Genomic DNA, 72,089 nt, shown 5'->3' on the forward strand with positions numbered 1-72,089 from the left:
ACGATGTTAGCGCAGCGGATTACAAACGAACACAAATAGAAAGTTAAACACCAAATACAAGAATGGAAATGCAAACCGCTAACACGTTCGTTTACGTGGTTCGGAGATAACTTGCTCCTACTCCACGGCGTGTCCATAAGATGGACGATCCCTCAATCCTTCGGTTGATTAGTCCCCGGCAAACTCCGGCTAGCTCAATCTCCTTGTGGGTGGAGAAACCTCACCACAACACTCACCAAAAACACTTGGACACAAGGGAACCTTTGAGCACTTAGTGACTACTAATTAGACTTTAACCAAGTCTAATTTCGTCACCTTGGCCGGCCATCCCAAGCTCCTTCTTATAGAGCTTGAGAAAATCAGCCTTGCTGATTTGCCCGTTACCAGTCGACTGGTCCTTGCACCAGTCGACTGGTGTCAGCCCAACGGCTCTCTCAACGGCTCTCTATCAGTCGACTGGTCCCAGGACCAGTCGACTGATCCCAGCCGTTTCGAGCACAGAAGCTCTCTGTGCTCACCACCAGTCGACTGGTCCCAGTACCAATCGACTGGTACAACCCTAAACCTAGGGTTTCCCATCCCAAGTACATTTCTCTCGCACTCGGACCCTCACGACTCACTTGACTCTTCTTTGCAGCCTTGACCTCTTTCCTTCAGGTCTACTTCCTTTGGCTCTCGTCCCTTGGATGCATTCAAGTCCGTGGCTCGTCCCCAATGTCATCCTTCGCGTATGCCTCGAAGTCGCCTCCCTTGGCCTTTGTCCTTGCTGCCTTGTCCACGGTCCCTCGGATGCTCCATCCTTCACCGGACCCGAAGCCGTCAACCTAAGTCACATGTGTATCCTGCAGTCCTGCACAGCTCAAGTACACATATCAAATAACAAGGGTGAACCTAACTTAAACCCTTTGCCCAAACACCAAAACACATGGTCCCACAGACCATTGGGATTGCTCCAACAATCTCTCCCTTTTTGATGTTTGGCAATACGTTTAAGTTAGGGAAAACAAATAGCAAATAAACATGCTAAAAACAATGGACTTACGATGCCAAGGCTACACACTTGGACTTACACCGTCGAATGGACTTACGATGCCAAGGCTACACACTTGGACTTACACCGCCGAATGGACTTACGTTGCCAAGGCTACACACTTGGACTTACACCGCCGAATGGACTTACGTTGCCAAGGCTACACACTTGGACTTACACCGCCGAATGGACTTACGTTGCTAAGGCTACACATTTGGACTTACACCGCCGAAACAATGCATCATGCATTTGAACCTATCCCGAGGCTCCCCCTACACCTAAGCTCTCCAATGAGCTAGGATTTTCCCACAGGGATTTTTAAGAACCTATCACAAGGCTCCCCCTATGCAAAGTCATTTAAGGTTTTCCCAACTAAACCTTACTTCTCCCCCTTTGCCTAACATCCAAAAAGCTCTCCAACAATATCCCAATTATTGAAAACTTATCATCAAATTGACCCTAAACTCATGTATCTATCCTCCATGGATTCCACACATCTAAACGAGTTGACACGGTCACGAACAGCACTGAAAAACAATATCAGGCTGGTATCAGTCGACTACCCCTGAGTGCCAGTCGACTGCCCCCTTCGACAGAACCTTACAGAAGCATTCTGTGGTCGAAAACATTGTTACTAGTCGACTGGTATCTATACCAGTTGACTGGTATCCTATTTCTGAAAAAATTAGCCTTTTCAGGTCAACTTCAGAAATGCACCAGAAATTCCCTAGACCTCCAAAAATCTCTAAATTTTGTGAAGAAGTCTATTGTAACCTTGTCTACTTGGGAAAAATATATTACACAATGTATCTATCACCAATCTCAAGATTGACACAAAATCCAAAACTAGCTAAATGGTTCAATTGAACCTTGACCTAAAGTTCTAGTTTTGGCTTCCTCTTGATGTCTTTGCCCATACCAACCCACAATGCATCCCTAGCATTGGTTTATATGGCATTTATACATCCAAAATCAATTATCATGCTATATGACCCCAAATGTCATATTTCTTGCATGAAATACAAACCATGTGTGCCAAATCCCTAGGTTTGAGACTCAAGTCCGTCTCCAAACCACTTGGCACACTCCATGACTTATCTAGAATCCCAAGTAGTAACCACTTGAGATCCATTGGCCATGGGTCCCAATTTGACTCTTTGAGCTCCCCCTAGAGCTCTTAGCCTTAGTCATCTTCTTAGATGCTTTCTCCATTATGGCTAAACCACAGTGGTGTACCTTGGACATATCATCCTTGCCATAATCATATGCAACCCTAGCATATTTCTTCTCATTGACTTTAGATGACTCTCCCTTGCCCTTATCATGTGTCACCCTAGCACATGGTCTCCTTTTGGCCTTGGAGGGACTAGATCGGTATCCCAAGCCCGATATATCATTGTTGGGTCTTTGACTACCCAACACCATACTTAATTCCTTAGATCCAACATCGAATCTCTTAAGGAATTGTTCTAACTTATCAAGCTTTCCCCTTAAAGCTTAATTCTCCTTCTCTAGGTTCCTAACCCTAGAGTTAATTTGTCCACCTTGGACATTCCTAGACCTACCCTTCCTAGGCATATGTCTCCCCTTCTTGGGATTAATGCCTTGGTTCTCTATTACCTTCTTCTCCTTAGGTAATGAGAATTTAACTTTCCTAGGTCTATCATGCATAGAGGGTTATGATCGATATTTACCCTATTCCTATCATGATATTTAAACCCAAAATTTTGCATGGGTAGATAATAAGAATTATTCCTAGCATGCATGGAGGAATTTAAGTTTGACTTTAAATTTAAACTAGGGTTTACCTTACCCTTTACCTTTGGAGCTCCCCCTTGACTCGAGCCTCCATTCTTCCTCCACTTCTTTCCCCACATCTTCAAATGCGCTAATTTCTTGAGCTCTTTCTTCCTTGGGCATTTGGTGTGGTAGTGACCCCGCTCATCACACGTGAAGCACACTATGTGCTTTTTCTCCTTCTTCTTCTTGGCACCATCATTCCTACAACCCAAATTATTATCTAAAATAATTTGAGTGGGTTTAGGAGTTACCTTCTTACCCATTGGACATCTACTTTTGTAGTGCCCCCTTTCATTGCATCCGAAGCACACAATGTGATCTTTTGACTTCACTTCGGTGGAGGTGCTTGCTAGATTGACCACTTCCAAGACCTCTTCTTGTTCTTCACTTGCCTTGGAATTTTCTTCAATTCTTGAGGATGTAGATGATGCCTCATCTTCCTTCTCCTCCTCGGATGTTGAGCTCATGTCAACATTCGATTGGTCCTTCTCTTCTTGGATTTGTGTAGGACTCTCATAAAGCGTAATTACCTTTTTCCAAAGGTCACTTGCATTCTCGTATTCACCTACATTCAATATCGCATTAGGAGGTAATAAATTAATTAAAATTCTAGTTACCTCCTTGTCCGTCTCCGATTGCTCCCTTTGCTCATCGGTCCAATATCAACGTCGGAGACGCTTTCCCTTCTTGTCCGTTGGAGCTTTAAACAGTTCCTCCAACGCAATCCATTGGTTCCAATTCATTTGGAACCACATCTCCATGCGCTTCCTCCAATAGTCGAAGTCCTCGCGCTCGTATGGAGGTGGGATTCGGATGTCCCATCCGAGAGGTCCCTGCGACTCCATCTTCTTCCTCTAGCCGCTCTCTTGGCGATTAGTCCAACAAGAGCTCACCTTGCTCTGATACCAATTGTTGGAAGATCTTGCGGCCGACTAGAAGGAGGGTTGAATGGACGGCGCCCCCAAATCCTTGCTTCCTACGATGTTAGCACAGCGGAATACAAACGAACACAAATAGAAAGCTAAACACCAAATACAATAATGGAAATGCAAACCGCTAACACGTTCGTTTACGTGGTTCGGAGATAACTTGCTCCTACTCCACGGTGTGTCCGTAAGGTGGACGATCCCTCAATCCGTCTATGGATTAGTCCCCGGAAAACTCCGGTTAGCTCAACCTCCTTGTGGGTGGAGAAACTTCACCACAACACTCACCAAAAATACTTGGACACAAGGGAACCTTTGAGCACTTAGTGACTACTAATTAGGCTTTAACCAAGTCTAATTTCATCACCTTGGTCGGTCATCCCAAGCTCCTTCTTATAGAGCTTGAGGAAATCAGCCTTGCTGATTTGCCCATTACCAGTCGATTGGTCCTTGCACCAGTCGACTGGTGCCAGCCCAACGGCTCTCTCAACGGCTCTCTATCAGTCGACTGGTCCCAGGACCAGTCGACTGATCCCAGCCGTTTCGGGCACAGAAGCTCTCTGTGCTCACCACCAGTCGACTGGTCTTAGTACCAGTCGACTGGTACAACCCTAAACCTAGGGTTTCCCATCCTGAGTACATTTCTCTCACACTCGGACCCTCACGACTCACTTGACTCTTCTTTGCAGCCTTGACCTCTTTCCTTCAGGTCTACTTCCTTTGGCTCTCGTCCCTCGGATGCATTCAAGCCCGTGGCTCGTCCCCAATGTCATCCTTCGCGTATGTCTCGAAGTCGCCTCCCTTGGCCTTTGTCCTTGCTGTCTTGTCCACAGTCCCTCGGATGCTCCATCCTTCACCGGACCCGAAGCCGTCAACCTGAGTCACATGTGTATCCTGCAGTCCTGCACAACTCAAGTATACATATCAAATAACAAGGGTGAACCTAACTTAAACCCTTTGCCCAAACACCAAAACACATGGTCCCGCGGACCATTGGGATTGCTCCAACACTGCACTCATGCGGGGTAAGAAAGAGATGAAACCACAATAGACTCTACAAAGCATGGATAGAGAACTGAGTCACATCCGATCAAATCAATCTTAGGAATCTCTATGAAATTTTCTAAAAGATCTCCAGAGATACTAAGTTTGTCGTGATAAAATATACCTAGAGGCTCTTAAATAGTGATTGTGGCCTCCTCTTGGTCAGAAAATGGCTCTGGCTTAGGTGATGGTACAACTGAAGTAAGAGATTATTGGGTCCTTGCTTTCGCAGCACTAGTCCCTACACTCTCCTCATCAACATTTGGTTCAGGTAATGGTGCAAATAAAAGAGGTGATTCTTGGGACATTGCTTCCACCGTGCAAGTCCCTTTAATTTCATCATCAACAACACATGCATCATTTACAATATCTACAACAACAATTTTAGAAAAGTTAGGATCAACAACAACTATATCATTATAACATAAAAGACTAGAAGAATCATGTAGAGCAGTAGAATCAGAGTCATCACTAACTTTATAATCCATCTCCTCAAACACCTCCCTGCTGGAATGGTTGTGGCCAATCAAGCATCGAGTTATCCTGAAATCTAAGTGGAGTCTGATATGCTAGAAGAGACTAAGTACTCTACTATTGTGTGTTCCTACACCCAATTTGTCTACTTCCAAATTGAAGAGAACTAGCGACCATGTTTTTCATTAATTCCTTAGCTTCGAGGTTGTTCAAGTTCAATGGATGGGATTACTCAGTCAAAGTAACCATGACCGATTAATTTTGGTTAGCTAGATTTGTCTTTGGTAGACTGACTTCCTTCATATCATGCTTCAGTAGACTGACTCCCTTCAGGTCAGGCTTCTTTAAGTCGAGCTTCAGCAGACGACTCCCTTTAGGTTGGGCTTCTTCAAGTCTGGCTTCAGCAGACTGACTCCTTTTAGGTCGGCTTTGGGAACGCCAAGTAACAAGGAAAACCTTCAAACAAAGGTATGAAAAGACTCAAGGAAGACATTAGAAAGGGGACAAGGCGAGCCTTGGTAAGGTCCATTTGATGCTCAAGTCAAACCTTGTAGAAAAGTTGGAGAAAAATAAGGAGAGTAAAGAGTTATTGCATTGCTTGCCTTGATGTTGCAACTAGTTACCTTTAAATATAAAGTGAAAGGGTAACCTTAGTTCCCAAAGGGTACATGCATCTTTTCCTTTTTTTTACCAAGAGACGACTATCTTGACGACCGGTGCTTTAACTGCCGCATCTTTTGATAATCGACGCTTCAATAATCTCCAAGTCGAATTCAAATTCTAATTTGGATGATTAAATGTGACTCAGACAGAGTTGACTTGAGGTCTTTTATCAAGGGTCATCATTAACCTGAACTCGGTTTGATTGGATCTTAATTTGGTTTAACTTGACTTGAGCTTAGGTTGACTTAACATGAGTTCATCTTGACTTTGACTTCTAACTAAATTTGACTTTTGATTTTACTATGTCACGTGGTATTGTTTTACTCGACCATATCAAACTAATTTACAGTCAAATTTTTTTTTCAAATAAACTCTTTTATACATTATAGTGGCTTATTTTATCAATCTTGTAAGCACAAGCTAATTTGCTAATTAACTTGCACCTTTAAACTGGTTGGCTCGGACCATCATGATCTTTTAAACACAACACTCCAAGTAGAACTCATTTTATCTATCTTTTTTTTATTATTTTGTGATTTTGCAAAACATAAAAAAATTAGAAAAAAAAACATGAGCATCATCCAATTAATAATTATAAACAAACATCAATCAACACAGAGGAACTGCTTACGTGATTATGCTACTAGTCAACCCAACACTACCCAAAAGGCCTACTCAAAACAACCACCAACCTCGCGGCATGCCTCGCCCACAATCATTCCATTCCATTATCATAATATTTGATCTCCAAAACTGCTTGGATTGCTCAAAAGGAGAGCTTTCGCTCTCGTTTCATTAATCAATTCCCTCAAAGAGCCTTAACCACGTTCTCGCCGGCCTCATCCTTCTCATCTCCTTTGCAAAAGTGCAACGCCACTGCTACCTCCTCATCATGCTCCATCTCCACCACGTTCATGGTGGCCGGAGCCTAGATAGGTTTAATGAACGAATGAATGAATAAGAGGTCGAGTGAGTGAGTGAGTGAACCATGCATATAGCTAGCTAGCTCAGCCAAGAGTTTATGAACAACCTCGTGAATGGCTCTTCCTCTCGGCCCTCGCTTCCTTTTCCTGCTCCTCATCCAGGCCCTCGTCCCTCCTTCTTCGCTTCAACTCCATTTGGATCCCGGCCTCATCGACCGCATCGTCCGGGACTCCGCCTTCCGGTCCTACCTCGTCGACCACCAGAAGACCGCCGTCGTCTACAACGTCTCGCTGCCGCCCAGCATCCCTGGCGTCTCGGCCGCCACCGTGCGCTTCAGAACCGGCAGCTTGCGGCGGCACGGAGCCGCCGTCGGGGAGTTCCGGGTCGCGCCGGGCGTCGTCGTGCGGCCGCGCTCGAGGAGGCTCGTCGTGGTGGCGCAGAACCTGGGCGATCTCTCCTCTGCCTACGACGGCTACAGGAACATCTCAGGGTTCCGACTGGTCTCGCCGGTGCTGGGACTCCTCTTCTACAGAGCGGCGAGCGTGCGCAACGCCAGCGTCCCGCCGGAGCTGGAAATCTTGGCGACCAGGGGGCCCATCACGGTGGACTTCTCCGGGTTGGCGCGCTGCTCGCGGGGTTCGAGAGTGCTCTGCGCGCTCTTCGAATCGGACGGCAACTTGAGCCTATCGAATGCCACGCGCGGCGGCACAATGTGCAGGGCGCGAACCCAGGGACACTTCGCGCTCGTCGTCGAGTCGGCTGGAAGCGGCGGGAGGAGTGGAGGGGAGACGGAGATGGAGATGAAGCTGAGCGGGTGGAAGGTGGTGGTGGTGAGTGTGGCGGCGGGCGCCTTCAGCTCGGTGCTGCTGGGGCTTGTGGCGGTGGCGGTGGTGACGGCGCAGCGGAAGAGGATGAGGACGGCGGAGATGGAGAGGAGGGCGTACGAGGAGGAGGCGTTGCAGGTGTCGATGGTGGGCCATGTCAGGGCGCCCACAGCGGCGGTGGTTCGGACGGCGCCCTGCCTGGAGAACGATGTGGCGCCATCTTGGTGACTCCAAAAAATCCTGATTATCGCATTCTTTTTCTATTGATTTCATTTCATAAGCAGAGTCCACGGCCACCTCGGTTCCCCCTATCCTAATCCCTTCCTTTCGATTTAGAAGAAAAATTAATTTTAGCCTCTGTAATCTCTGCAGTCTTTACTTTTCAGAGAAAATATGCACTTAATTTTAAAATTATTAATGCACTTAATTTTACTGTAATATCAATCGATTGATATTATATAGTCAAATCCACCCATCGAATATTTCTGTTATTTGATTTATCAGTTGATCAATCAAATACAGTAGTCGTGTCTCGTTGTTCACAATATATCATGTCAGTTTGGTTTAATCAATTTAATTAAATTTGAAATTTTAAAACTAAATAAATTGAAATAAATGATTTTTTTAAAAAAACTCTGAATTAATTGAATATAACTTTTTGGTATTAAAAATCTGTTATTAAAGATTGGAGTTAAAAAAAAACTCACAAATTTCTTAATTTTTAACTCAGGATGATTTGTAAATTAACTAATTATTCTGCGACAATAAATTGCAAAGTTCAAGATGTAAATTGACATCCTATAAATTCAATGTTTTAAATATTTTTTTTATCGATGTGTTAAATCTAATTAACAATATAGAAAAGTTCATTATGTTAAATTTTAGCTCTAATCTAATTTGTAAATTAGTTTGTGATCATCTTAATGCCAAAATACATAACGTGTTTATTATAGATAATGAGTTTTTAAAAAAAAATTTTAGCATTAATAAAAAATAATAGAAACTTTGAATTTATGGAGAGCAAACTTGCACCTTGGAACTTGCAACTTACCACCAAATTTTAGACCACAATCAACTATTTTAGGTCTCTAACTCAACACGTAATACAAATTTATGACTGATCCTATGTGAGATATGTAGAGATAATGTGCTAGTGGCAATGGCTTAATCATTGATGAAAATAAAAACCTCATAAGATGATTTTCTTCGTATTCTGCACACATTTAGATGATCTAACAAAATATTAGTGACCAAATATCAGGGAAAAAATATCTGACAAGACCCTTCGACGCTTAAGCCAATATATTCTCCAGCAAGTGAAATGAAGAACAGTGGTGGATATGCACGAGCGTAGGTTTCAGATACAGCTAATGCATATCTTGCCAACGGAAAAGATTCTTCTTTATATACCACCTCTCACAACCTCAATGATCATGAGGTGGACTCGTCTGTCAAAGTTTGTTAGGTGATAGAAAAACTACAATCTCGATGATATGCAGTAACAGTCTTAGGAATCTTTTTCCTATCCACATATGTATCTCTTTTGTCTTTTATGGCTTAAACCCTTGATGAAATGATCGAGTATGTCGTCATAACTAACCTTTGTAAAAAGTGCACTAGAAATATTCCTCGATACCCCTGAGAAGCAGTTAAAATATTGTCTGATGATTGTTTCTTAAGTATATCTCTGTCTGTTCTTAAGCCGGCCTCTGTGTTTGGCTAAATATCTCGACCGGTCCTTAACCCGGCCTCTTATATTGACTGATGTACACTGCACCACATGATATACTCACTGGAGAATGGTAGAATGTATCATGATCCCGAGAAATCTCTTTGATAATAACATATGTTGTGTTGAAATTCCATTCGGGCGATTGATAATAACATGAATGTAAGTGTTGCATGCTCAATCAATCATTTCCCTGACCGGGCGTATGCAAACTTTGGTCGGACGTACTTGGAAAGATTTATGAAGCTGAGAGTCTTAAGCCCAGATAACCGGTCGCATATATAAGGGCTAACAAGGTTGATCACCTTTATCCTGGCCAGTATTTATCTGGTTAGTCTCACATATGGGAATTGATGAGGCTGAGCGTTTTTATCCTGGCCGTCCTTTATCTGATCGGTCCCACATATGGGAATTGATGAGGCTGAGTGCTTTTATCTTGGTTGGTCTTTATCTGGCCGATCTCACATATGGGAAATGAGGAGGCTGAGCGCTTTTATCTCTACCGGTCTTTATCTGGCCAATCACATATATGGAAAATGATGAGACGCTAAGTCCCTTTATCCTGGCCGGTCTTTATCTGGCCGGTCACACATATGGGAAATGATGAAGCTGAGCGTCTTTATCCCAACCAATATTTGTACGTTCAGAACATACATACTCGCTCGACTTTAAGACTAGACAAATGCACATGCACACTGTTATTTATGATTGATATGTTGTAGAATGTGTCAATCATTCCAGCCACTATATAATACCGGCCAGCCTTAAATTTAACCTCCCTAAGATCTGCCCACCCTTGAGATATTATACTCCTTAGTTCGCTCGGCTTAATGACGGGCTTTCTTCCCCTAGCCGGATTAAAACTCGATCTGGTTAGCCCCAGGATTTTAACACTGGAGCCAAATGAAGGAATATTTCTTTTTTGAAGTAGAACAACCACATCATCATGACTTTGATCGTCTTATCATCTTGACTCCTACTACCATATTACTTTTTCGGATCCACGCATCATAACTCGTATCAATGACGATAAAAATATTTTAAAATTTAACTGATTTTACAATCTGCTTATACCTTAAAATTTAAGAAACCATGAATTTATTTTTAAACTCTTGGCTTTTTCATAGGTTTTACCATGAGTTTGAACCATCAAAAGCACTTGAATCTTTAAGAGCAAATTGATGTATAAGTTAGCTTACACCCTGAACACTTGTATAAAATGGATTCAAGTTAATTAGCAAATCAACTCGTAGCCAAATTTGACAATTTGTGAGAGTTTTTTAATGCTCTTAACTCTAATTCAGGTCATGCCATTGCAAGGCACAAATTGATTTACAAATCAACTTACACCCCAAAAATGATGGACATTAATAGCCAAGAGGGCATTTTAACAAGACATCAATACTACGATCTAAGATGACAATCTTGAAACTCAAGGAACATTTTAAAATAAATATTTGCCTGATAAGAGTAAAGTTGATTAAATTAACTACTGCCTATCGAACGTGCCATAGCTAATAACTTATGGAAAAGTGATTTCGATCGACAAACAATTCTAATTATTCTTCATTCCACGTGAACTACATATACAACAACTTAATTACTTCCAGCGAGTAATGTATGGTAATTATGTGTATACATGTTGCAAACTGTATGCAATTAATGGGATGGTGATGTGAGGACTCTAAGGTGACCTTGCTACACGGCGACGCCATGGCTTCCTCTTCCTGGAAATCCAATGCGTAATTCTGTCTCTACATCATTGTGATCGCCATACGTGCTAACATTTGGGTAACTGGGGCATGGTGTCACTTCCTTGAAAGCACCAGTTGGTAACTGGGGCAGTAGTTTGCTCTTCAAAATTTAATAAACATGACTTATCAATGAAGAGAGGGATAATAACACGAGAAGTTTCTAAGAAGACAAATAACTCCATTACAGCTACCTGTTCACGTAGTGATTCATTCTCCTTTAATAAGGATGCTACCTGAAATGAGTGAAGGTTAAGTTTCAGATAAACGCCTGCAAAGAGAGAGGGAGAGAAAAAAGATCACCTTCTCTTCGAGCTGTGAAATCTGCCCTTGTAGCAAATGATACTGACATTAAGAAAGGTGTAAGCATCATGAAAGTTTAGTGTCTCCATTGAAAATTCCACAGAAATTGATTTATAGGCTACAAGTTAAACTTGCCTTCCTTTTTCTGATCTTTTGCAAGCTCTGTTCAATGTTACCTTGTATATCATGCAGCTCGTCAAGCGAGCATGACTCTAGTTCTTCTCCCAACAACTGCCTGCAACAGCGAAAACTTCACAGGTAAAAGTTTATTAAAATAAATTGCATGAGAGCAGAGTAGCACAGGATGACTCACTTTTTAGAGGTTTCAAGAAGCTCAATCTTTTTCAACAAGCAGTCTGCTTCCATTTTCCCTTGCTGCCCTCAATAAAACTAGGTTTTAGAATTCTGAGACAAATTTACATTTCAAAGTATGTGTTGGATGTTCTATGAGAGAAACAACACAAAAACATCTCTTAAAAATTCATTCTTGGATCTGTCAGAAATTCAATTCTATTAAACAAGTACCTCTCTAGGAAAAATGATCTAGTCATGCACTGTTTGCCATTGTTTACTTGACCTATTGTTTTAACTTTCTTATATTGCGCAAACTAGCATCTGAAAACAAGTGAAATAGCATATATATATATGGAAGCCAAATACAGAATAGAAACTTAGTTGCAAGAATGCTCCACCTGAACATCTGGCTCCTGCACCTGAACATCTTGCTCCATTATTGAGTTTCTGGTATTTTCTCTTGAACGCTCTCCATATCGTGCAATGGTACTTTGTATGCTAGAGAAACCAAATACAATTCACCATTAATTACCTTCTAGTATGAACCATTCAAGGAAATGACATTTTACAAAAATGTCATTGGATCGGAACATGAGAGCTAGAATTGCAGAATTTTTGTCTCCTTGATGAGCATAAAGAAAGCGATATTCCTAGTAGGATGAACTATGTTCGTGGACAGAAAACTGTCATTGATCTTCGGTCTCTTATAATCGGTAGTAGTGTTAAACACTATCTACTGAACAGAGACAGTTTAGCTGCAACCAATCATGTTTAAACTTCTTTAAAGGAAATTATCAAGCCCAAAAGTCTAACATCCCAAATTTATCTTCCCACCGGAGAAAATTATCATGTAGTGCGTTACAGAAGGGAATCGGACCATAAATGCTTGGGAGAGTGCATGAGCGCCCTGCAATTATACCATAGCTGGGGGGACACATACTTAATCTTGAAGTAATTGGCCTTAGCATAGACATCTATGAATAATCATTTCGATTCAACTATAACAATCAAATCTTATCTTACTAAGTAAAATAGACTATATGGATCCTATTAATTCATTGAATTTTATTCCTTACTATATTATCAATTATAAATAAATCTTATCTTATTTTATAATTGTTAATCAAGTTTTTTTTTTCTTTTACTCCCTCATTTAAGATATATAGTTCCATATCTTATCGGCCGCTTGATTAATGTCGTTTAATCCAAATTCTCTTAAGCTCTACTAGGTCAACCTAACCTCATGCTTTATTTGAGTGGCTGCAATGCTGAGTTTACAAAACTCAAGAAGTTGGGTTTTATAAACCCAATAGTATTATAAGTGGTTTTGTAAAATCAAGAACTCAGAATTTAAAATTGGATACTAGGTTCAGAATAATTTAAAAAAAAAAAAAATTAGTGGACATGGCCCCAACGCATTGTGGCGGGCAGTCATTTGCCTTTTTTAATTTTTTTGTTTTAAAATTAAAAAAATTTAATTAAATGATTATATTATAAAAATAGATATGATGTGGTGGGACATGTTGCCTTTTAAATTTATGATTGTGGGGAGAGATTTATAAAAATTAAGGATTCTTTATTTTTAATATGGCATGGCACTGTAAGTCCCATAATGAAATTAATTTTATAAATTTAGGGTTATGGTTAACCTTAAACCCACTTCCAGTCAATAAGAAAAAATTAGTTATTTTACACCCAAAACAAGCATCTAATTATTTTAAAAGGATTTTTGGAGTCTCGTTCATTTGAATAGTACATGTGGATGATAAATTTCTTTTAACAAATTTGATAAAATTTGTATTAAAAATTTTGATAAATCCAATGAATGATATCTAATATAAAATCAATAGTTAATTCAACGATAAAATTTTAAACAAATACGGTGGTATCTATATAACACATTTTAATTGAATAAGAAGGATAGGTATAAATTAAATACTATTTTATTTTAAGATAAAAATCAAATATATTTTACAAGGGATGCTTCAATAAGACTATAAATGAACACATAAAAGAACTAATTTGTAAGCATTTTTTTACTAATCAACCATTCACAAGTAAAGAACTAAGCCATAAGTATTATTTGCTAATCAACCGTTCACTTGCCAAGTTTCAGAAAGTTCAGCAAGGTGCACATGCACTATGTGGGAGGAAACTCAAATCAATGATAAAAACATTTAAACACATTTATATAAACTCATATTTTAATTGAATACTTCAACAAACACCGTATAAATTTATATCAGAAGCCTTACTTTATCCTAAGATAAAATTCAAATATATTTTACATTTAATATTTAAATAAGTGTATAATATGAGTTTATAAAAGAACTAACACAAAGCATATCCAATAAAGAATCATTCACAAGTAAGGTTTTAGAAAGCTTATTTAAGTAGTATGTGGTTGACCTACTGCGTAACATGAAGACATGGTATATAAGTGCATATATGATCAATATTAAAAATATTTAAAATTTTATATTGATAAGAATATCCAAAATGCATAAAATAAATTGAATTTATTGACACATCCACTTTATAGCTCGATAAAAATACCGATCAATCATACAGTTCAATGCAATTCAACACTTGAAGGAAAAAAATGAGTCAATAATAATCAGTAACATAGAGTTAGATCAGAAACCAGGGCAATTAATCCCAACTACTCTTCTGTTACAATAAAGATTTCAATCAAAACTTACTCCTATTTTACTCTAAGCTTTCCTAAACTAGATGGCAAAGCAACCCAGTTGGAGTCCAAAGAATTATATCAGAGTTTCATAGCCAGCACTAGTCACCATCTCGTGGTTGATTACGAACTCGCATTCAGTTAGCAATTTCTTGGTCATGTTTTCATCTAAGCTAGCTTCTTGCTCATATCTTCAACTAAATAGCTTCCTACTCTCATCTTCAATTATGCGGCTTTCATGATTTTGATTGAGTAGTTGTTTAACATCTCTTCCTATTTGCTTGATGTAGAAGAGAAAGAGATCATATATTTCTCATAACTGTAATCCGTTTACATATAGGTATTTATATATATAAGGAGGGAAAGAGAATCCTATAATTATGGCATGTCTATTAATTACAATCAATCATAATCTCTATAATCAAGCTAATATAAATCAATCATAATCCCTATAATTAAGAGAACCTTTAGAAGTATTTAACACTCCCTCTCAAGCTGGAGCATATATGTCAATTATATCCATCTTGTCACAAAGTTTTGAAAATCGTTTTCCTCATAATGCTTTAGTGAAGACATCAGCAATTTGGTTGGATGATGATGTGAATGGAGTGATAATTTTGTGGCTCATTACACACTTGAGAATAAAATAACAGTCAATCTCAATATACTTAGTTCTCTCATTAACAACTGGGTTACTTGTAATTTGAATAGCTGCTTGGTTATCACAATATATTGACAGTGGTTCATTGTAGTTGAACCTTAATTCTTCAAGCAAATTCTTCAACCATAACATCTCAGTTACAGTGTGAACCATGACTCTATACTCAGCTTCGACAGTCAACCTAGCACAACAGTTTATTTCTTACTTCGCCATGTTACTAGATTTTCCCCTATATAAGTGCAATACCTAGAAGTGGATCGTCTGTCGATCTTAGATCCAGCATAGTCAGCATTAGAATAAGCTTTGATCTTTAGGTGCTCATTTCTCTTAAATGGCAACCCTTTTCAATGTACTTAAGAATCCTGATAGTGGCATCCTAGTGAACTTACTTCGGCTTATTCATAAAATGATTGACTATTCTAACTGCAAAAGAAATGTCAAGTCTCATTACTGTTAAGTAGATGAGTTTCCCAACAAGCATCTATATTTTTCCTTATCCTCAAAGAACTCTCTAATATCATCCCAAACACTTGAATTGATATCCATATACATATCAACTGGCTTTGTTCCAAGCAATCTAGTTTCTTTGAATAAATCTATAGCACACTTTCATTGGCATAATGAAACTCCAGATTTGTTGTGAGCAATTTCAATTCCCAAGAAATACTTAGGACATCTCATATCCCTTATCACAAAGTGTTGCTGCAAATACTTCTTAGTTTCGTCTATCCCACATATATCACTACCAAATATTAGATGTCATTAACATAAATAATAAAAATGATAATCTCATTCGTGTTATGTCATGCAAACCAGATTGATCCGATTTACACTGTTTGAAGTCAACAATACTGATTATATTACTGAATTTATCAAACAAGGCTACGGGGCTTTATTTAAGACCATAAATAGCTGGTTTAAGTCTGCAAACCATAGTAGTATTCTCCCCCTGAGCAACATACCCTAAAGGTTGCTCCATAAACATGGTCTCGTGCAAATAGCCATAAAAAAGGTATTCTGTTAGGACCCATGAGACCGACAAGAGGGGGTGAATTGCCTTCAAAAAGAAAATGAAACCTTTCTCGATCTTTTGAAATATTAAAGCACTTGTATAAAAATAATTAATAAACTAACTAAAAGAAAGAGGCTACCGATTTTACTTAGTTACAACTGGGAAGGTTGTTAATCCAAGACTTTGAAGCATTAATCAAATTCTCCTTTCGTCGTAGGCGGATAAGCCTCTTACAAGCTTTGGAAGCACATAATCAAAGCAGTAGAATAGTAAAGAAACTCATGTACAAGTGATTTTGAATTACTAGGATCAAGGCCGTATTTATAGCCCTGATCCGGGCATCTGGAAGGATTCCGAGCGCCTGGGTGTGGATAAAATTTTATTCACGTCGCAACGGATCACGACATCTCTGTGATCGATAAGTTTTGTGGTCCGAACACCTGGACTAGGTTTGGGCGCCCGAACCTGGCCGAACCAGCCTTCAGCCAGGGCGCAGCTCAGGGCGCCTTGCCTGGCCCCGAGGGTCCGGGCGCCCGAACCAAAGTCAATAGATTTGTTGACTTTTCAATCCGGGCTCTCGCTTCGGCTCCTCTCGCTTGGGTGATCTTGGTCATCCAGAATAGGGCTCACCCGAACCCATTTTTCGGCCTTCTCGAGTAGTCTTCCGCTATAGCTTCTCGTCCCTCGAAAACGCCACACGTCTCCTTCTCATCTGTCAGCGTAATCTTCCGCAGCACCTCGTCCTTCAGAAGCACCGAGTCCGTCGACTCTCTCCCATGTCATCCTTCTCGCTAGCTGTGTCTTTCGCTTGACTTCCTGTGCTCCTAAGTTCTTGTACACTTAGACACAAGACATTAAATAAACACAAGATCTAACTTAACTCGATTGACCACATCAAAACTATCTCGGGGGTACTAACACATTCTTCAAATCTAGCTAATACATTGGTTAAGACTGATTGATAAAGAAAGAGAATAGAACTCTAATAGAATTCAAGCAAACAGTAGGAGAGAACATATCAAAGTAATCAATACCATGAGTCTGTGTAAATCCTTTGGCCACCAGATAAGTTTTGTTTTGATTAATAGTACTGTCAACTTTAAATTTCAGAGTAAATACCTAACGACATGCAACAATATCAACAAAAGATGGTGCAGCCACCAACTCCCAAGTACCACGAGAGATAAGTGTAGACATTTCCTCATCTATTGTAGTTCACCAAGCCGAGTGTTAATAAGCCTCAAAGTAGGAAGTTGAAACTTCTGTAGATGATAGAGAAATAGCAAAAGTGCAGAATGCAGGACCAAGTTAATCAAACAAAATATAATTAGACAGGATGAGTAGTGCAAGACTGAATACATTTATGAAGAGCAATAGGTAGATTAATATTGAAGGGGCAAGGAACATTAGGATCTACAAGAAGAGGAGGTGAGGGACATGAATTTGGTTTTGGTCGAGCACGCCTCGTGTACACTTGCAATGGTTTATGAGATGAAACATCTATAGTGGGAGACATGGATGGTGGGATAGGTAATGGAGGAGACGTTAATGTATCACGTGACTGAGCTACACGGGGGAAAAGTATGGTTGGGACTCAAAAAACGTAACATCAGCACAGATGTAACTGCGTTTTGTGAGTGGGTCAAGATAACAATATCCTTTTTGTGTACAAGAATATCCAAGCAAGATCCATTTAATAGAGCAAGGAGATAATTTATCTAAGTCAGGAGTAAAATTATAAACAAAACAAACACAACCAAATATGCGAGGAGGCAGAGAGAAAAGAAATTTGTCAGAATGAATACAAGAGAAGGGGATATCCCCATGTAACACAGTAGAAGGCATCCTATTTATGAGAAAGCAAGTTGTGAGTACAACATCACCCCACAAAACTCAGGAACATGTATGTGACAAAGAAGAGTACAAGCTACATCTAAAATATAACGGTATTTGCGTTCAATAACTCTATTTTGTTGGAAAGTATATGAACAAAAGGTTTGATAAATTATGCCATGAGAATTACAGAATATAGACATTGTTTTCTGAGTGAACTCAAGTGCATTATTGGTACAAAGAATGCACAAGGCAACAGAATATTAAGCTTTTATTTCGTTATAAAATGATATTAATATCTCAGGAACCTCACTCCTATTTTTGAGTAAATATAACCAAGTCATGCGAGAATAATCATGAATAAAAATTATAAAATACTGAAAACCTCCTCTTGACACAACTCTACTAGGTCCCCAAATATCACAATGAATAAGTTCAAAATTAAAAGAACTACGTTTATCAACTTTAGAAGAAAAAGAAGTACGACAGTGTTTGCCGAACTCACAAGACTCAGATTAGAAACTAGTAAATGGAATGGGAGCTAACTTTTGAAAGTGAATGAAGATGAGTGACTTAAACGACAATGCCACTGAGAAGGAGACACAATTGCTGAGAGCGCCTGAGAACTTACAGGTATAACCGAATCCAGATAGTATAGGCCATCACTCTCATGTCCTCCACCAATTATCCTCTTCGTGTACAAATCCTGAATAATACAATAGGATGGATAAAATGATATAGAATAATTATGAGTTTTTATTAGCTTGCTTATGGATAGTAAACTAACAAGAAATTTAGGTGCAAAGAGAATATTATCAAAAGTGATATTTGCAATAGGCCTGACTGTTGGTGCAATTTACACTAATGATCTAACTCAAGTTTTGATGAATGACAAGTGGATTAAAGTTAGAGTATCTGTGATCTAATTGCTTTACCAAGTATGCAGGAGTTGACGGGTCTGAAGGACCTGACAACAGGCTGAAATTCAACCAGGTCCGCAAGACCCGATATCTGGTGGGAAGTCTAATTGGATCCGCGGGACCTGACAATCGGTTGAAGTCGAGTTGGGTCTGCCCCACCTAACAACTGACGGGAAGACCTGGTGGGTCAAAGGCAAGTCAAGCGACTGTAGTTGATAAGAAAGAGGTAAGCAACTGGAGAAGAAATCCAATGACAACTCGTTCCCGATTGAGGGAACAATAGGCGTCGGTCCAGCTTAGGTCCATTTGGAAAATCTAAGCTGAGATCTTGACTAGATCATAATTTCGGGGAGACAGGATTTAATTACTACTATTATCTTACTTATTGTGCTAACTCTATTTTGCAGGGTAATTTTTATGCCTGGACTAACTCTTTTTTGCAGGGAAGAAGTTGCTGAAAAAGTATGTCCAGGCACCCGAACCAGCTTCGCTCGAGTGGCCTGGCAGGCACCAGGCCCCCGGGGTTGGTCCAGGCGCCCGAAGCAGAAAAGTCATCCAGAAGCTGAGTTGGAGCGCGACAATGGGCCGAACCCATGTCAATGGTCAAGACGCCTTGAGGGGTTCCAGGAGCCGGAGGTGGATAAACTTGACGAATCAAGTTTCGATGAGAGATCACCACGTTAGCAACGGTCCAAGCACTCGGAGGGGTTCTAGGCGCCCAAAATGGGACTATATAAAGGCCTTCGTATAGCAGGTTCAGAAAATCATCTGCTACGACTTTTATATTCATGCGTTGCTCCGAAAAGACTTTGACGATACTGAAAAGCTTCTCCGAAGTTCGAAAAATGAAGATTTCTTCATATTTCCTTTCTGTTTGTTGATAACATTTACGTTTCAGTTCTTATACTCAAATCTTTGTAACCTATTTTTGAAATGATAGTGATTGTCCAACGAAAGCACTCAACGAGCGCGTGCCTTAGAGTAGGAGTCGTCGAAGTTCCAAATTAAGTAAAAATTATTTGTGTTACCGTTTATACTCTCATGTTGCTTTTCCTCTACGTATAGTCTGTTGGTGCAGGTAGCACTAACGGTCTAACCTAGGTTTTGATGAATGACAAATAGGTTAAGTTAGTTTTGTTGTTGTCTGGCACGAAGTCCAGCTAGGTCGACGGGCTGACCGGATAACTGGCGAGAAGTCCAAGCGGGTCGACGGGCTGACCGGACGCTTGGCGAGAAGTCCAAGCGGGTCGACGGGCTGACCGGACGCTTGGCGAGAAGTCCAGACGGGTCGACGGGCTGACCGGACGTCTGGCAGGTAAGTGAGGTAAGTCACTGGAGGGGAGTGACTGCGAGGACGCATTCCCGGGAAGGGAACATTAGGCGTCGATCCGGCTTAGATCCATTTTGGATATCTAAGTCGAGATCGTGACTAGATTCCGGTCTCGGAAAGACGGAATCTAAGTCATACTATTTGTGCTAATTCATACTATTATAAAATGTGCTAACAATGTATGTTGCAGGATATATATTGCCTCGGACTAACTTTGTTTTGCAGGAAAAGGGAGTTTTCTGGAACAAGGTGGTCCGGGCGCCCGGAGGGGATCCGGGTGCCCGGAAGGCAAATTATATCCAGCCAAGTCGTCGCCACGTGGAGCATCTCGGTTTGAGCAGCTACGTCACATTCCAGGCGCCCGGAGCAACATATAAAAGAAGCCCCAGGCAGGAGCTTCAGATAATCAATCATCAATCTGAGAACTCTTCTACTGCTGGTCCTGCTGCTCTACGTTCCTGCGACGCCGACAAAGCTCCGACAAAGTGCTCATTCGGTTTTTAGTTTATTTCTTTGTCGGTATTACTTTGTTTCATTAGCATTTCCTGTATTCATCTTGTAACTATATTCGAATTGCTAGTGATTGCCCAACGAAAGTGGTCAAGGACCACGGGCCTTCGAGTAGGAGTCGTCACAAGCTCCGAACGAAGTAAAAACAACTGTGTTCATTTACTTTTCCGCTGCGTATTTTTACTCGACTTTTTGAATCGATATTCACCCCCCTCTATCGAATCTAACGGTCCTACAAGTGGTATCAGAGCAGGTACCGCTCTGATTTGGTGCAACCACCAATCAGACTGGGGGTGAAATTTTTTTTCTCCTTTTTTTTTTCCGGTCTTCAGTTTTACACTTAAACTCCAAACTGGTTTATCATTTTTTTAAATATTTTTTGTTGCAATTAAATCTAAATTGGTGCAACACCAATCTAGATTTTTCTTCTATTTTCTCTTCCCGCACTACTAATCCAAGACCAAGTCTTAGGATATTTTTTCGATTATTTACCTGTGTACAGGATGTCCCAACAAGAAGGCTTCAGCACAGTACGACCTCCACTCTTTGAGGGCGATTTCCGTCTTGGAAGAAGCGCGTGGAGGTCTACCTCAAAACAGACTTCGACCGGTGGATGAGCGTTACGAGACCCTACAAAATTCCAATGGACAACTCCGGGAATATACTGGACTGGACAGCTGATTTGAAGAAGAAGGCGTCAGAAAATAAAGCAATCAACACTCTAATGCGGATTAACAAGAGAAGAACTAAAAGAGTCGGTCCACACAAAACGCTAAAGAGCTGTGGGACAAATCGAGCTGCACGAGGGAACGAGCGGCGCTAAGGTAACCAAGCGAGACTTGCTCTTAAATAAAATTTTTAATATAAAAATGCGAAGGTGAAACAGCGAATCAGCTCCACGCGAGGATCAAGGACATCCTCAACGGGCTTCATGCGATAGGCCACCGGATGGAAAATAGAGACTTAATAAGGTAGCATTAAATGCTTTTCCACGTAATAGTTTGTGGGCATCAATAGTGGATGCCTACAAAATTTCTAAAATCTTTCTAAGTTAAAGTTAGATGAGCTTTTTCGTGAATTAGAATTACATGAACAAACTAATCTGGAGCCGAGAAAGGTATAGCTTTATTTGCAGTTCCACCAAAGAAAAGAAGATTCCGACCAAGATTCCGAAGACGAAGAAGACGAAGAACACCGGTGAACTTGGTAAGAAAAATGTTCACCAGAGAAAGAAGCACCAAAAAGGACCTTCAAAAGATCGGTTCTCCCTCGGAACAAAAGAACGTGACTTGCTACGGCTGCAATAAAAAGGGACACTACAAGAACGAATGCCCAAAACTGAAGTTCGACAAACCAAAGCCAACCAAAAAGAAGGCACTCAAAGCAACGTGGGACGACTCCTCGGACGAATCGGAGGAAGAAGAGCGGAAACATCAGAGCCATCTCGCACTGATGGCCCACGAAGCTGAAACAGAAGACGAGTCGGAAGATGAAGACGGGTCTGAACCCGAAACAAGCCACGAGTCCGTACTCGTTTCCGAAGGCCCGAATGAGGTATATTTTAATTTAAACAAAAAATTTTTTAGAATTATTTCCTGTTTAAATAGTAAATTAACTAAAATAGAAAATGAAAACAAATCACTTCTTGAGGAAAATCAAAACCTCAAGGAACAAATCAAAAATTCAAATCCAACTCAAGATCTAACACTTGAGGAGGAGAATTTATCACTAAAAAATGAGATTAACAATTTAAAAGAAATGTTAGAAAAATTCACAATAAGATCAAAAAATCTAGACTTAATCCTAAATAATCAAAAAGCATGCTATAATAAAACCGGACTAGGATATAAGTCGAATTCAAATAAAACCTTCAAATCATTAATAACCCAACACAAATCAACCAATCTAGCTTGGGTTCCGAAAGCGTGCTTAACCACGCAAATAGGACTTAATCAATATTATATACCTAAAGAAAAAATACATTATATAAAATCGAATATACCAAACCAAAATCCAAAATACAAACCTAAATCAAATTTAAAATCTAAACACTTTAAAAATCAACAAAATTATCACCAAGTTAACCATAACTATAAAAGAAACAGACACAAACCTAAAAAGAAAATTTAAATTAAAAGGTCAATAATTCAGGGGGAGGCTCTAGAATAGCTGACACCTCCAAAACTAACTTACCCGACAGGGTAATCTAAAACAAACTAACCCGGCAGGGTAATTAGGATTAGAGACTAAGTTTAACTTGAATCATGATACTGGTGAAGTTTTTGGATGATAGTACGTTAGGAAAACTTGGGCATCGCATGTCTAGAAAGATATGGTTTCGATCTGGTGCATTTGGCCAAGTGGAACTGACCGAAGCTACCCTTAAATGGATCCTAATCAGTTAGACCAAGATTTAGTACTAAGCTCCGTGGATAGGACTATTCGGAAAATCTCGAAAGGTTGGTTACTTCTAATGACGTCCATGTGACTCACCAAGCTTAGAAGTTTATCCGAAGAATGCCTATTTGTGGAGACCAAAGCTAAATCTGAATCTAACACAAGTTAAACCAAAACTCCATAAGTAAAAATCTAATTTCATCTCACAAAATCATAGGATTCCCTGATTGATAATATAGATCGGGTGAGATGAATAAATTTCAAAATTTTAAACTTAAAAATTAATTTCAAAATTTTAATTTTAAACTTAAAAATTAATTTCAAAATTTTAATTTTAAACTTAAAAATAAATTTCAAAATTTTAATTTTAAACTTAAAAAAAAATTTCAAAATTTTAATTTTAAACTTAAAAATCAATTTCAAATCTTTAAAACTTAACTTAAATAATGCCTGCTCAAAGAGACTAACTTTAAATCCTACTTACTGTAGGAAACTAAGTGGATTTTGGACAGTGGTTGCTCCAAACATATGACTGGAGATCACACCAAGTTCACTCAACTCACTTACAAAAGCTTAGGAACAGTTGTCTTTGGAAACAACGGCAAACTCAAGGTAATTGGTATAGGTAATATTGAATTAAAATTAGACTTTATAATTACAAATGTTTTACTTGTTGAAAATTTTAAATATAATCTTCTGAGTATAAGTCAATTGTGTGATACTAGGTATAAGGTTAAATTTCTATCCACAGAGTGTTTAATCAAACATCTAGATAATCCTACCATAAGCCTAAAAGGTTTTAGAAAAGACAACATCTATGCCATCAACTTAACTATTTCTTCCATTAAGTGTTATTTAACACAAAAAGAAGAAACTTGGTTATGGCATAGGCGGATGTCTCACACCAACTTCAGAAATATAAGTAAACTAAATGGACTTGTGAGAGGCTTACCAAAATTACCTAACTTAGATTCAACCATATGTAATGCCTGTCAACAAGACAAACAAACTAAATCCACTCACAAACAAACAAATCAGCCACAAACTAACTCAATATTAGAATTTCTACATTTAGACCTTTTTGACTCCCATGGAGTCAAATCTATAAATGGAAACTTATATTGTTTAGTAATTATAGATGATTATTCTAGGTTTACTTGGGTAAAATTCTTAAAACATAAAGATGAAACTTTTGAAATTTTTACAAATTTTTGCAAACAAATTGAAAACGAAAAAGATATTAAAATTAAAAGAATTAGGGATGAACGGGAGAATTTAAAATCACAACTTTAACAGTTTTTGTCAAATACCATCATGAGTTCTCATGCCCTAAAACCCCAACAAAATGGGATTGTAGAAAGAAAAATAGAACCTTACTTGAAGCTTCAGAACAATGTTAAATGAATATAACCTACCTAAATACTTTTGGTCAGAAGCATAACAGAACAACAATAAATAAAACCCATAACAAAACATTCTTCGAAATGTTTTATAATAAACAACCAAATATAAAATATTTTAAAGTATTTGGGTGCCCAGTTTTTATCTTAAATACAAGAGAACACTTAGGAAAATTCTCCTCTAAAGTTGAAAATGGAATCTTTGTAGGATATTCCCTAAATAGTAGAGGCTATAGAATTTACAATAAGGTTACTTTAAAAATTGAAGAAACTACTAATGTAAAATTTGAAGAAACTAAACAAGACTTAAAACTTACACAACCACCTGAATTTGTTCCAGAAACCAACTAGACTCTAAGTCATGAAGAAGAGGAACAACATCAAGAGAGTCAACCCACTAGAACAATAAGGGTTAACCCAAATCACCCAACTGATCAAATAATTGGTGACCCAGACTTGAGAGTTCAAACCAGATCATCTTTTAGAAACCTAAGCCAAATTTCTTTAATTTCAAAAATTGAACCCAAAACTGTGGATGAATCCTTACTAGACCCAGACTGGATTATAGCTATGCAAGAGGAACTAGCCCAATTTGAGCGTAATGAAGTTCATCAGTCAAGTCAAACACTGACTGCTTATAATCAACTTAATCTGACTAACCAAGTGAAAGCTACTATCTTCTGATAGTTAGTTAGTACCTAATTGGTTAGACAGCTGTTTAATTTTAAGTGTCAAGTTCAGGGGGAGAAATTAATTAAAATTTTGTGTGTTTAAAAAATGCTTTTTATGTTTGAACATTAGTTTACAAAAAGTTAAATTTAACTAAGTGTTTGAAAAACTTGGAAGTTTAATCCCACCTAATTTTCAAACCTGATTTAAAAAGTTGACTATTGAAAATTAAACTTTCCAAATTTAGCTTTTATCAACTTAGCCTTAAAAATTTATTTTGGCAAATTTAATCTTACTTGTTTAATTTTTGCTTTGTTTTGAAAAATTGAAGTTGAAAATTTACCTTTTAAAAAGTAAATGTTACTTAAACCTGAAAAGAAAATTTACCTTTTGAAAAGTTGAAAAACCTGATTTTACACGCTTGAAAAGTTAAAACTTGATTAACTTTAAAATTATACTTTTCAAAATTCAACTTGTCTCCCCTAAGTCAACTTGATTTTTTTTACTTGGATTTAAAAATTGTACTTTTTGAATTTTGAACCAAATATTTTTCAAAATTAACTGTGATTATTTTTTTTTACAGTAACTCTACACTATGATTGTTTACCCTTGTTTTTTTTTATGAATGCCAAAGGGGGAGGGTTAGGTGGTTAAGTTAGATAAACCAAATTGAAAACACTAAAACTAACTTTAAAACCGAGGTACCTGTTTTTTGCGTTCTTTCACTAACTTAACCAGGTTGTCATTCCATCAAAAAGGGGGAGATTGTTGGTGCGGGTAGCACTAACGGTCTAACCTAGGTTTTGATGAATGACAAATAGGTTAAGTTAGTTTTGTTGTTGTCTGGCACGAAGTCCAGCTAGGTCGACGGGCTGACCGGATAGCTGGCGAGAAGTCCAAGAGGGTCGACGGGCTGACCGGACGCTTGGCGAGAAGTCCAGACGGGTCGACGGGCTGGCAGGTAAGTGAGGTAAGTCACTGGAGGGGAGTGACTGCGAGGACGCGTTCCCGGGAAGGGAACATTAGGCGTCGATCCGGCTTAGATCCATTTCGGATATCTAAGTCGAGATCGTGACTAGATTCCGGTCTCGGAAAGACGGAATCTAAGTCATACTATTTGTGCTAATTCATACTATTATAAAATGTGCTAACAATCTATGTTGCAGGATATATATTGCCTCGGACTAACTTTGTTTTGCAGGAAAAGGGAGTTTTCTGGAACAAGGTGGTCCGGGCGCCCGGAAGGCAAATTATATCCAGCCAAGTCGTCGCCACGTGGAGCATCTCGGTTTGAGCAGTTACGTCACATTCCAGGCGCCCGGAAGGAATCCAGGCGCCCGGAGCAACATATAAAAGAAGCCCCAGGCAGGAGCTTCAAATAATCAATCATCAATCTGAGAACTCTTTTACTGCTGGTCCTGCTGCTCTACGTTCCTGCGACGCCGACAAAGCTCCGACAAAGTGCTCCTTCGGTTTTTAGTTTATTTCTTTGTCGGTATTACTTTGTTTCATTAGCATTTCCTGTATTCATCTTGTAACTATATTCGAATTGCTAGTAATTGCCCAACGAAGGTGGTCAAGGACCACGGGCCTTCGAGTAGGAGTCGTCACAGGCTCCGAACGAAGTAAAAACAACTGTGTTCATTTACTTTTCCGCTGCGTATTTTTACTCGACTTTTCGAATCGATATTCACCCCCCCCTCTATCGAATCTAACGGTCCTACATAGTCTTCCTTTTTTAAAAAGCCACGATCGTTATTCACCCCCCCCCCCCCCTCTAGCATCTTTCCTATCCAACACTGACAACACCTCTTCCCGTAATCGGTGAATAGGTATCATTGGCTAGACGGACACTGGATAAAGAAGAGGAAACAAAAGAGCAAGAGAAAATAGACTTGTTACCAGTAATATGAGCAGATGCACCGGAATCCAGCGTCAAAGACTTATCACGAGACACGGCAAACGCACCTGGAGAGGATGAGGCAGCAGTGGCAAAGGGAATGCTAGTAGAAGAGCGAAGTAATTTTTCATAATTAGTACAAGAAACAAAGACTATATCATCATGACCGGCAATGTCTGGTGATGGAGTCGATAGTTCGGTAGACGCATTATTAGGCCAGTCAGGCTTATCAAACTTTGTCCAACACTTATCGGAAGCATAGTTGGAATGACCACAGTGAACACACGAACGACTACTCCTTATGGTATCAGTTTCACAACCACAACCATGACTACTATTACGACCCTGAAAGAACCCACAACTGCAAGCCGTCGTAGTCAAAGTGTCGAAAGATGAGAAAAAACTGGTGTCAGGATGACCTGAGGTACACACAAAAAATCCGAGGCAGAAAAGGATGACACAGAAATTGAGACGTCAGTGCCAAAATCTACAAAAATGACGTTGGTGTTGAAATCAACAGCACAGGACGTCAACATCGAAATCAACAGAAAAGGACGTCGACGTCGAAATCAACAGAAAAGGACGTCAACGCTAAAATCGACACAAAAGGACGTCGGTGCCAAAATCAACAACAACAGTATGAGGCAGCAACAACAACTTCAAAATTAGGTTAGAGGAGAATCTGACTCTAATATCGAGAAGAAGAGAAAGAGATCATATATTTCTCATAACAATAATCCACTTGCATGTAGGTATTTATCTACATAAAAAAGGAAAGAGGATCATATAATTATGATATGTCTATTAATTACAATCAATCATAATCTTTATAATTAAGCTAATCTAAATCAATCATAATTCCTACAATTAAGAAAATCTTCGAAAGTATTCAACACTTAAATCATCCAGAAAAGCACCCCATAATCTATACCATCCTAAAGACCTTGGTTTAGGGAGAAGTCCACTCAAGAAACATGCTTGTTGGTTTACTTAGCATAGAGAGAAGCCCACCGAATGTGTTGATCTTTGATTGTTGGAATCAACACCTAATTGCTTCGTATATCTTAGTAGATTTATATATTTTTTTCTTATGATTTTTTTTTCTATTTTATGTAGCAAGTTGGACATTGATGCTAACTATCCTTTAGCAAAAGGGATAGCATTAGATGTAATGAGTTAATAATTATAGGCATTAGGAAATTAGTGCCACATGGAATATTTTATGTTTAGAGTTATATATATCTAGAGTCATATATCTATACCATATAACTATCCTCTTACAATATCATCAGTATAGTTTATCTTCCTCCAACTTAGCCAGAACTAAATGAAGATATAAAAAATGAAAAGAACAGAAGAAAAGTGATTCCTTTCTTATTTGACGATTTGCAATATAAGGTTAAACTTGGATCAAGTTCGACATAAGATTTTATTGCAGAAATTTTCAAAGCTTATAAGCTATTCAGGCAAAGAGAAATAAATTATAGCTCATACAAGAAATTAGTGAATCATAAATTGATCAGAAGAATAGTATAAGGCAATGTGATGAAGAAGTTTAATGATGATTATGCTTCTTAGAGAAGACAACCGATTTGCATTTCAATGGGTTATTTAAAACACTACACAACAGTTTGCTACAAGGTTTAAAATCTCGTGTTGAGATTTCGGTCTCAGATTGGAATGATACAGTTTCGATATCGTATCATATCATACAAATACGATTTTGATATTTTTTATATTTATATATAGCAATTATTAGATAAATATATTTCTTGTATTAATTTAAAAATAAGTTGTATATTGATTTTATATAAATTCTTAATTATTGAATATTTAATATTCTTAGAAAAAATAATTAAATATAATTTTTTAAAAAAAAATTGATGTATCAATAACTCGAATTAAAATTGATATATTATAATTTTATAATTTATTTATTTATTTATTTAAATAATATATATTTAAAATAGTAAAAAAATATCAAAATATCAATTAAACAGTAAAAAAAATAAAATATTAAAAAAATATCAAAATGTAAATCTGATTTATTAGAATTTTTAAATAAAATTTAAAACAATAAAATAAAAATTTCCATAATATCAATTAATAAAATTTATTAATTTTTTTAAAATTTTAAATATATTTTATTGGGATAATTTAATTAGGATTTATGAAAACATGTTCGAAATATCACATTTCAATTGAAAATTGTTTGAATTAATTAAATCTTTTTTTTGGTTACAAGAACGACATCGTCCGTCGATCTTGCAAGGTGGTGCCAAAAGCTTCCATGACGCTTCCGATGATGCCCGAGGCATCCCGAGACGCTTCTGGCGATGACTCCAGGTGACACTTCTAGTGGCGCCTCCCACGACACTTTTGGCAACGCGTTGGCGTCCTGCGATCGTTGATCACTCGCGATTTTGCCACGGTGAAGCACGCGAAATTTATTCTCGTGCGATGTCGGTTTAGCTTCGGCATCGAAAAGGTTAATACCAGCAGTTTCGAGTGACACGACTCGATATTTCAAACACGGGTTTGCACTATGTAATGTTTTATGTGAGAGGTACAAATTATATATATTTTTAATAATTGTTTATCAATAGTTTGAAATATTTTATAGTTATAATTAATGTTAAATATTTTTTCAGTAGTTCCCTCATATATATATATATATACCCATGGCGAATAAATTGATGTCTCATTGGGATATATATATATATATATATACCCATGGCGAATAAATTGATGTCTCATTGTTATCCCTTGCATTAGCTTTTAAATATTGCAAATAACATGGTAACTAAACTTCAATAATCTAAGTATCACGCTTAATAAAAAATGATGCAATGTTAGACTTATTCACAAAGTTATTATCTCAAGGAATTTTCTCAGAAAAACAAGTATTTCATTTCTGACCTAAATATTTTTGGGTTTGTTACAAGAGGCATATATATCAATAAGGTGTTTGTGATCGAGTATATTATATCATCGGCATAAAAATCCATAGGACAAATCCATATGTTTGGGTTTGTAACAATAAGCATATCTCAATAAGGTTTTAAAGATTTCATATGAATAATTATCCACCAAGTACAACATATTGTAAAGGGTGACAAATTCAATTTTGATCAATACCAAAGCATGAGCACGAAAAAGATCAAATAAAAAATATTCCATATATATGATTCAATTGTTGGAAGCCTTATAGTACACTTAAGCCTGTACAAGAGACCTGATGTCATATTTATCATCGGCATAAAAATCCATAGGACAAATCCATATGTTTGGGTTTGTAACAATAAGCATATCTCAATAAGGTTTTAAAGATTTCATATGAATAATTATCCACCAAGTACAACATATTGTAAAGGGTGACAAATTCAATTTTGATCAATACCAAAGCATGAGCACGAAAAAGATCAAATAAAAAATATTCCATATATATGATTCAATTGTTGGAAGCCTTATAGTACACTTAAGCCTGTACAAGAGACCTGATGTCATATTTATCATCGGAATGTTGGGAAGATACCATAGTAGTCCAAGTATTAATCTCAACAAGAAGGTTAGGAGGTACTTTGAGGTGCTAAAGATTACATGTTTATGTAGAAACAAACTAATAATTTGGAGGTGATTGGCTACTCTTATTTAGATTTTGTTGGATGCATTGATTCTTGAAAATCAAACATTTACTTATATCTTTATAGTTGCCAATGGAAATACATCTTGGATAAGTATGAAGTAAACTTTAACGGCTACTTCTACTATAGAGGCTAAATTTATTTCTTGTATTGAAGCAATTTCACATGGTATATGGTTGAAGAGTTATATAATTGGGTTTAGAACTATGGATTCTATTATAGGCTATTAAGATTATATATATTGTAATAAGTGTAGCTTTTTATGACTTTCAGGGAGCGTGTTAAAGATAATAAAGTGGGCATTGAACATGTTTACACTAAGTTAATGATTATTGGTCCTTTAACCCAATATGTCAAATAAGAGTTTAAGGATACGTGACTAGAACAGAAGTTGGTATTCAGTTATTTTGAGAAAAATCAATTAAGTTGAACTGAAATAAACGTGGGTTTATTCATTATGTTATGATACAACATTTATAATTTGAGGAACATGCTGTATTGTGATACCTCAAAATAATAATCTATATAAGAAATGAGAACATTAGAGAAAAAGTTGGGATCGTAGTTATTAAGAAAAAATTTTGAAAGATATGTTTAAGATACTATAAGCATGTACTTACTCATCCAATAAATATCTTAGTTAGGCGATGTGAGATCATGGTTTAAGATCTCAAGTCGTGTAGAGGTTTCGATCTCGGACTGAAACGATGCGATTTCGGTACTATATCATGTTGTGCCAACATAATTTCAATATTTTTTAAATATAACATATATTAACTAAAAGTAAAAAAATTTAATATAAATATTTAAAAATTATATATATATAATTAATTTATTAGAGTTTAATTAAGTCTATTTAAATTATCTCAAACATAGTTAAGAATTGATTAAAATTATTAACCTAGGTTTATTATTAAAGCCGAAGTTTAAACCTCTATTCTATGATGGTAGCGGGCATGCGCGGCCTGTCCGAACACTTCTTCGGGCTTGCGCAACGTGTCCAGACTCGTCGATGAGCTCGTGCAACGCCTTGGGACACGTCACCGGGCTCACATGACGCCTCCAAACATGTCTCCTGGCTCGCGCGATGCGTTTGGACTCGTCACCGGGCTCACGTTGCGCGTCTAAACTAGTTGTCGGGCTTGCGCACCGAGTAAGGACACATCGTCGGGCTTGCGCCTTGCATCTGGACAAGTCATTGGGCTCGCGGGCCGTACCATCGAGCTCATGTGGCGCGTATGGACACGCTGTCGGGCTCGCATGACACGTACGGACGCATTGTCGGGCTTGCGCGACGCGTACAGACGCGTCACCAAACTCGAGCATCACATATGGACGCATTGCCAGGCTTGTGCAGCACATATGGATGTGTGGCTGGGCTCGCACGTCGCATATGGATGTGTAGCCAAGCTCGTGTGACGCATACGGACGTGTGGGTGGCCTAACTCGCGCGTCGTGTACGACCACATCGCCGGGCTCGCACGACACATATGGACGTGTCGCCAGGCTCTCACATTGCATACCAACGCATTACCGAGCTCAAGCTGTGTGTCGGTGTTGTGCCAGTCCATGGGCGAAATTAAACAAGATGTTTCACTTGTGTTGGGTGAAACAACTGAAGATTTTAATCTATATGTGAGACCATAATAAATACGCACGTTAATAAAGTAAGAAAGAAACTAAAGAAGACTTAGTTAACAATAATAAAATAAGATAAAATTTATTTAATATAGATGAAAATATAATAGGGGAACAAGCGTAATAGCATAAGAGGATATATATAGTCAATCTCGTTTGGGATAAAGACTATATTATTGTTATTATTGTTGCTCGTTGTATATTAAAAATTATTATTTTATGGGCTCTGATTTGATTCTTTAATATAAGAGATTCAATTGGAGTTATTATTCTGGGTGGAAAAGAAGGATCACAAAATATAAATCAATTCTCTTGCTATCCTTTCCTAACTTATGGTGTATCTCTAAATTTAGGCATTAGAGTTGTTCAATCCAGATAGAGTTTCCAATTATTTATAGAAAATGTAAATCTAGAAAGTAGTCTAAAACTCTAGCTACTTGTAATCGTCTTTATTTTGGTAATAAGTGAATCCTAGAGTAAGAGGGTGGTTCAAACTGTAACAGTTGATACCCTATTCAATTATAGGCACTCTAATTCATCTTATAAATTCTTACCTACTCATGCGGAATCAAAATTGGTTTATTGTATATCTTAACTGTTTTCTAAGTTCTTATTTTATTAATGATTCTATATTAACAGAATATTTGCATTGTTATTGATAGTTAATTCTCGTATACATTAACCTACAACTAATAATAACCATAAAGTTAGTTACGGCTTCCAAATTTAAATATACTAGCTTGTCATTGCTATTGCCATTAAAATGTTATAAAGTATATGTTGTTACCATTGATAGACAAATCAAGATCGACCTATATATCAACATGTGGTAAATATGAATATTAGAATAAATGCTTATAATATGACGAGTTTGGACCTTGAGCTGGCTTATTGGTTTAAATTTAAGCATTTTACAAATAACACATTTGATTAGTTGCCAATGAATGTATATTTTAAATTATTAGTGCTACAATAATCATACCTGCATTGACACATGGTGTACCACTCTGAATTGTGTTGCGGTGTAAAGGAAAACACACTCTAAATGATGAAAATACGAATAAAAGACTTCAACATGAATATATGATTGTATTTGCTACTGTGATATGCCGCTTTAATTACTTTATGTTATTTTGTTACCCTTAGGTACTACTGCATTTCACATTAAGCTCATCTAGGAAGATGCTGCATTTAGCTCTTTCTTCCAGATCATCCGGGATGAGTGGTAGGATGAGTTAATCTATGATTATGTATTTGCTGCAAGTGTTTTTGTCCTATCAAACTTATGGACCTTTTGCTGCCTTGGGAGGAGGCATGTGTTATTTGGCCCATCTATTCGTGCACTTTATATAAACTCCATTTATGTTAAAGGGAAGGTTTAACTTGAGTCAAGATAAGACACCAAATGTCCAAATTTTTGCAAAGAGACCAAGAATCTCTCTTCTTTTTGAATGGTGGCATTAACTTTCTTCTTGGAGCGCTATTATTAGTAAATTTGTCCTTGGTTTAGATAATAAGATAATCCTTTTTTTTGACAACATATATTTTCTCTTTATAATTGATAGCAATTGAGTACATTTGGTACTCTTTCTGAATGGTGTCATGTTAATTTGTTCAAATCCATGGATTGATTATTATGTTTTAACTTCTTTTAGTAACCAAGTGACAAAGATAGTAACTTCCCAGCTATTAGGGTGTGTACAGGTTAGGGCACGTCAGAAAAGAATTTAGTTTTTAGAAAAATAAATTGTCAATCTAGTATGATCTAGTTATAAAAATATAACCACGACATATACCTTGAAAAACAAAATCTAACAAACATGCTAAATTTTTTAATCGGTTTGATTTGGATTTCAGGGATTTTAGATTTTCCAATATTTTTAGAAGTTCAAATTTGTTATATTAGTTTTATTAAAAATTCATAGAAATAAAATATAAAGTGCAATTTTTTTAAAAAAAAATCATATATGAAATTTAGCAATAAAAATGTAACATTTATATAAGAAATCTATAATTATATGAATATTACAAGAACTATACAGTTAAACTATAAATTGTAAATTAGAAAGAAACACAACAACATTTGTTATCATGTTTCAAATATGAACTACTATTATAAAAACATACTTGATAATGCTTCTAACAAAATATTAAATAATTTAGGTAGTTAATTAAAAGTCAAGAATGAACAAACGACGTTATTAAGTATTTACTATAAATCATAAATAAAATTATTAAAAGGGGATGCTAAATGGAATGTTAGTCATGGTAGGAATGCCAAATAGATTTATATTGCTTGTATAGGAAAAAAAAATATATAACGGATAATTAATTTATAATTTATATATTATATGCTATCAAATATTAATTAGATATATGACTGATTAATAATCTAACTTAAGTAGCTTCCCTTTTGATTTTTGAATTCATGCTTCGCCTTCCTCGATCACAATATACATTATGTAATAGCACTTTAGATAGTGTTTATATAAAAGCATGAAAAAACATGTTATAAATCAAATTTTATAGTATTTATTTATTTTATAGTTTTTTTTTATTTTTTTATATTTATTTATTTTTAAATAAATTTACTTGAACTAAATTAACAAAAAGTCAGAATAGATTTGTATGAAATCCATCATGTAGACATGGTGATTAAAGCCATGTAAGTACAAACACAGATGGATTTGTTAATCCAAATTTCACAAGATAGTCTAGTTTAGTGACATGAATTTTTGAAAAATTAGGAGTTATCTAAACCTTCCCTCCCTCTCTCTACTCATTCTCTCTCTCACTTGACCACCTCTCACCCTCCTTGTGTGATTCCGCGGTCTCTTTCTCTGTATGCATCGACCTTCCTTTCTTGGTGGCCCTCTTTCTATCTCTCTCTCTTTCTCTCACTTTCTCTTGACGTCACCACTTGGGTCAGAGAGCAACCGACTATCTCTCCCTTATTTTCTCTCCTTCCTTGTTCGCTATGCCCAACACCCCACAAACTATCACCACTAGTGCACCCCTAGCATTGCCATTGTCGTTTGGAAGTAGGGCAACTCATCGTCCCCTTTCCTCCTTATTCTCTCACGCCTTTCCTAGTTCTTGCATTGTACATTCCCTATGTTTGAAGTCATGTGTGTTTCAATCTCATCCTACAATAGAGCACATCTCTACATTGTCGATCAACTTTTGTACACCCTAAACTATGAATAGAATGATATTTGTGTTCAAGATATTAAAATTCAAGATATTCAATCATTTGTCAACTAATAATCATAAGCAATCAACTAATTCTACGGTAGCGACTAATTATCTAATAATCGCAAGTAATAAAATTGGTGTGTAGCTAAAAATCAGAATAGAGTCGTTGATCAGACATCAAGGGCATTAGTAGTAATTAATAATTATAATTTAGTTGTATGATCGAGGTTTAAAGTATCTAGATATTAACAAGATCGTATAATTTACATGGAGATGTTGTAGATTAAAATATTGAAATAAGGTCCTTATTTCAAAAGGAAAATGCTATGGATTTTTTATTAGTTGGTATTTTTGTTGTTAATTATCAAGTCATATTTGTCATGAATATTTGAGATTAGTTACATAACCTTATTTCTCCATGAATGAAGATCCATACAAAGATTATAATTTTGAAAATTGGATGTGTTATTAGAGATTTATAAGGGAAGCTTAACTATTCATATTAATTAAGACATACAGCAAATAAAATGATATGGATTAAGAATACTCAATAGTTTTGAGTTTTAAACCAATAGATTTGCATTCGAGATCTAGATAAAGATTATAATTTGGAAAACTCATTGTGTTATTTTTAGTGATTAATTTGGAAAATTTTGAGAGCAAATTTGTGTTAATACAATGGTCTTAATTTATGTTATGCAAAGAGCATATAGATGTACAACATAAATATGCGACATAAAAGACATTAAGAGATTAAATGTATGTTTGCTGAAGAAACATCCGTCAGATAAAGGACAAGATATAGAAATTGAAATGAAAAATATATCCACTTAAAGTAAACTCGATTTCTGTAATTCATATTACTACTTATATAGCTACTTATTTATTTATTTTTCTCTTTCTTTCCCTATTCTTCTCCTTTTTGCAAATACTACCCAAAATTGATGGTAAAGTTAGGTATATTATCTACATGATGTGCAAGCTTTATACGCAATATAAAATAATTAAATCTGGCCTAAAAATAATATTTAATCAAATTTGGGATGATAAAATATGATATTATATGAGACACTAATACATCAAATTGTTGTTTCATCTAAAGTTAAATCTTCCCTTCACAAGAATCTTCGATTGTGTAGCTCTAAGAGATAATTTGTTTTTATCTGTTAAGTATATATAATATGATTAATTACTAAATTTATATTATTTTTAATAAATTTATCATCTACTTTCAAAAATAACAAATATCTATCCTATATTATATGAAATCATAACAATCATATCATATCATTAAATTTATGTTAGAAGTCAACAACGCATGTACAAAATTATTCCTCATGTAATATGTATATATTCTGCCAAATTAGATGTTATACCACATCATAACTTAATATAAGTGTTGGAGATATACCAAAGAAGAAATTAGGATTTGTAACTAAATACATGATGATATAACCAATTTAATTAAGGCTATAATGTGGTAGAATATAATATATCACATAATTATATAAAATATATGATTTGACATATTATAATAAATACTTTATATTGTAGTAAAAGTGATTATTCTCATCTCAGATGTCATTCACAGCCCGCCCTCAGATTATGTGAAGGAAGATAAATCACATACTCAGGTCATAATAAATACTTTATAAAACATTAGTTAATAAGATGCATAATAGATTAATTAATGAATTCTGTATAGAAATACTATTATACACAACATTAGTTAATCCTATATATTATTCCAATAGAAATATACTAGTGCGCGTGATAGGTTTGATACAATTTTATACAGCACTTAATAGATCTATTATTTAAAAACTACACAATATATTTATTAAAATCACAAAATACATAATAAAATTAGTTATTAATCCTATATATATCATTTTAAATCAGAGAGTATTGAGTATTTTATTATAAATTCTATAAGGTTGCTACATAAATTATGATTGCATGGTAATTTAGACGAAAGAGTAATTTAATCCACTTCTAATTACGATTGCATAGTAATATATGAAGCGTCCTTTGCATTCCCTAATAGGCATACTATCCATTGTCAAATCAATATTCTTACTCCAAATTTCCCAGTACGACAGGCTCACTTATGTCTTGTCCTACTGTCCTATATATGTAAATTTTTTACATGCTTATTTGTCTATCAAATTAAAGCAGTGAAACAAATTGAGCATGTAAATCAGGAGATGACATTAATAATGGTCTGAATTTTATGACTAGCTTCAAAAAAAAATTATTTTACAAGATATCTTGAAAGAAATTACTCATGAAGCAACAGAAATAAACATGGAAGACAAAAAGTAGTATAAGCATTTGCCAAGAAACTGTATCCCTAAACCGGACATGGTTGAAAATTAGTTCTTCAACCGGTTCATATTTTATTGTACTTTTTCACTTGAAAGAAGGCAATGCATAGCTCATTTGAAAATTTACATCTTAAATATGGTAAATAGTACAGTTATATGGCATGCCATTGTATGCAGTCCGTTTTACTATGGTGTGGTGCGTAATTTGCAAATAAAGCGGAGAAAAGTTTAAACGAAATGATGTATCTTCAGTAAAATACTGAAGAAATAGTACAGATATATGTACGTCCAGCCAAGCTAAAACTTTCCCATTTCTTCTTCAAGAGAAAAACAAGTAGCAGTAGCTCTCATCGAAGGCAAAACAAATCCTTTAGAATCTGGATGCGTCACTAATCAATTGTAGGAAACTAATAATAATTTGTACGACTTTGCAGACTACACCACGGCAAAAAAAAGCATTCTTGTTCAGAAGGAGAAAAAAGATCCGTGAAGATTTGGTCACAAAGCTATAGCAATTCACAAATCAGAAAAAAAAAGTTACAGTTTTGGAAGAAATTACGCAAATTAAATCAAAAAATAATAGCATAAAGGAGGAGGTAGCTAGAAATTAAGTCGAAAAAAAATGCTGTAACATGAGTAACATAAGCAGAAATGAAAAGGATGAAACCTGGAGCTGGAGAACTCGTAAAGCTTGCCCCGAGAAGAGAAGACGATGAGCGCGATCTCGACGTCGCAAAGCACGGAGAGTTCGAAGGCTTTCTTGAGCAAGCCGTTGCGCCGCTTGGAGAAGGTCACCTGGCGGCTCGTCGCGTTCTCAATCCGCTTCATCTCCGTCTTCCCCCTCACCATGATTGACGCAAGTCCCTCCCCTCTCGAGATCGATGGTGGAAAAAGCAAAGAGCAGATCGAAGAATAAGAAGAAATCAAGATGAGATGAACTCCGGCCAAAGAGAGATGGAATTCCCCAATTGTTTTCGCGCAGGTGGAAAAGGAGGGCGACGAGGATGCAGAAGGTCCACTCCTTTTGAGCCTTTTCCTATTATGAGAAGGAGACCAGAAAAAGCAATAAAAGCGTGAAGAAGGTGGACGAAAAAAGAACAGTAGTCGAGAAGAAAATAGGGGGGAAATTGGCTGAAATAAGTAAACGAATCACTAACTCCTGTTTCCTGGTTCTTTAGCGCCCCCAAGCGGAGTTTGTCTGCTTCTGGCTGCCGTGTGGTCCGCTGCATTCTCCTTTCGGCCAATGACAGCGATACGATTACGACCCGGATCTACTGTCATGAGTCCAACAGGGGACAGACATTAGAAGGAAATAACAGGGTTACTTCGGTGGACGGCAGCGGCCCGATGGCGTCGCGGATCCTCTGTCACGCGACAAACACCGGCTAGATATTAGATGGAAATAATCGGGATTTTTTTTTTAACCGTTGATAAGATTCCATTTTAATGTTTTTGATTTTATTATCAAATATAGTTATTTTATTAATAAATGAATGATCTAGAGGATAATTTAAAATAATAAAATTGATTTTTTTTTTTTTTTTTTTTCAGTTTTAGAGATCAGAGAATATTTTGATAGCAAAATGAAAATATTGGGTGGAAGCATTTTAATACTAAGATAACTTAATGTTATCTTTAAAAGGTTATTACGCATCAAAGGATATTTTAGTAATTGTCACTTTGTCAGATATAGATAGACAAGATTGCAAATTTTATGGAGAAATCTTTCATGATTGATTGATTAATTTTTCATAACTATTTTGAAAAAAAAAACCAAAAATATTGTGTTGCCCAATAGGTACACTAGTTCTAATAATGGTAAATTATGGTATTAAGGAATTATCTAGTTCCACCTATGACAAAAAAATAAATAAATAAACTTATTTTTGATGGGTTTTTTTAAATTGATATATTAGGTATTCAATAAATAAATTAATTTTGAGGGTTTCTTACAAAAAATTTTATTGGTAAATTAGGAAATGCTCATAGTTCGTTCATCAATTTTTTTTTATATTAATCGTTCATTAAAAAAAAAATATCTGTTAATTTATCAAAGATTTAATCATTAGATATTTAAAAAATTAAGAATACATTCAAGGGTTATTGCTAGTGTCTTATGATGCGCATAATTGATCATGATAAAGCTTAAGCTTATCAAAATGATGATATTAAAAAATTAACAATTAATATCATAAATGGAGTAGATAAAAATTATCTTAGAAAGAAATGGTTAGTGAGTTAAAATAGTTAGATATGATAAATTATATTAAATTATAAATCTAAATTAAAAAAATACCTTTGCTTATTTATATATAATTAGAAGGATTAAAGATAATTTTAAAAATGGATCCCAAAGAATAGCTAGTGAATTCTATCAAACCGATAAGTTTATAATTTTAAATCGGTTTTAGGCACACCTATAGATGAGTGGGAATTGCAATTTGATTTGTTTTTTCTTTGTGAAAAGGTTTAGACAACTAGGACCTCATCGAGCAAATTGATTTTGTACGGTAAATTGCATTGTTTGCTCGAGAATAATATTTAACATGTAATTCGTGATTGTTGCTGGGTGTTTGTGCCAATGCATAACTAAATCATGATATCTTAATACTTGGCACAAAACTTATATGCTTTGGACAAAAATCAAACTCTTTTTATTGGAATCATCGAGTGCACTCTCCTTTGATTTTTTTTTTTTTATAAAAAGAATATCGCACCCCCATTAACTCTTGTAAAAATAACACAGCTACCTTCAAATATATTGTTCATCCAATTCTGATTTCTTGATAGGTCAATTTTAAATTTAAATTTTGAATCAGTGAGGCGGAGTTGAAATTGATTGTTTTTAAAGGGAAATCAGACCGAATGTGCCCCTTCGAATTGTCTTTGTTGCTTCGAAATTTGTCCAAAATCCCTCGCTCAACCCGTCCCATCCGGTCTTCGCAGATCAACTCCACAACATCGCTTGCTTGTCATCTCCTCAGCTACCTCTCTAACAACTTATTTCGGTTTGAACATCTTCACGTACCGCCTAACTTGTCTTCTCTAGAGCTTTAGGGTTTATATAAAGCTATCAAACATAAGAAAAATACTTTACTCTTGATTTTAATGTTTCACATAATATACACGTCAGAGTGGTTATGAAATTATAGTTACTATAATATTATAGTATTTGTGAAACTGTAGCTATTATAATATTATAGTATAACTATAATTTTGTAGTTGTTACAATATAAACTTGACTTGTTATCCTAATACTTATGATAGGGCGATAAGGAGGTGCCCACCTTGCAGGGGTTAGCTGTCACGGTAGAGGTTAAAGTTAGGACGGTCAACGTTTAGGTATCATATGACCAAACAGATGATAACTGTATTGGTCGGTCAGACGATATACAGAATCCTGGTCGAGCAGCTACCCCGCTCGGTCCGACAACAGGACTCGACACGGGAGCAGCAAAGTTCTGGCCGAGCAGCTACCCCGCTCGGCCTGGGAACAGGACACGACACAGGCACAGCGGAGTTTCGACCGAGCAGACGCGGCACTAGCGCAACGAAGTTCTGGCTGAGCAGCTAACCCCTCAGCCTAGCAACGGACCCACTGTGTTATCTCTCGACATCCTTTTAGGAGTCAGTGTCACTGACACCAGACATGGTCGAAGAGAAGATCGTATGACGGAAGCTTCCACTGTCACATCAGAGATATGCTCGACTTGTTAAGGTATTGTGTCAGAGATACTTTACTGACAAGTCTTTTTAGGAAAAATTTCGAGAAGCATGCTAACATGGGGAAGCGTGCACGTGCGCTACAGGAACTCTATATAAGGGGGGGTCCAGGCATTGGCGGAGGTACGCGATATACACTATTTGCGCTACAGTCTTCATTCTTGTTGCTCCGCCTTCTACATCATCGCTGGTGACTGACTTGAGCATTGGAGGGCCAACGCCGATGACCCCTTCTCTGGCTCGGCACTGACGTCATCTATCTTACAGGGCGAAGCGGAGTCTACGAGCTGTCAGCGGGACATCCACATCCCCAGCTTTCCATCTCATCGACTTTCGGATAGGATCATATTGGCGCCGTTTGTAGGAACTTAACCTGCATCCAAGTTGAGAATACGGAGGACGCTGGACGACTCACTACCGTGACACTCACCAAGGAGGAGCTCGACATGCTCATGCAAGCCCGAGCGGCGAAGATGGTCAAGCAGCAGCAACAACAGGCATTAGCCAATCGACAAGCACCATAGCCTATGCCATCAGCAGCTGAAAGACGAGAGAGGCTAGAAGACCACCCTTCTTATCTATACTACTACTCTCTAAGGGCGACCATTACTTATCTATTACTCTACTTACTAGTGTTACTTATGCTATTATCAGCAACACTTAAATTTATCATGGCCCCAGAGAAGTTTCTACCGAAAAATTTCGGCAGAGTCTCTCCTGTACCGGTGACAATATTCATCAATACATGCAAAATAAACCATCAGCCACATGCGGTTGGTATATATATTTCACAACCACGCAATAATAAGACACAACAACTTTAAAAAAAAACTATTCTAACAATAGCAAATGAATAAAGCTCCAACAGTGGGAAACGACCAAACTAACAATGCGGAATAGACTCAATTAGCAACATAAGAAAAAGGAAACAACTCTTCAACAATTCCAACTTCTCTAATAACATTAAAGAAGAACTCTAAACAACTTCTTAGCCAAGTCCCGAGGCTTCCATAGTTCAACATCACACACATCCATCACGCATCCTCCTTTTCGCCTTCCTCTTTATACTTTAGCTTTTCCTTTATCTGCAGTAGGAGGAAAATAAATCTATAAGCGAAATGCTTAGTAAGTACTAAACTATCTCACAAAAACTCGAAAGTGCATAAGATACAAAGGATGCTGAAACTGATATGCTAAAAAGCTCATCTAATAGCAAAGCACTAAAATAATCTGCATACTCATGATATACAAGAATAAATCTGCATGTTGGAAATAAAGCTAATCATGCTCAATAAACTCATAAGGAAAGCAAATGAAAACCAATACTGTATGCTTAGAATTATAAGAGCTAAACTTTGCTAGTTCTAAACGTATGTGATACTTGTTTCATTTACTTATAGCCTTATACTTGAAATTAATATTTAACTTTATTCTTCTCTTTCTTGAGCCCAGGCTTAGTACCAAATGTGCGCTCTCTAATAGAGACTGAGGTAGCGAGCCTCCAGTCCTATGAGGGTAAAGACCTTGGTCTTACCAGGGCCAAGACCTTGGAATTGGTCACTTGGTAAGACCAAGGTCTTTACCCTCATAGGACTGGAGGCTCGCTACCTCAGTCTCTATTAGAGAGCACGAAAGAGAAGAATAAAGTTAAATATTAATTTCAAGTATAAGGCTATAAGTAAATGAAACAAGTATCACCTATGTTTAGAACTAGCAAAGTTTAGCTCTTATAATTCTAAGCATACAGTATTGGTTTTCATTTGCTTTCCTTATGAGTTTATTGAGCATGATTAGCTTTATTCCCAACATGCAGATTTATTCTTGTATATCATGAGTATGCAGATTATTTTAGTGCTTTGCTATTAGATGAGCATGTGTAGCTTTTCTTTTTAGCATATCAGTTTCAGCATCCTTTGTATCTTATGCACTTTCGAGTTTTTGTGAGGAGGATGCGCGATGGATGTGTGTGATGTTGAACTATGGAAGCCTCGGGACTTGGCTAAGAAGTTGTTTAGAGTTCTTCTTTAATGTTATTAGAGAAGTTGAAATTGTTGAAGAGTTGTTTCCTTTTTCTTATGTTGTTAATTGGGCCTATTCCGCATTGTTAGTTTGGTTGTTTCCCACTGTTGGAGCTTTATTCATTTGTTATTGCTAGAATAGTTTTTTTAAAGTTGTTATGTCTTATTACTGCGTGGTTGTGAAATATATATACCAGCCGCATGTGACTGATGGTTTATTTTGCATGTATTGATGAATATTATCACCGGTATAGGGGAGACTCTGTCGAAATTTTCGGTAGGAACTTCTCTAGGGCCGTGATAAATTTAAGTGTTGCTGATAATAACATAAGTAACACTAGTAAGTAGAGTAATAGATAAGTAACAGTCGCCCTTAGAGAGTAGTAGTATAGATAAGAAGGGTGGTCGTTACAGTTGGTATCAGAGTAGTTCCCATTCTCCAGCATCACACACATCAGCATCATCCTTGCCATCTTCAAGTAAGAAAGTATTTAAGTTTTTCCTTTTATGCTTTCTTTATTATTTGCAGTAGAGAGTAATTGCTTATATATATGCGCTTTAGTAAGATAGAAGTTTTGTTTTCTTTATTCATACATATGTTGTTTAAAAAGGATAGAGAAGATATCAAGCCTTTTTTCCTTGCATAATTAGATGGCAAGAAGAGGGCGTCCCTGTACCGCTCGTACTGAGGACCAGGATTAGGAGAACGAAGGCCCAGGCTCAACTGAGCCCAATCTCTCTAAAGTTGTTGCTCAACTCCAGAAACAAGTAGCAGAGCAACAGCAAGTAATTGCCAATCTGATGGCAAATCAGCAATCAGTTCTTCCCCCTCCCCCAGCTGTCACTGCGGAGACTCCAGTGGTAACTGAGGTTCCACCAGCTGCCCAGAGAGTCATCGCAGTACCTCAGAGACAAGAAGCTTACCTCATACAGTGGCTGAAATTGAAACCAGAGAGCTTCTCAGGCACGACTGAGCCCTGGGATGCCCAGGCTTGGTTCAAAATACTGGAGAGCACAATGGAGCTTCTTGACTAGCCAGAAGTCGAGAAGGTCAAGTGCGCCTCTTTCTACCTGTCAGGAGATGCTCGTATGTGGTGGGAGAGGATAAAGACCAAGAGGGCAGCCAATCAGATGAGCTGGGCTGATTTTCAGTCAGAGTTTTATGAAGAGTTCTTCCACCTACAGATCACCAACAAGCACTATGAGGAATTTATAGAGTTCAAACAAGGTGACCTGTCAGTGGAAGAAGCAGCCAAGAAGTTCAACAGACTAGCTCGTCTCTGCCCAGAGCTGGTAAGTACAGAGAAGGAGTGAGTCAGACTGATGCTCAGAATGCTGAGACCACAGATAGCACTGAATGTGAGCAGTGGAGCTCACCAGCCCCAGACTGGTGAAGAGTTGATCAGTAGGACATTAATTGCTGAGCACTACCTGAACAACATCAAAGCACAACGAGCGCAACACAAGCCAGTGAAGATAGAGGACAAGATAGTGGGGAGCCAGAAATCCCAGTCAAGTAAACAGAACTGGAAAGGCAAGGGTAGTAAAAGAAAGCAGTGGAACTCAGGAAGTAACCAGAAGGGAGGACCAGCAAACAACTAGACCAAGTTCCCTCCCTGTCCCAAATGTGGGAGAACACATCCAGGAGCCTGTCTTTTGGGTAAGACTGAATGTTATTCATGTGGTCAGGAAGGACACATGGCTAAAGAATGTCCTAACAAGCTCAAAGCACCTCAGCCACAGCCAGTGCAATATGGAGGCAAGCCTGTACAGTTATATCACATGGAAGCAGCACTAGAGGGACCCTATATCAGTCAGGGAAGGTTGGAAGCTCCACTAGTTCCAGCCTTTGATAGTGTCAGAGTATTCTCCCTCACCAAAGAGGAAGCTGCTAATGCCTCCACGGTTGTAACAGGTCAAGTAGTTATTTTTCAGCATTTATCTACTGTACTATTTGATACTGGGGTGACCCATTCTTTCGTATCAGTACCCTTTGCCAGTAAATTACAGGTGCCTACAGAGAGTATGAACTCCAAGTTCTTGACGAGCCTACCTTCTGGGGAAGTCATGGAGTCCAATCAGTGGCTTCGAGTTGTACCGGTCAGAATTGCAGACCGAGAACTATATATTAGTCTGGTAGTCCTCGCCATGCAAGATTTCGATATCATTTTGGGCATGGATTTCCTCAGCAAGTATAGTGCTTCAGTAGACTGCCGCAGAAGGAAAGTAATCTTCAGTCCAGAGGGTGAACCACCTTTTGAATTCACGGGAGTGCCAAGGAAGAAGACCCAGAAACTTCTCTCTTCTCTAGCAGCTCACCAGATGTTAGCTAAAGGGTGTGCTGGTTTTCTTGCATACATAGTAAATGCAGAAGAACAAAAAGGACTCAAGCAGGAGGATGTTCGGGTAGTATGCGAGCATCCAGAAGTATTTCCAGAAGAGCTACCTGGACTGCCTCCCAACAGAGAAGTTGAGTTTGAGATTGAATTGGTTCCTGGTACCGGTCCAATTTCAAAAGCTCCGTATCGCATGTCTCCAACAGAGCTGAAAGAGTTGCAAGAGCAACTTCAGGAGCTACTTGACAAATGTTTCATCCGCCCTAGTCACTCACCTTGGGGAGCTCCTGTGTTGTTTGTCAAGAAGAAGGACGGATCTATGCGGATGTGCATAGATTATAGAGCTCTGAATCAAGTGACAATCAAGAACAAGTACCCCCTTCTCAGGATCGACAACTTATTTGATCAGTTGAGAGGGGCAATAGTATTCTCAAAGATAGACCTGTGCTCTGGGTACCATCAGCTGAAGGTGAAAGAAAGGGATATACCCAGAACGGCTTTTAGGACCAGATATGGACACTACGAGTTTGTAGTCATGCCTTTTGGTGTGACTAACGCACCAGCGGTCTTCATGGACTTGATGAACAGGGTGTTCAAAGAATACCTTGACAAATTTGTCATCGTATTCATCGACGACATTCTAGTCTATTCAAGGACCCAGGGAAGCATGACACGCACTTGAGAATAGTACTGCAGACCCTACAGCAGAAACAGCTTTATGTTAAATTCTCAAAGTGCGAGTTCTGATTAGATCAGGTGGCGTTTCTAGATCACATCATTTCTAAAGAAGGTATCCGAGTGGATCCTGCTAAGATAGAAGCAGTCAACGATTGACATAGGCCTAAGAACGTCAGGGAGATCAGAAGTTTTCTTGGTCTAGTTGGATATTACAGAAAATTCGTGGAGGACTTTTCCAAGATAGCCTCTCCACTAACAGCCCTGACTAGAAAGAACAAGAAGTTTGAATGGTCAGACAAATGTGAGCAGAGTTTTCAAGAGATGAAAAAGAGACTGACCAGTGCTCCCATTCTGACTGTTCCAGCTAGTGACAAGAGTTTTGACATCTACAGTGATGCCTCCAAAATGGGTCTAGGAGCTGTTCTCATGCAAGAAGGAAAAGTTATAGCTTATGCTTCCAGACAACTCAAGATTATGAGAATAACTACCCCACTCATGATCTTGAGCTGGCAGCTATGGTCTTTGCACTGAAACTCTGGCGACACTACTTGTATGGAGTCCAGTGCCGAATCTTCACAGACCATCAGAGTTTAAAGTATTTCTTCACCCAGAAAGATTTAAACATGAGACAGCGCAGGTGGCTAGAGTTGGTCAAAGACTATGACTGTGAAATCCTCTACCACCCAGGTAAAACTAACAAAGTGGCAGATGCACTAAGCAGAAAATCCAGTGTATCCCTGATGTCTTTGTCATCATTAGCCCTACCACTGCAGAAGGAGTTGACAGATTTTGGAATGGAAATTATTTATGGGCAAATCTCTACATTGACCTTAGAGTCAACCCTGCTTGAGGATATACAGAGAAAGCAAAGTGAAGATCCAGATATCCAAAAGATCAAGCAAGGGATACAAGAAGCAAGAAATTCAGAGTTTCGAGTATCAGATAGTGGAATCCTCTATCAGGGGAACCGTCTTTGTGTCCCCAATGATGAAGAACAGAGAAATAAAATCCTGGAGGAAGCTCATAGTACTCCTTACTCCATGCATCCTGGTTCTACCAAGATGTACCAAGACGAGAAATAGAGGTTCTGGTGGTCTGGACTCAAAAGAGATGTAGCTAAATATGTCAGTACCTGCCTGACATGTCAGAGGGTCAAAGCAGAACACCAGAGACCAGGAAGAGTTCTACAGCCTCTCCCAATACCAGAATGGAAGTGGGAAGACATATCCATGGACTTCATAACAGGTGTTCCAAGAACTACAAATGGATATGATGCAATATGGGTAATAGTGGATAGATTGACCAAGTCTGCCCATTTCCTAGCCATCAAGGTGTCCTATTCTATAGAGCAATTGGCACAACTGTACGTTAAGGAGGTGATCAGACTTCATGGAGTTCCTAAATCTATTGTTTCTGATAGAGATGGACATTTCACTTCTCACTTTTGGGAGTGTGTTCAGAATGCACTAGGCACCAAACTCAAGTTCAGCACCGCCTTCCATCCTCAAACTGATGGACAGACAGAGTGAGTAAATCAGATTCTAGAAGATATGCTCAGAGCTTGTGCACTAGATTTCAAGGGAAGTTGGTGCAAGTATCTATACTTAGCTGAGTTTGCCTACAACAATAGCTATCAGGTCACCATCAAGATGACACCTTATGAAGCGTTGTATGGCAGGAAGTGCAGATCACCCATTTGCTGGCAAGAAGCAGGTGAAAGAAGAGAAATGGAAGTAGAGCTGGGCATCCAGACAGAGATGATAGAAGAAACCACTCAGGCTATCCAGAAGATCAGACAGAGGATTGAGACTGCCCAGAGTAGACAGAAGAGTTATGCTGACACACGCCGTAGGCCACTTGAATTCCAAGTAGGAGATTCAGTTTTTCTCAAGGTCGCTCCTATGAAGGGAGTGATGAGATTTGGCAAGAAGGGCAAATTAAGTCCTCGCTATGTAGGACCTTACCTGATCACAGAAAGGATTGGGAAAGTAGCTTACAAGCTGGACTTACCACAGGACATGTCGGCGATACATAACGTCTTTCATGTCTCCATGCTAAAGAAGTATCTTCATGACCCTAGCCAAGTGATTGAGCCTCAGTCAATGCAGATTCAGGAGGATCTTAGCTATGAGAGCAGACCTACACAGATAGTGGATAGAGAAGTTAAGAGACTAAGGAATAAAGAAGTACCACTAGTGAAAGTCATCTGGCAGAACCAGAAGCATGAGAAAATCACTTGGGAGCGTGAGGACAGTATGAGACAGAAATATCCAGAACTATTCTAAATTCGAGGACGAACTTTTTATAAGGTATAGGAGATTGTAACGACCCAATTTTCCCTATTTCAAGTTCTAAAAGTCCTTATTAATACTTAGAAATGCTATAGAAATATTCTAGAGATTTTTAGAGTATTTTTACGTAATTTTTGGAGATCGTTTGGTATTTTTACTAAACGAAAGAAGTTTCGACAAAAAAAATGTCCAAGCTGAGATTCAAACCGTGGACCTTGGATCTAAACCGAGCCTTAACCGAATCCAACCAACCAACTGTTCCGCGACCTTTTCGTGAACATATAGAGAATGGAATTTATATAAGTAGTAGAAGTTAATAACAGGAAATAATAGGAAGAAAAGGGTTGCAGCCGAGATTTGAACCCACGGGCCGAGCCTTAAGCAAAACGCAGCCAACCAGGTGTTCCACAAGAGTTTTGTTAATCAAGTAGGGAACAAAATATATATAAGCTATAGTTGGAACCGAAAATAACCCTAAGTATAAAGATTTAATTTCTTTTCCCGAACCCCTAAATCCCGTTTTCCCTTTCTTCCTCCCGATGGCGCCTTCTCGTCTAGGACGAAATCGTAGCAGCAAGCAAAGGTTTCTCTGGCGCATGCGAAAGGCTTTTTCCGGCCGGTCTTCACCCGTGCGTGACCACCTCGACGAGGGGAGCTCGAAAACACAAAGAAGTCGCCGAGATCTTCACCTTCTCCGAACCCTAGAACCATTCCGTCGGTTGTAAGTGCAAGAACAAGAGTAAGTACTACTCACCTGTGGTAGGAGTTGCTCCAAACTTAGGGTTTTCGTTTCCTTGCTTTCAGATTTTGTTGTGCCGAATTTATTGTGCTAGGGATATAGTTTCTCTTGTTTGGATCATGTGTGCAGAAATTTAGGGATTAAGGGAAACTTCCGAGATTTGTTTTCTTCTTGTTATTTCTGCCGTAGCATTCTATAGCATGCTTAGAGAATTCTATATGAGATTCGCTTACTTCTTTTTAATGTGGCAGTAGCTTACTTTAAGAATTGATTGCTGGAAGTTTAAGAGTAATTCCCAAGAATTGCTTCCCCTGCCTTATTTCTCTTGAAGCATGGAAACTTAATAGCATGAGTAGGCAGTTTAGATATTTCTGTTGTAGTTTTAGCATGTAGTTAAAGTTTTGTTACTACCATAATATGCTGCTTTAGATCTTCTTGGTAGTATTTTCGTGTGCATTCTTGCAAATCAAAGTGTATAAACAGCCTCATTAATTAGTGTGTAGTTTTTTGGTTTTGCTTTGCTACCTCCATGAACATGAACAGCCATTAGCTTGAGCATGCACGGTTTAGCTTTCCTTGCTACTTAATGAGCATGCACAATTTGGTACACTAGTATGTTTGGATAGATCTTTTGTTGTTGTTTTAAGGGCAAGAACAACCTTTATTTAGTTAGAATGGGTTTAGCATTTTCCTTGCTACTCAAAAAGGCAAGAACAGCCTTTATTTAAAGTATGTAGTGTTAGTTTCTTGGTTTTCTTAAACATGAAAAGCTATTAAGCTTATCTTGTAGTTTGATTGGCTTTGCTTTATTTTTATAGCATGCTCAATTAGTGGCAATTCTCTACTTGTTAGATATACTTACAGTGTTCTAGTAAGCTCTATTAGGGGATTATGAGAAGTTATGAGTAGAGAAAAGACCAACGTCTAGTTAGAAAAGATAACAAGTAATTTAAAGTAAGAGGCTAGTACCCGACTTCCGAGGTTGTCGTTAAACAAATCCAGGTGACCAATTCCAAGGTCTTGGCCCTGGTAAGACCAAGGTCTTGGCCCTGGTAAGACCAAGGTCTTTACCCTCATAGGACTGGAGGCTCGCTACCTCAGTCTCTATTAGAGAGCGCGCATTTGGTACTAAGCCTGGGCCCAAGAAAGAGAAGAAGAAAGTTAAATATTAATTTTAAGTATAAGGCTATAAGTAAATAAAACAAGTATCATCTATGTTTAGAACTAGCAAAGTTTAGCTCTTATAATTCTAAGCATACGGTATTGGTTTTTATTTGCTTTCCTTATGAGTTTATTGAGCATGATTAGCTTTATTTCCAGCATGCAGATTTATTCTTGTATATCATGAGTATGCAGATTATTTTAGTGCTTTGCTATTAGATGAGCATGTGTAGCTTTTCTTTTTAGCATATCAGTTTCAGCATCCTTTGTATCTTATGCACTTTCGAGTTTTTGTGAGATAGTTTAGTACTTACTAAGCATTTCGCTTCCAGATTTATTTTCCTCCTACTGCAGATAAAGGAAAAACTAAAGTATAAAGAGGAAGGCGACAAGGAGGATGCGTGATGGATGTGTGTGATGTTGAACTATGGAAGCCTCGGGACTTGGCTAAGAAGTTGTTTAGAGTTCTTCTTTAATGTTATTAGAGAAGTTGAAATTATTGAAGAGTTGTTTCCTTTTTCTTATGTTGCTAATTGAGTCTATTCCGCATTGTTAGTTTGGTTGTTTCTCACTGTTGGAGTTTTATTCATTTGCTATTACTAGAATAATTTTTTTTAAGTTGTTGTGTCTTATTACTTCATGGTTGTGAAATATATATACCAGCCGCATGTGGCTAATGGTTTATTTTGCATGTATTGATGAATATTGTCACCGGTACAGGGGAGACTCTGCCGAAATTTTTCGGTAGGAACTTCTCTAGGGCCGTGATAAATTTAAGTGTTGCTGATAATAGCATAAGTAACACTAGTAAGTAGAGTAATAGATAAGTAACGGTCGCCCTTAGAGAGTAGTAGTATAGATAAGAAGGGTGGTCGTTACAGTTGGTATCAGGGCTCACTTGGCTACCAGGATTCATAAATTCTACTACAAAGCCTGGAGGTCTAGAGTTCAAATCCTGGGAAAGGCAAAAATCCACTGCCAGGGGTGGAAAGTCCTAGTGGGTAACGAAACGGCCAAAGGGTCGTCGGTCGACGACATGTTAGGTCGCCAAATGGGCTGACGACATAAGGGCCGCCACAAGGGCTGCCCAAGAGGCCAAAGGGCCAAGTCGTTACAATAAAAAGGCGCCTTTTATTTTAACGACCCGGCCCTTTGGCCTCTTGGGCGGCCCTTGCGGTGGCCCACTGACGGCCCTTATGTCATCGGCCCATTTGACGACCTCTCATGACTAGGACTTGCCTCCCCTAGGATTCGAACTCTAGACCTCCAGGCTTAAGTACTAGAGTTTATGAATCCTGGTAGCCAAGTGAGCGCTCACTTGGCTACCAGGATTCATAAACTCTAGTACTTAAGCCTGGAGGTCTAGAGTTCGAATCCTGGGGGAGGCAAAAATCCACTGCCAGGGGTGGGAAGTCCTAGTGAGTAACGACATGGCCAAAGGGTCGTTGGTCGACGATATGAGAGGTCGCTAAATGGGCTGATGACATAAGGGTCGCCGCAAAGGCCGCCCAAGAGGCCAAAGGGCCGGGTCGTTACACCGTATGGGGGTAGAATAGGAGGCCAACCGACACACAGGAAGAAGCGCCGCACGCACCAATCCCCTTCCATCGTGCCTTGTTCCAAACTCCCTCAGAAATAGCCCAAGCAAACTAGGAATGGGGATCCTCTTCGGATGATGCTCCCGTTCGGGATGTGTGAAAAAGGCAAGGCGCCCGGAAGCCATGCTTTGCCCGAACATATCAATTTGCAGTTCTCCCAAGAGATCTTGAGTGACCCTGTGCCTAGGCACTATACCCCGCTGACGATCAAGGAATACAACGGAGTGACCGATCTAGATGATCATCTGGATAAGTTTAATAACGTAACCACGCTGCACCAATACACAGATGGGGTGAAGTGCCAAGTCTTTCTCACTATTCTCTCCGGATCGGCGCAACGCTGGTTCAGAAGATTACTGGATGGATCCATACGCAGCTTCAAGGACTTCCGAGCTGCATTCCTGCACCATTTTTCCAGTAGCCGATGCTATCAAAAGACGAGCGTCAGTCTCTTTTCCCTAAAGCAGGGGCCCAAGAAAGTGCTCAGAGAGTACATCAGGTGCTTTAACCAAGTGGCCATGGACATTCCATTGGTCTCTTCCGAGATGCTGATGAACGCCTTCACCCAGAGGCTCGTCAAAGGAGAGTTCTTTCGATCACTCATCAAAAAGCCACCAAGCGACTTCAACCACCTGTTCAAGAAGGCCACTGAATATATAAATGTGGAAGAAACTCAATCGACAAGGAAAAAGAAAATTCCGACCAAACCCCCGACGGCGTCTGAGCGTCAACCGTCGAGCAGCCACCAACCACCCAAAGGGCCAAGGCTAGAGAGAACGCGGCCACACTAGTGTTGATACAGTCTGACCTGGCTGTTGTTTTGATGTTGACACTGATTTAAGTTTGTATCAGATATTAATTAAACTCAGAATGACTACTGATCGAGGTTGATCAGTTGGGAGGGAAAGTCCTGGTGAGTGAAGCCAGGCAAGGGAAATCCAGATGGGTCAAGGTTGACCAGACATCTGGTGAAAAGTCCAAGCAGGGAGCTTGGCACGGGAAAAGTCCAAGTATGGTGACTTGGCACGGAATGGTCAGAGAGGGCTCGGTAGCTCGTTCTCTGGACCGGACGAAGTCGGAGAGGGCTCGATAGCTTGTTCTCCGGACTAGGTCAGAGAGGGCTCGGTAGCTCGTTCTCTGGACCGGACGAAGTCAGAGAGGGCTCGGTAGCTCGTTCTCCGGACTAGGTCAGAGAGGGCTCGGTAGCTCGTTCTCTGGACCGGACGAAGTCAGAGAGGGCTCGGTAGCTCATTCTCAGGATCAATCCTAGTATCACATAGGCGTTGGATCGGTCAACAGACCGATCCAGTGAGATTTTGATTGCCTGATCGGTGCACAGACCGATCTGATGAAACTAGGTTTGCTGATCGGTCTGGTGACCGATCAGGAAACACTCAGTAGCACACTGAGTGTAATCTGATCGGTCTGTAGACCGATCAGGAAACACTCAGTAGCACACTGAGTGTAATCTGATCGGTCTGTAGACCGATCAGGAGATGATGTCGCGAGAAGGAAAAAGGCAGGGGATCGGTCTGTGGACCGATCCATATGCACTCTGATCGGTCTGTAGGACCGATCAGGCCATATCCTGATCGGTCTTGGGACCGATCAGGTGACGATCTTAGGCGCACTCATTAAGCCCTGATCGGTCTGCAGACCGATCAGGCCATACCCTGATCGGTCTTCACGACCGATCAAACATCAATTCAAAGGTGTGGATCGGTCCGCTGACCGATCCACCACACTGTCTGCACACACTGTCAGGTTCTGCTGGTTTCTGATTCATTTGAACTAATCAACTTCTGTTGTGAGCTTTATGTGGTGCAGGTTGCAGGTTCCATTCCAGTGCTTAATTTCAAATTAAGCCTCATCAAAGGAATAAGACAGAGCTTACTTTCTTCTGTGTATCACTGCGATGAGGGAAGATTGAGCATCAACGGATACTGATGCTAACAGACTGCAATCTCTGTTCGCGATCAGCTTGACTCCTGTGGGTTGGTTGGAGCTCAGAAGACACCAGCAAGACCAAGGATGGTATTGGTGTGAGTTCAGAGAACTAGCTGAGGAGGAAGAGTGATTGGCGATGCTTGTGTTTACAGCAGAGATTCGACGCAGAGTTTCGGCAGCGAAAGAACAGAGGCATAAGAAGAGAGACGAGGAAGCAAGGAACAGAGCTCTCGGTTGATTGTGTGAAACAAGCTATGCTGTGCTTTGTGCTTGAAGAGAGGCTGTATTCTTGTGTTCCTGCTTGTGCTAATTCTTCGCTGATTGTGGCTGTGAGCTTCCTTTGATCATTTCACTTGAGCCACTACTGTAAGTCTTGTGCTTAATTTTTTACTGCTGTTAAAGACTTTGTGGAGAGGTTACTCCACCGAGAAGGAGAATCCTTTAGCCGGATAGCTTTCGGGGTGTAATCTACCTGAAGATCAAGTCCACCTTACGGACACGCCGAGGAGTAGGGGCAAGTTATCCCCGAACCTCGTAAATCTCTGAGTTAGTGTGCTGTGTTCTCTCTTTGTTTTCGTTTTCTAATTCCGCTGTGCTAACAAAGTTCTTGAAGAAATTTGTGTTTAGTATTTTTCAAAGAGGTTATTCACCCCCCTCTAGCCATCTAAGATCCCAACAAGTGGTATCAGAGCAAGGGGCTCTTTGATTCAGATTAACACCCAAAAGAGCAAACAAGGATGGTTATGAAGGAAGGCTTTAGCACAAATCAACCACCCTACTTCGAAGGAGCAGATTTTCAATATTGGAAGGGCCGCATGGAGTATTACCTCAAGACCGACATTGCCATGTGGTTCTCAGTCAAGGAAGGTTTCACACCACCAAAGGATGAAGAAGGTAAGGAACTCGATTCGTCAAGGTGGTCTACCGAACAACTCCGCAAAGCACAAGCCGATGCCAAGGCTATGGTCACTTTGCAATGTGGAATCGCCAAGGACCAACTCGTCAAGGTAGGTCCGTTCTCGAGTGCAAGAGACCTATGGAACAAACTCATCGAGCTCCAAGAGGGAACTCGAGATTCTCGGATTGCCAAGAGGGACCTATTCTTGAATCAACTCCAAAATCTAACCATGAAGGACAATGAAACGGTAAGTGAACTTCATGGGAGATTCAAGGAGATCATCAACGGTCTACACTCTGTGGACGAACGAGTGGAGAATCGCGATCTAGTAAGGTACGCTCTTAAATCTTTTCCTAGGAATGCCTTGTGGTCATCTATGGTAGATGCCTACAAGGTATCCAAGGATCTTTCCATTGTTAAACTAGATGAATTTTTCTGTGAGATGGAACTTCATGAGCTCGCTAACAAAGGTCAAAAAGAGAAGGGTATTGCTTTATTTGCAGGACCAAAGAGCAAGGATGGAAGAAGGAAGAAGAAAAGAAGAAGGAAAAGGAGATTTCCTCATCCACCTCTTCCTCCGAATCTGATGATGAAAGTGGATCATCATCAAGTGAGATGGCGAACTTCGTAAGAAGGATTATGAGAAGAAGCCGAAGATACAAAGGAAAAGGTAAAACTAATGATCAAAATTTTGATAAATCTAATGTTATATGTTATGAGTGTAGCAAGAAAGGACACATTCGGAGCGAGTGTCCGAAATTAAAGAGGAAGGAGGAACGAGCCAAAAAGAAGGAGGAAAGAGTCAAGAAGAAGAAGGCTCTCAAGGTCACTTGGGATGAGTCCTCATCAAGCTCATCGGAGGAAGAAGAGAAGATGGAAAAGAGCACACGACAATTAGCACTCATGGCAAGGGAGGTTTCGGACTCCGGAAGTGAGAGAGATTCGAGCGACGCTTCAACCGCGGCTTCATCATCGTCGGATGATGAAGAGGTAACCTCTTCTCATATAGAAAAGTGTTATAAGACTATCACTCACTTATCTACATTGCTTAAAAAGTCAAAAACAGAAAATAAATTGTTAAAAGAAGAAGTAAAAACCTTAAGGACCCTTAGGGAAGATGAGGTCGATGACCTACATCTAGAAGTCCTTGAGGATGAGAACAAGGCTTTAAAGGGTGAGGTTGAGAAACTCAAGAAAATGCTTGAGAAGTTCTCAACTAGCTCTAAGACTCTAGACATGATTCTAAATGCCCAAAGGGCAGTCTACAACAAGGCCGGGCTAGGGTATCAACCCAAGGAGTCGAGTTTCATTTCTCTAATGTCTAGAACTCAAAATAGTAGATCACATGTTTCTAGGGCTCAGGAACTAGGAAAGGTATGACCAAGGCATGGGTTCCTAGGTCTTTCGTTGTAGAAGCATTAGGTCCCAAGATTTGGGTACCTAAAACCTCTATCTTCCGTGTCTTGTAGGCATTGGTCGAGGGGGAGCATCTATCAACTTGGTTTGTTGATAGTGGATGCTCCAAGCACATGACCGGGGATAAATCACTGTTTACAACCATTCAAAACAAAAGTAGAGGTAATGTGTCTTTTGGTAATAATGGTAGCCTTAAGGTTGTAGGAGTTGGAGACATTCATATATCCAAATGTCTCCATATCAAGAATGCCCTTCTAGTCAAGGGGATGACTTTTAATCTCCTAAGTGTCAGTCAATTGTGTGATACGGGTTACACAATTGAATTTCATTCAAGTCAATGTTTGGTTAAACACATTGACACACTTGACACGGTACTAGTAGGCACAAGGGTTGATAATATTTATCAAGTATCGTTTAAAAGTGCTACTAATGCTTTGATTAAGTGTTTCATGTCAAAAGAAGAAGAGTCTTGGCTATGGCATAGAAGGTTGGCACATGTAAACATGAAGAACATCCGGAAGTTGGCCAACCAAGGATTAGTGCGAGACTTACCCAGCATCAAGTACCACAAGACCAAACTATGTGATGCATGTCAAAAGGGTAAGCAAACAAAAGTTGTTGATAAAGGTAAAAGCACTGTAAGTACATCTACTGCTTTAGATTTATTGCACATGGACCTATTTGATTGCAGTAGTGTAATATCATTGAATGGAAGTAGATATTGCTTGGTAATCGTTGATGATTTTACTAGATACACATGAACTTTCTTCTTGAAACATAAGGACCAAACTATAGATATTTTTATTTCTTTTTGTAGAAGAACTGAAAATGAAAAATCGACAACAATTAAAACCATTAGAAGTGATCATGGTGGGGAATTTCAAAATCATAGGTTTCTAGAGTTTTGTCAAGAAAAGGGATATAGGCATGAGTTCTCTACTCCAAGGACCTCACAGCAAAATGGGGTTGTGGAGAGAAAGAACCGAGTCCTACAAGAGGCTGCACGAAGCATGCTCAATGAGTACTCACTACCGAGCTACTTATGGGCTGAAGCTGTGAATACAGCTTGCTATGTGCAAAATCGAGTTTTAATACATAGGTTTTTAGGAAAGACTCCCCATGAACTTTGGTTTGGGAAACCGCCTACAATTAAACATCTTAGGGTGTTTGGTTGTAAGGTGTTTATCTTGAACACCAAGGATCATCTTGGGAAGTTCACGGCTAAGGCTGATCAAGGGATACTGGTCGGGTACTCTCTTACCAGCAAAGCCTATCGAGTCTACAATGAGAGGACTAAATTGATTGAAGAGTCCTCGGATGTAGCTTTCGAAGAAATCCCTGATAATCAATCAAGGAATGTAGAAGAAATTCAATTCGAACTTAGAAGGCTAGGTTTGAATGATCCAAACATGGAAAGAGTCGAAATTGACTCTGATGATGATGAGCAAGGGCAACAAAGAACTCAGGCAGACCCGTTGCCTGATACTGAGTCCTCGCCTGTGCCGAGTGAGACCACTCATGAGGCACCGCCAACACCAAGGCAGTCTAGGTTAGCCTCTAGTCATCCCCAAGACCAAATTGTGGGAGACATCCAACAAGGGGTTAGGACTAGGTCATTCTTTAGAAATGAGTCTAATGAAGTCGCATTGATTTCAGAGATTGAACCAAAAATAGTTGATGAGGCATTGCACGATCCTGATTGGATTTTAGCTATGCAAGATGAGTTAGGTCAATTTGAAAGGAGCCAAGTGTGGGACTTAGTTCCTAGACCTAAGAAGACCACCATTATTGGAACTAAATGGGTCTTCAAAAATAAGTTAAACCAAAAGGGAGAAGTCGTAAGGAACAAGGCGAGACTCGTAGCCAAGGGCTATAGTCAAGTCGAAGGCCTCGATTATGATGAGACTTATGCTCCCGTGGCACGATTAGAGTCCATTCGTTTATTGCTAGCTTTTGCTGCACATAGAGGTTTCAAGCTCTATCAAATGGATGTTAAATCAGCCTTCTTAAATGGTTTCATTAAAGAAGAGGTCTATGTTGAACAACCACCGGGGTTTGTGAATACCGAAGTTCCAAACCACGTGTACAAGCTCAAGAAAGCTCTTTATGGGCTTAAACAAGCACCTCGAGCATGGTACGAGAGGTTGTCAACTTACCTATTAGAAAAGGATTTTGTAAGAGGCCAAATAGACCCAACACTATTTCTGCGTAGAGATGGTGAAAACATTTTTGTAGCCCAAGTGTATGTCGATGACATAATTTGTGGCTCAAATAACAAGGGCTATTTGAATGAATTCATTTCTCACATGGAAAGTGAGTTTGAGATGAGTCTAGTAGGAGAATTGACATTCTTCCTCGGACTTGAAATCAAACAAATTCGAGATGGAATTTATGTCCATCAGACAAAATACACTCAAGAGATGCTTAGAAAATTCAATATGAGTGACTCTAAGGAAGTGTCCACTCCAATGGCGACAAACACTCGCCTTGACAATGATGAGAGTGGAAAACCAATTGATCTAACGCAATATAGAAGCATGATTGGTAGTCTTCTATATCTCACAGCTAGTCGACCGGACATACTCTTTGCTGTGGGCATGTGCGCTAGGTATCAAATCTGTGCCAAGGAATCTCACTTAATTGCAGTTAAGAGAATTCTGAGATACCTTAAAGGCACAATTAGAGTAGGTCTTTGGTACCCACGTACTGAGTCTTTTGACTTGATAGGTTATACCGACTCCGATTATGCTGGGTGCAAATTGGATCGAAAAAGTACTAGTGGGGGCTGCCAATTTTTAGGTTCATCTTTAGTTAGTTGGTCAAGTCGGAAGCAACATTGTGTTGCTCTCTCCACAACCGAATATATTACCATGGGAGAGAGTGTATCACAGTTGTTGTGGATGATACACACCCTAGAGGATTATGGACTTTCTTATAAGGGTGTACAAGTGCTATGTGACAATATTAGCACGATCAACCTAACTAAAAATCCAGTCCATCATTCGAGGACCAAACACATTGAAGTGCGTCATCACTTCATAAGAGATCACGTAGCTAGGGGAGACATTGCACTCACATATGTTGAGTCAAAGTCAAACCTAACTGATATTTTCACCAAACCCCTTCCGGAGAATGAATTTAGTCATTTAAGGAGGGAGTTGGGAATGTGTTTGGCTCCTTAGGTCATTAGAACTTCACCATGATCAATAAGGACTAGTAAAATGACAAGAGTAATTGGGATAATAACTTGGGCAACTTGGGAACATCTCACACAAACTATAAGGTTTAACAAAATATTTTTGTTTGCTAGAAATGGGGTGAGATGCTAGGAACAACCAAATTATTCAAAATGTATCATGCATCCCTTGAATAATTAGGTTGAAGAGACATTAATTGAGTATGGGGAACACCATTACATAATTCATGTGTAATTGGTTCCTTGATCTTACTCATATATTCCAATCAAGGAATCTTGATTAGACCTTTGTCTAAAAAGTGTCTAACTATGGGTGATTTGTTGATTGATATTTTTGATTGATACTTAACATGCCTTGATTGAAAATTAGGACAAGTTGTTTATATTTTGACAAACTTGAAACTGATCATAGCAATCCTAAGTCTTAATTAATACCTTGTTTCACTATATAGTTTTATAAGGTTTTCTGAGATTGGAATTCTAAGATTCCAAATGTCTGAGTTTTTGGATTTAAAGTCTGAAACTTTCGGGCTCTACACAAGCTAAGACCATAAGAGCTCATTTTTTTTAATATACTTGTGGGTGGTGATTCTAGGTTATGAATTTGGGAGATTCTGAATTCTTGAATTCTGAAAATTTCAAAATTCCCGATAGATAACGGCTCATATTTTCAGTTACTAAAAATTATATCAGACACTGATTGGTCCAGGGACCGATCAGGATGATGCCTGATCGGTCTCCACGACCGATCAGGAGATTTGACGATACCTGATCGGTCTCCACGACCGATCAGGACATTCCTGACCACGGTTCACTGATCGATCCAGGGATCGATCAGGAGACAGATCGACCCTATTGATCCACATCTGATCGGTCCAGGGACCGATCAGGAAGATCCCTGATCGGTCCCCACGACCGATCAGGATGATCCCTGACCGATCAGGACGTTCCCTGATCGGTCAGGATTTCTCTGATCGGACAGCTGTCCGATCATTTCATCACTGTTTACCCATCAGTAAACCATTAAAACCTTCCCGATCTCTTCTTTTCCTCCTTCACGCGGAACCCTATCCGACTTCTTCCCTCACCTCACTCCTTCTCTTCTCGCTGCACGCGGACCTCTAGCCGAACCCTAGCTGAAGCTCTAGCCCTCCGAAACTCTAGCCAAAAGTTCAATGGCACCAAGGTAACTTTCTACCTCTCTAGAACTTTGGCAGTTCGCTTTCTTTTCTCACCATATATGTTTTTTTTTGTGTGCTGGTGGCTCCGGTGCTCACTCATTGCCCCATTTTACCACTTTGATAACCCTTAGAAAGAAAGTAATGGGTGAAGGGACCTCTAAATCTAAGTCAGCTGAGAAATCCAAGTCCCAAGCACCCTCCCGACCTCAACCTCCCTCTTCTTCAAGATTCCCAAACCGCCAGTTTGAGCAAGCATTTCAACAGAGGACATTCACGCTGCTTCCATGTCGATCTGTGGATCGAAAGTACATGGATGAATTTTGTCCTTCTGTATCCGAAACCCTAGCCTATTATAAACTTGACTCGGTAGTCTACCTAGAAAGGGACATCAATTTTGATCTAGTCTCTGAATTCTATAACAATCTTCATCAGAACCATGATGGTGTTTATAATACCCGAGTCGCTAAAAGAACTATCGATTTCTCTATCAGAGAATTCTTTGGGTATCTAGGTTGCCGTATGTGTTCAGGAGATCCTTTTCCCATCTATCCTGATCTACCAGAGTCATTACCTCCTCCACTTGATGTCTCACCTGATTCCATCTATGAGTATTTCTTTGGACATCCTAGACCGGATGGACTAGATGAGCTAGATGTTGACTTCCCTACTTTTGCAGCCTTGAGATTATCTCCTCAAGACTACATTCTTTTTAAGATTGTCACAAACTGCCTTCTACCTATCACATCTAAACCATTAGCTGAGATCCGATCATATCATTGTCTTATGCTTTATGGTTTACGTCGGCGTCTCGATTTTGATATCATGTCGAGCATATATTCTTCGATCATTTCATATTCTCAGCCTAGCAGCTCCACTGTTTATATGCCTTATGGGCATATAATTACAGATTGGCTCGAGACCCTTCAGATTGATGTCTCTAAGGGTAGAATAGTCAAGATGGTCAGACAGGATTGCTGACTTGGGAAGCGGGCATTTTCCAAGTCTGGAATCATAGGACAAAATGGGGATGTTCGGTGGAAGGATGGGAGAGCATTAGGTGAGTTACCACGGGGACCTCCACGACAGGTTGCTCCTGTTGCTGCTCCTCCTGCTGCTGATGATGGAGAGGACGATCCTGATCTGCGCTGGCAGATCGCCGAGCTGGAGAGTCGCTTTGATCGACACGATGAGCTACTGGCTGCTGAGCTCCATGGACTGCGTGTTCGGATCGACCAGCGCTACGATGACTTACGCAGTCAGCAGCTGGTGACGCAGCAGCTACTTCTGGGCTGGATGGCCAACTACCCACCTCCGCAACGATTCTCGGGCCATCCATCTTCGAGCTCCAGCATGCCGCCTCAGGATTACGTGCCTCCCGCAGATGATGATGATGTTCCTCATGTTGAGGACATTGATTGATACATTCATTTTGACTGTCTATGTATTTTGGATGCTATTTGTTAGTTTTTATGTCTGACCTGGATGTTTGCACTTCTGATGCTACTCATGTATTTATGCTACTCAGTTTTATATTTGCTTGCTCTTTATTATGCTTCATTTTCTATCGGCTATTAATATGCTGTTCACTTGCATGTCTTGTTTGTCCTTTATTTCCTTATTACTGTCTTATAATACACTTAGAGGGAATTCTAAGTGCTTTAAGAAATAGACAGTAAGGGTTAAGGGGGAGTTCTTTAAGTTATCTTACCTTATTCGCACCTTTTCGGTGTTTGACAAAGGGGGAGAAGATAACTAAGTTTAGATGAATGCAAATTTGATTTTAGAAGACCCTCACATAGTGTTGTATCCGTCTTAGGGGGAGGATCTTGATTCCCCTAAAATTATGAAAATTTGAACAATTTTGATCTAAATTTAAATCGTGTTGTCAAACAACAAAAAGGGAAGATTATTGATACGGTAACCTGGCTGTTGTTTTGATGTTGACACTGATTTAAGTTTGTATCAGATATTAATTAAACTCAGAATGACTACTGATCGAGGTTGATCAGTTGGGAGGGAAAGTCCTGGTGAGTGAAGCCAGGCAAGGGAAATCCAGATGGGTCAAGGTTGACCAGACATCTGGTGAAAAGTCCAAGCAGGGAGCTTGGCAAGGGAAAAGTCCAAGTATGGTGACTTGGCACGGAATGGTCAGAGAGGGCTCGGTAGCTCGTTCTCTGGACCGGACGAAGTCGGAGAGGGCTCGGTAGCTCGTTCTCCGGATTAGGTCGGAGAGGGCTCGGTAGCTCGTTCTCCGGACTAGGTCAGAGAGGGCTCGGTAGCTCGTTCTCTGGACTAGGTCAGAGAGGGCTCGGTAGCTCGTTCTTTGGACCGGACTAAGTCAGAGAGGGCTCGGTAGCTCATTCTCAGGATCAATCCTAGTATCACATAGGCGTTGGATCGGTCAACAAACCGATCCAGTGAGATTTTGATTGCCTGATAGGTGCACAGACCGATCTGATGAAACTAGGTTTGCTGATCGGTCTGGTGACCGATCAGGAAACACTCAGTAGCACACTGAGTGTAATCTGATCGGTCTGTAGACCGATCAGGAAACACTCAGTAGCCTACTGAGTGTAATCTGATCGGTCTGTAGACCAATCAGGAGATGATATCGCGAGAAGGAAAAAGGCAGGGGATCGGTCTTTGGACCGATCCATATGCACTCTGATCAGTCTGTAGGACCGATCAGGCCATATCCTGATCGGTCTTGGGACCGATCAGGTGACGATCTTAGGAGTGCGAGGAACCGCACTCATTAAGCCCTGATCGGTCTTCACGACCGATCAGACATCAATTCAAAGGTGTGGATCGGTCCGCTGACCGATCCACCACACTGTCTGCACACACTGTCAGGTTCTGCTGGTTTCTGATTCGTTTGAACTAATCAACTTCTGCTGTGAGCTTTATGTGGTGCAGGTTGCAGGTTCCATTCCAGTGCTTAATTTCAAATTAAGCCTCATCAAAGAAATAAGACAGAGCTTACTTTCTTCTGTGTATCACTGCGATGAGGGAAGATTGAGCATCAACGGATACTGATGCTAACAGTTCGCGATCAGCTTGACTCCTGTGGGTTGGTTGGAGCTCAGAAGACACCAGCAAGACCAAGGATGGTATTGGTGTGAGTTCAGAGAACTAGCTGAGGAGGAAGTGTGATTGGCGATGCTTGTGTTTACAGCAGAGATTCGACGCAGAGTTTCGGCAGCGAAAGAGCAGAGGCATAAGAAGAGAGACAAGGAAGCAAGGAATAGAGCTCTCGGTTGATTGTGTGAAACAAGCTGTGCTGTGCTTTGTGCTTGAAGAGAGGCTGTATTCTTGTGTTCCTGCTTGTGCTAATTCTTCGCTGATTGTGGCTGTGAGCTTCCTTTGATCATTTCACTTGAGCCACTACTGTAAGTCTTGTGCTTAATTTCTTACTGCTGTTAAAGACTTTGTGGAGAGGTTACTCCACCGAGAAGGAGAATCCTTTAGCCGGATAGCTTCCGGGGTGTGATCTACCTGAAGATCAAGGGATCGTCCACCTTACGGACACGCCGAGGAGTAGGGGTAAGTTATCCCCGAACCTCGTAAATCTCTGAGTTAGTGTGCTGTGTTCTCTCTTTGTTTTAGTTTTCTAATTCCGCTGTGCTAACAAAGTTCTTGAAAAAATTTGTGTTTAGTATTTTTCAAAGAGGCTATTCACCCCCCTCTAGCCATCTAAGATCCCAACAACTAGGAGGTCAGGACACATGTCGTGCAACATGCGGCCTCCGGTCGTCACAAGGCTGCAAAAGGCAAGGTATGGACACCTATGCTTTGTTCTTTTCATCAGTCAACGACACACAACACGCATGACTGCTACAATCTGACACCAATCGTTAGTCGACCGGCGCTGAGAGGATACCGCCGCTAATCTTTGTCACTCGACCGACGCCATAGACACAGATTTACGAGGCGAGGGGAGGACGAAAGAAGGGCGGCGAGTGACGCGATCAAAAACACCAGCAGAGGGATAACGTGGGTCCCCCTTGACTCCCCGCCGAGCAAAATATACCCTCAACTCGGGAAGAAGAAAATAGAAGCAATGCCACCCGAGGAAAAATAGGCATGATCGCCGGGCTGACCGGCGGCAACTCCAACAGAGCCAGGAAAGCGAACACCCGTCAGCTGGAAATGGGGTGTAGTAGGGAGAGGGCCAATGGACCCGAGATCAGCTTCGGTCCTAGAGATTTGGAGGGAGTGCAGATCTCTCACGACGCCGCGCTGATCATCCGAGTGGTAATTGTTAATTATAGTATTCACTGATCTTTTGTTGACATAGGGAGTTCGGTGAAAATCTTTTTCAAGAAGGAGTTCGATTAATTGCAAATCGATCGAAGTGCGTTGCTGCCTATGACAATCCCGCTCTACGGGTTCACAGGCAATGAGGTATTGCCGCTCGGATAGGCTAGGCTAACTATCTCGCTCGGAGAAGAGCCGTTAAGGAGAACTAGGACCTCAAACTTCATCGTGGTGGACGCACCGTCGGCCGACAATATCATCTTGGGTTGACTGACCCTCAACGAATTCCGGGTAGTGGTGTCTACATACTGCCAAAAGATCAAATTTCTGGTGGACTACCGAGTGGGAGAGGTCAAAGGCGACCAGCTTGCCGCTCGGCGATGCTACGTCGAAATGGTCAAGTCGGAAGCCAAGAACGCTCGAAAGAATCTAAGCATGGAGGTAAACTCAATCACTGAAAAACCTCCTACATTGGTATACGAAGAAAAGGAAGAGGTTCGGATCCACCCAAGCCGGACGGAAGCAACCACCTTTATCGCTGCCTACCTGGAGGAGGAGAAGAAGGCAGAGTTGGTCGCTTGCTTCAGACAAAATCACGATGTGTTCGCATGGTCAACACACGAGCTTCCTGGAATCTCACCGAGCGTCGCCTAGCATGAGCTTCAAGTCCGACCGGACACTCGGCTGGTAAAGCAAAGGAAAAGAGATTTCAGCACAGAGCAAAACTTGATCATCCGAGCAGAAATAGAAAAACTGCTGGAGGCCGGCCATATAAGAGAAGTCCAATTCTCGAGCTGGTTCGCTAACGTTGTGCCAGTCTCCAAGTCGGGAAATAAATGGCGGGTCTGCATCGACTTCTGTGACCTGAATAAGGCATGCCCGAAGGATTTCTATCCACTGTCTCGGATAGACCAAATGATGGACTCTACTATGGGTTGCGAGCTGATCTACATGCTTGATGCTTATTAGGGCTATCGTCAAGTGTCGCTCACCCAAGAAGACCAGGAGAAGGTCAGTTTTATCACTACCGACGAAATGTTCTGCTACAACGTCATCCTGTTCGGACTTAAGAATGTGGCCGCCACTTACCAGCGACTCATGAACAAGATGTTCCGGAGGTAGATCGACCATAACATGGAGGTATATGTGGACGACATATTTATAAAATCTCTCCGTGTTGCTGACCTATGCGCAGATATTGACGAGACCTGCTAAACTCTGAGGATCTACGAGATAAAATTGAACCTGAATAAATGTTTGTTCGACGTGAAGAGTAGCCATTTCCTGGGTTGCATCGTCACCGAGCGAGGTATCGAAGACAATCCAAGCAAGGTTAAGGCGCTACAAGACATACCACCGCCCCAGAGCTTGAAGGAAGGCCAACGGCTGACTGGTCGGATCACATCACTATCCAGATTCTTATCTAGGTCATCCGACTGAAGCATGCCATTCTTTAAGGTGTTTCACCGAGCTACAAAATTTCAGTGGGACGCCGAGTGTGATCAGGCGTTAGAAGAGCTCAAGGAGTATCTTAATTCCTTACATGTATTAGCCAAGCCGATTGTTGGTGAGCCGTTCTAGATCTATCTATCATCCAGCGAACACATGGTCGGATCAGCTTTAGTAAGGCAGAATGGTCAGGAACAACAACCTTTATACTTTTTGAGCCATATATTAAAGGATGCAGAGTATCGCTACACCGGTCTGGAAAAATTAGCTTATGCATTGATACTCGCCGCTCGGAGGCTTCGTCCATACTTTCTAGCACACTCAATCATCGTGCTAACTAACAGTACCTTGGGGCGGGCCCTTCTCATTCTCGAGGTATTTGGGAGACTAATCAAGTAGATGACTGAGCTAAACGAATTCGACATAGAATATCAACCCCGAATGGTAATCAAGGCCCAAGCCTTGGCTGATTTCATCATAGAGGTCCAGAATGTCGAGCCGGAGGCAACCTGGAAGATATATGTGGATGGTTCGTCCACTTAACAAGGTAGCGAGATTGGCATAATGTTAAGCTCACCACAGGAAGACAGTATGCACTTGTCCATGTTGGAGCAATCTCAATGGTCCGTGCGACTATGTGTTTTGGTGTTTGGGCAAAGAGTTTAAGTTAGGATTACCCTCATTATTTGATATGTGTATGTGAGTGTGCAGGTTTGCAGGATACACATGTGACTCAGGTTGATGGCTTCGAGTCCGGTGAAGGATGGCATCGGGATGAGCCGTGGGCTTGTATGCATCCGAGGGACCATGGACAAGGCAGCGAGGACAAGGGCTGAGGGAAGCGACTTCGAGGGATACGCAAAGGATGACATTGGGGACAAGCCACGGGGTTGGAAGCATCCGAGTGATGAGAGCCAAAGGAAGTAGGCTTGAAGGCAAGAGGTCAAAGTTGCAAAGAAGAGTCAAGTGAGTCGTGAGGGTCCGAGTGCGAGAGAAATATACTCGGGATGGGAAACTCTAGGTTTAGGGTTGTATCAGTCGACTGATGGTGAGCACAGAGAGCTTCTGTGCCTGAACGGTTAGACACCAGTCGACTGGTGCAAGGACCAGTCGACTGGTGCAAGGACCAGTCGACTGGTGCAAGGACCAGTCGACTGGTAGAGAGTCGTTGGAGTACCGTTGGGCTGGCACCAGTCGACTGGTGCAAGGACTAGTCGACTGGTAACGGGAAAATCAGCTTGCTGATTTCTTCCAAGCTTTATAAGAAGGAGCTTGGGATGGCCGACCAAGGTGATGAAATTAGACTTGGTTAAAGCCTAATTAGTAGTCACCTAGTGCTCTAGCAATCCAAGTGTTCTTGATCGAGTTGTGGTGAGGTTTTTCCACCGACAAGGAGGATTGTGCTAGCTGGAGTTTCCAGGGACTAATCCACCTACGGATTGAGGGATCGTCCACCTTACGGGCAGCCGTGGAGTAGGAGCAAGTTATCTCCGAACCACGTAAACGAACGTGTTAGCGGTTTGCGTTTCCTTTCTTAGTTTTAGTCTTTCTACTTGTTTGTTTGTATTTCCGCTTGCGCACTAACATTGTAAAAAGAAGCGAGTATTTGGGGGCCCCGTCTATCCAACCCCCCTTCTAGCCGGCCACCGATCCCCTACAGTCCATACGGCTGGACTACAGAGCCACCAATAATGAAGTTGAGTATGAAGCATCTGACATGTGGGAGCCGTTAAAGTCCTCATCCACTCAGACTCTCAGTTGGCTACTCAGTAGCTCTCAAGGATGTTCGAGATAAACAATGCTCAACTCAAGCTCTACGCGGAAGCCTTTGAGAAGCTGAAGGCCAACTTTAAGGAGGTCGTCATACAGAAGATCCCCCGATCGGAGAACCAAACAGCAGATGAGTTGGCAAGATTAGTCAACTCCTTATCGTCGCTCACCATAGAGCATCCGATCGAGCAAGTCTCATTAGTGGCGCATATCGATAAGACAGAAGGGATAACCCTCTCGAGTGAGTGGAGGACGATGCTGATAGAGTTCCTCCAAGTGGGAGTCACACTGGTCGATCAGGAGGAAGCCTGTCTACTGAAAAAGAGAGCCAGACAATTCACCCTTGTTGAAGATCAGTTGTATAAAAGAGTCTTCTCCAGGGCCCTACTTAAATGCGTCGGACCCGAAGATGCCGAGTACATCTTAAAGGAAGTACATCAGGGCTCTTGTGGAGATCACCCAGGCAATCACTCGATGGCCCGGAAGGTACTCCTGGCCTAATAATTTTGGCCCACTCTTCAAGAGGGCTCCTCTTGGACATTAGGCACTTGCCTGTCCTGCTAGAAATATCAAAATATTCTACACCGTCCGACCGATGAGATAAAGACGTCCACAGTGTCTTGCTCGTTCGACCAATGGGGCATGGACATCGTTGGGTCATTCCATATGGTGACAGGTCAGCAGAGATTTCTGATCGTCGTGGTAGATTATTTCTCGAAGTGGGTGAAAGTTGAGCCGCTCATGAGAATAACCGAGCATATGACCTATTAAGTTCATTTGGTAGAACATCATATGTCGGTTTGGCAACCCACGCCTGCTCGTATCAGATAATGGGAGACAATTCACCGGTCAGAAACTTAGAGAGTTGTGCGAGGGCTATGCCATCCAACAGGTCTTCACCTCTGCAGCCTACTCCCAGAGCAATGGGCAAGCGAAAGTCGCCAATAGGAAAATCCTCAAAGGGCTACGGGCTTGGCTCAACCACACCGGAGGCAGTTGGGTTGATGAGCCCCCCAGTGTGTTGTGGGCCCTTCGTATGACCCCGAAGGAGGGGACCGGTGTAACTCCTTTCCACTTAGTATACGATGGTGAAGCAGTCGTCCCTACAGAGGTTGGAGTGGAATCCGATCGGGTGCGGTTCTACGATGAAGGAAATGTTGGACGGAGATTCATGGAGCTCGACTTAGTGGACGAGACGTGGGCTAAAGCAGTCATCAGCTAATGGCATACCGGCAGCGGATGAAGCAGAAATACAACTGGAGGCTGATCCCGAGGTCTTTCCACGTTGACGATCTCGTGTGGAAGAAAGTAAAGTCGATCGGTGATGTCGCCAAGCTCGAAGCCCCATAGGTGGGACCTTTTAAGGTCGTGCACAGGCTCCGCTCGGACGCCTACTACTTGGAGGATGAGAGCGGAAGGCAGCTCGACGATTGTGGAGCGTGAATCATCTCCAACCCTACAGGGTTGGGTGAGAGGTACGCAAGTGAACACGAATGCATTTGTATATTGCTCCATGGATGCAAGACAAATATGAATAAAAGCGAAGTACACCACTTTTGAGATGAGTTAATGGTAGAGCGGCGACCTTAAACCCTCGTCTTCACCAACGGTCGAGCGACGACCTTAAACCCTCATCTTCACCAATAGTCGAGTGGCGACCTTAAACCCTCATCTTCACCAACGGTCGAGTGGCAACCTTAAACCCTCGTGTTCACTAACAGTCGAGCGGTGACCTTAAACCCTTGTCTTCACCAATGGTCGAGCGGCGACCTTAAACCCTCATCTTCAAAATGGTCGAGCAGTGACCTTAATCTCTCGTCTTCACCAACGATTGAGCTGCGACCTTAAACCCTTGTCATTATCAGCAGTCGAGCAGCGATCTTAAACTCTTGTCTCGAGAAGTGGTCAAGCGTCGATCTTATAACTCAAGAATGATGAACGGCCGACCATGAATACACGCTACTCAAAAGCTCTAAGTCTTCAAAATATGGTGACTATTCGGGAATATTCTGTTATGACTTCTCGTCACTGATCGGAAGGTCACAAAGCCACAATAAGTAACTCGTAATCTCACTCAGGGTTTTACGCGACAACGCGTGAGCAACTAAAATGCAAGTCAAATCGAAAGATTTAAAATGGCGACAAAAGATCGCCGGATAGGTGATTATTCATTATACTTGGATGAGGATTACAAATAGCTTGCATGAAGATTACAAACAGAAGGGTGAATACAAAATTACTCAAGCAAAGGTCACTCTAGATAATCCAAGACATCATCGGGCAACGATTCTATCAGCTTGTCCCAACTGATGACCTCACTCGATAGAGCAGCAGGGATGTAGCCGCCTTCCCTGAGTTGGTCGAACGTCCCTTCGATCGGCAAGTTCAACAGACGAAGTGCCCGGTTGGTGAGCTTGTCATTAAAAATATCCGAGCGGATGTAGGCTCTCTGATAGGTCTCTAGGGCCGCTTGGGAGGCCTCATGTTCTTCCTTGAACTGGGCCAACTCTTCATCCTTGGCGTCGAGCTAGGTCTTTGTGGGAGTCTGCTCGACCAATCACCCATCCCTCTCGACCTTCAGCGTGGCTTCAGCATCCTTCATGTTTTGAGCCAACACAGGAACTCTTTATTCTTGATCTCCAGATCTTCAATAGCCCGGATTTTCCTGGTGTTGCCCGAATGGATTTTAGCTTCAAAGGTATTGGCCTGTTTGTTAAGCCGAGCTATTAGGGTGGCCTGCTCAGTGCTTTTTCCTTTCTCCGCCTCCAGCAGCTCGACGCTCTTAGCCAGATTGGCTCGAAGCTGAGCCATCTCAGTATTCATTTGCTCCAGCCGCTCCTAAGAAGTAAATGACTGGCCACCTAGCGCCTTCAGTTACTAAATCTCCTACTCTAAAAAGTAAGCCTTTGGCACATAGCCAGACTCTCTATCCAATACTACGAATAACTAGGAAAATATAAGCATCGATTGGAGATAAATTAAGAAAATACAAGACTTACCCCAGTGGACATTTGGGTGTAGCTGTCCGCGAGCGCCCCCTGAGGCATGACCACTGCACGAGCTCGGGCATCAGTCGATATCTGTGCGAGCGCCCCCTGAATAATTATCTGGTGCTCGGGGGCTCGAGCTTTAGTGCCATTTGACTCATGCCATTCCTCGATCAGAAGATGGAGAACTGCCTTTAATTTATATGGCATTGGCCGCTCGAGGCTGATTGGGTCGAGGTCGCTCTTCCGGACGACTGAGATGATGATGCCGGACGGATGCCAGACATTCGAATCTTTGATGGCGACGGAATGAAGGCAACTGGCGATGCCCAGATGGTTCCCTGTGGCAAATCAGATAGGGATGGTGTTCGATCAAACGACATAGGGGGAGCAGTCACTGGAGCTGGAGCTGGGGTCGATGTTTCAACCCACTCAGCAGAAGGGTGCGGGCTAGTTCTGGTGGGGGTTTGCACCACCGAGGAAGTGGATCACGATGAAGTCTCTGCTCGGCGCCTCTTACGCCTTATTAATGGTTCCCCCGATGAGGCTGAATCTAA

General features: G+C 40.1%; 3 protein-coding genes across 4 annotated transcripts; 2 read left to right on the plus strand and 1 right to left on the minus strand.

Annotated features, from left to right (window-relative positions):
* Nucleotides 1-6,974: 6,974 nt before the first annotated feature.
* On the plus strand, nt 6,975-7,913 carry LOC122043637. Its single transcript, XM_042604246.1, has one exon. It carries the CDS (start codon nt 6,975-6,977, stop codon nt 7,911-7,913), a length of 939 nt encoding a protein of 312 aa, XP_042460180.1.
* A 3,037-nt stretch (nt 7,914-10,950) lies between these two features.
* On the minus strand, nt 10,951-39,005 carry LOC121986038 (MADS-box transcription factor 50-like). 2 transcript variants are annotated; one of them, XM_042539805.1, is made up of 7 exons: nt 38,555-39,005; nt 12,161-12,260; nt 11,782-11,843; nt 11,604-11,718; nt 11,469-11,510; nt 11,360-11,401; nt 10,951-11,268 (listed from the first exon to the last, which is right to left on the minus strand). In XM_042539805.1, exons 1-7 carry the CDS (start codon nt 38,734-38,736, stop codon nt 11,113-11,115), a joined length of 699 nt encoding a protein of 232 aa, XP_042395739.1. In that variant the 5' UTR covers nt 38,737-39,005; the 3' UTR covers nt 10,951-11,112. The 2 variants fall into 2 exon arrangements, with proteins under 2 accessions (XP_042395739.1, XP_042395747.1); XM_042539813.1 differs by having other exon boundaries at nt 11,604-11,703; nt 38,555-39,001.
* A 29,552-nt stretch (nt 39,006-68,557) lies between these two features.
* LOC122043646 lies at nt 68,558-69,767 on the plus strand. Its single transcript, XM_042604254.1, has 2 exons — nt 68,558-69,031; nt 69,330-69,767. The coding sequence occupies exons 1-2, from the start codon at nt 68,558-68,560 to the stop codon at nt 69,765-69,767; spliced, it is 912 nt and encodes a 303-aa protein (XP_042460188.1).
* Nucleotides 69,768-72,089: the final 2,322 nt, after the last annotated feature.

This window comes from Zingiber officinale, chromosome 1B (assembly GCF_018446385.1).
Source record: "Zingiber officinale cultivar Zhangliang chromosome 1B, Zo_v1.1, whole genome shotgun sequence".
Lineage (NCBI taxonomy): Eukaryota > Viridiplantae > Streptophyta > Magnoliopsida > Zingiberales > Zingiberaceae > Zingiber > Zingiber officinale.

Excerpts from the sequence above, each read along its gene's own strand:
- LOC122043637 (XM_042604246.1), top strand. The coding sequence starts at position 6,975 with ATGGCTCTTCCTCTCGGCCCTCGCTTCCTTTTCCTGCTCCTCATCCAG.
- LOC121986038 (XM_042539805.1), bottom strand. The coding sequence starts at position 38,736 with ATGGTGAGGGGGAAGACGGAGATGAAGCGGATTGAGAACGCGACGAGC. Across the intron at positions 11,719-11,781 it reads CTTCTTGAAACCTCTAAAAA|TTTTCGCTGTTGCAGGCAGT; the intron begins GTGAGTCATCCT and ends TTACCTGTGAAG. Across the intron at positions 11,402-11,468 it reads TTTCACAGCTCGAAGAGAAG|GTAGCATCCTTATTAAAGGA; the intron begins GTGATCTTTTTT and ends CACTCATTTCAG.
- LOC122043646 (XM_042604254.1), top strand. The coding sequence starts at position 68,558 with ATGTTCGAGATAAACAATGCTCAACTCAAGCTCTACGCGGAAGCCTTT. Across the intron at positions 69,032-69,329 it reads ATCACTCGATGGCCCGGAAG|AACATCATATGTCGGTTTGG; the intron begins GTACTCCTGGCC and ends TTCATTTGGTAG.